This window comes from Liolophura sinensis, chromosome 3 (genome assembly GCF_032854445.1).
Source record: "Liolophura sinensis isolate JHLJ2023 chromosome 3, CUHK_Ljap_v2, whole genome shotgun sequence".
NCBI lineage: Eukaryota > Metazoa > Mollusca > Polyplacophora > Chitonida > Chitonidae > Liolophura > Liolophura sinensis.
Window position 1 is genome coordinate 22,030,111 of NC_088297.1, and position 72,089 is coordinate 22,102,199.

At 40.3% G+C, this 72,089-nt stretch overlaps 4 protein-coding genes and 1 long non-coding RNA gene across 5 annotated transcripts; all 5 read left to right on the forward strand.

Annotated features, from left to right (window-relative positions):
- The first annotated feature begins 1,116 nt into the window (after positions 1 to 1,116).
- On the forward strand, positions 1,117 to 5,387 carry LOC135463796 (uncharacterized). The gene is made up of 2 exons (XR_010443596.1): positions 1,117 to 2,299; positions 4,325 to 5,387. It is a non-coding gene; the product is annotated as an uncharacterized LOC135463796 (long non-coding RNA).
- Positions 5,388 to 18,036: 12,649 nt separating this feature from the next.
- LOC135464135 (thialysine N-epsilon-acetyltransferase-like) lies at positions 18,037 to 24,260 on the forward strand. Its single transcript, XM_064741629.1, has 5 exons — positions 18,037 to 18,164; positions 20,318 to 20,369; positions 22,016 to 22,099; positions 23,062 to 23,207; positions 23,869 to 24,260. The coding sequence occupies exons 1-5, from the start codon at positions 18,093 to 18,095 to the stop codon at positions 24,034 to 24,036; spliced, it is 522 nt and encodes a 173-aa protein (XP_064597699.1). The 5' UTR covers positions 18,037 to 18,092; the 3' UTR covers positions 24,037 to 24,260.
- A 3,557-nt stretch (positions 24,261 to 27,817) lies between these two features.
- LOC135464210 (diamine acetyltransferase 1-like) lies at positions 27,818 to 37,187 on the forward strand. The gene is made up of 5 exons (XM_064741715.1): positions 27,818 to 27,952; positions 29,800 to 29,851; positions 32,276 to 32,359; positions 34,083 to 34,228; positions 36,846 to 37,187. The coding sequence occupies exons 1-5, from the start codon at positions 27,875 to 27,877 to the stop codon at positions 37,011 to 37,013; spliced, it is 528 nt and encodes a 175-aa protein (XP_064597785.1). The 5' UTR covers positions 27,818 to 27,874; the 3' UTR covers positions 37,014 to 37,187.
- Positions 37,188 to 43,786: 6,599 nt separating this feature from the next.
- On the forward strand, positions 43,787 to 54,675 carry LOC135464206 (diamine acetyltransferase 1-like). The gene is made up of 5 exons (XM_064741711.1): positions 43,787 to 43,905; positions 45,822 to 45,873; positions 47,924 to 48,007; positions 49,719 to 49,864; positions 54,287 to 54,675. The coding sequence occupies exons 1-5, from the start codon at positions 43,828 to 43,830 to the stop codon at positions 54,452 to 54,454; spliced, it is 528 nt and encodes a 175-aa protein (XP_064597781.1). The 5' UTR covers positions 43,787 to 43,827; the 3' UTR covers positions 54,455 to 54,675.
- A 6,606-nt stretch (positions 54,676 to 61,281) lies between these two features.
- On the forward strand, positions 61,282 to 70,195 carry LOC135464201 (diamine acetyltransferase 1-like). Its single transcript, XM_064741705.1, has 5 exons — positions 61,282 to 61,359; positions 63,273 to 63,324; positions 65,094 to 65,177; positions 66,902 to 67,047; positions 69,793 to 70,195. The coding sequence occupies exons 1-5, from the start codon at positions 61,282 to 61,284 to the stop codon at positions 69,958 to 69,960; spliced, it is 528 nt and encodes a 175-aa protein (XP_064597775.1). The 3' UTR covers positions 69,961 to 70,195.
- The last annotated feature ends 1,894 nt before the right edge of the window (positions 70,196 to 72,089 follow it).

Sequence of the window (72,089 nt, forward strand, 5' to 3'; positions counted from 1 at the left end):
GTAATGATATGCTACCTCTCTCCTTGAGCACGACTTGTAGTCGTAACTTAAAACGCTGTGCACTTCTTTTCTGTACAGTCGTGTGCTGTAGATATACCTGTTAATTAAGTGCCGGTACTATATATGCTAGTTATTGATAAATTGAAATAAATGATTATCACACCTATTACAAATAAAGTAAACGCATGTGTAGAAGGGAACATCGCCGGTAGCTCAGTAAACCGACATTATTTATTTCTTTTCATTTATTTATTTAATTTGTTATTGCCAATAATCATAAAACTTTGTACTTACCCAATGCCGGTCGTTTTCATGGGTGAGCATTAATCAAGACACCTAGGCTGTATTCGCGCCAAAATGTTACAAAAATTGGGATTGTGGGGACTTCATATTTGTGGAAGTGACTACGCAAAAGATCACACGGGGGTTGCCTACCGATCAATGTCAGCGAGGCCCCGCATGGAGGTACAGAGAAGAAATTGAATCAGCAAATGCCATACCCTCAGCGAGTTTTGAACTTGTATACTGTACGTAGTGTGTCCAAGCGATTGAAAGCTCAAACAAATAACTGCACACACCCCCACCAGCACCCCCTCCCCCAACCAGCCTTCTCAGACTCCCTGCTTCAAAAAAAAAAAAAAAATCATCATTCGAAGAAGATTTTGTACGGTCATCTATCGATGTAGTAATTTATGTGGATTTCAAACAGATAATCTATTTGGCATACGCTGATACATGTATGTTAGAATCTTACACAGCATAGATATACGCCTATGTTTAAATGTATGCGTAGGCCTATATTTCCGCGTTCTACATTAGTAAGAATTACGATAACGTGGCATGAGCACCGTGTATATATACACTCTAGGGCATATTTTAAAAATCTGCTTTCACACTGACATGACCTATTAACACCAATCTTTATCGTGCGTGTAGATTTTTGTGGTGGAAGAGACGAACAGTTACATGTACACACATGCAAGGGATGCATGTTGTAGACTACGCGTCGGTGGGCACGTGGTGCTCTTCACTCAGAACTTAACCCACATTCATATGCAGACCTACATACCCGACGCACCATTACTCATGTGACACTGGAGCAGTCGGTGCGGAAGGCTTTGCCACTACAGTGTTGTCTACTGGGTTTTCGCTAGTATCGCTGAAGCAGGTGCATTTCCCTGTATATTAGAAGTATTCGTGATCAAGTGTACATTGCTCACGCACTGATTAGTCTAGTCATAGTGCTGTATTCGTGGACAGTGCTGGAGTTGTACTGTAATAGTACTCACGGGAATACCAGAGCTGGTAGCGTCTCTTACACAGAATGGAAATAATGTTGTATCCGTGGACAGTGCTGGAGTTGTATTGGTGTATCCATCTATTGATGTAATAGGATTCCGTGAATACCTGAGTTGGAAGCGTCTCTCATGAGGATTGGAGGTAGTGCTTTGAATAGTGCTGTGCATATTGTGTTTTTGGACAGTGCTTAAGCTGTACCGCTATGTTCCCCCGTGTTTGGATCGACTATATTCGTGGGTAACACTTTGCCAAGTGTATCACCTGAGAAAGCTGTAGTAGTTGGATAGCATCCCGTGATACATATATCCTCACTTAGTAAGCGATAACACAGTATTTCCTGGAAAAGCGTATACATACTAAGTCCTTGAAGCTAGGGCATTAATACGGATTGATGAAGACTAAGGCTGTCCTTCATATTAGTTTTTATCACATGTTATCAACAATGCGACAGCTGCATGGCATTTGGCTGTGCGAAATTGCATATTTTTGAGAAATGGATGCTACGACCATGTTTCAGCACTTACTTGTTGTCATGGTGATATACGTGGCGATGAAGATCACACCACGTTACGTCACCGCTTCGCCAGATTTGGACAACGTGCGTCACATGTTTCCAGGTGTTTATGACAACAAACTGCAGTACGATCATGACAAAGCTGTCAACACGTCCGAACCGCAGATTCATCAATGGTTGACTGTAAATATTTCAGCCTGGAAAGAACATCAAACAAACACCAGTGCTTATTTCCTCTTCCGGGCAACAGATCCGTATATAAAATCTTTCAACGTTGAGAAAATTTTCAGTGTTCAGGACTTCAATTTCAGCAGATTGATGCTATTTAGCGTGTACCACCGAGTGATTGGTAAAGCAGGGGAGATAACCGCACTTCAGGATCTGCGAGACACTAACAAGTGTGATATGTTGTGGCAGAGATCTGTGTACGGTTCCTATCGTAATGTGAAAATGATGCCTTGCCAAGTGGATGGGATCGATGATAAGGTACACAAGGCTCTATATTATTCACAGGATACAAGGGCTCAAATCACGGGGTGGTGTTGGTGGTGGTGGGGGGGGGGGGATAGTATGCTAGCGCAGCGCATTGACCCAGGAGCCTCTCACCAATGCGGTCCCTTTGAGTTCAAGTGAAGCTCACGCTGGTGTCCTCTCCGGCCATCTGAAGGAAGGCCTGCAGCAACCTGCGGATGGTCGTGGGTTTTCCCCGGGCTCTGCCCGGTTTCCTCCCACCAAACTGCTGGCCGCCGTCGCATAAATGAAGCACTCTTAAGTTCGGCGTAAAACACCAAACACCAATCAAATAAAATATCAAAATATTGCCCAGGAATTGGATAAAACTGTCAACGATTGTCCTGTGGAAAGGAAAGGTAGTAAAGATAAATTGTCATCCATGTGGTCATGTTGATATGTAGGCAGTGATGGAGAAAAAACATTTAATATACCATTACAGATGAGTGTAGGTATCTCGGTTCTATATAGGGTGTATTTCATTTCTGTTACGAAACAATCGTGGTTATGGGCCGCTATATCCGAGCTGGACCCATTATCTCTTTTTTTTGTCGAGTTCTTCACGCACAGTCCATGATCTCCCACCCTGTTGACGTTGTGATTTTTAAAAGTTTTGGAGGGCTCAGCTGCCAGATTGTTCGAGGACAAGCCGTAGATGAATGCTGGTATAAACAAGTAACCAGAGTAGTTGGCCAATGATGAGCTATGGATTCAGGGCAGTGACCTGTGTGTGCAGGGCAATGACCTGTGATGAACTGATATCGATGGCTGATATCCATGATACCCATGACAGATGACTGACCCATATATGGCCATGACAATGGCCATGACAAATTCGTCTGATCTAAAACAAATTCGACTGTTTGAACGTGGCTTATTGCGAGGGTGTGTATAGAGATCTATACTGGTATGTTCATGGGAGTGGGACATTTGGTCAAAAATTAAATGAACAGCATGATGTGAACACACGAAAACTAATATAATTTAGCAAAACACAAATGAAATAAATTTGCCGTGCATAAATTGCCATGCATATGTGACTCGGCGTATTTATCCTGGACTGATCCATGTGTTGAATGACCTAATTGAAGGATACATGAAACGCTTTTTATTTTCTGTTTCAATAGGGAGTACATGACCTGGCCTAACATATAAAAGTACAAAAAGCTTTTCAGCTTTCTTCTTGGGGGATTAAAATTGCTTTGGAACTACAGTTGTCCAAACCTCACAGCCATCAGTCCAAAAATTAAGTAGTAGCCTGCTTTGGTGACATCAGCGGTGATAGCTCGAATTGGGGGAGCGTTGCTAGTATATGTGTTCTTCGCTGACCTCATTTCGGAATATTGTCAAAAAAATATGCATAAAGTACTAGTATCGGGCTTATTATGTAAGATGATATATACTTCAAAATGAAAACAAATTGCACTTTTTGGCATATCTTTATTCATTTTAATTTAAACCGTGCCCTTCGTTTTATAGTGCTTTCTCATGTATCTTTTATCGTTCTCAATTGATACATAATCTTTAGTCGTTTTATTTATATGCTTCGTGATTCAGTAACCGTCGGAGAAAACAGAAATACTCTGAACAGATATGAGAATGGGGAAAACCCTTTTTCCTCCGAAGGTCTGAATGACCCCAATTTCAGATGTATGTCGTTGTAAAACCGTTCGTAACAGAACCGTCAAATATTAATATAAGCCAATGACAACAGGCCTGAGTCCATGTTACACGTATCCCTACGAGTATCGCCATATCAGTTATAATCCAATGGCGAGAGACATGCGTCGTTGTGACACTTGCCTTTAATAGCACCGGTATATCAATTATAAATCGATTACAAAAGGCATGCTTCCATGTAACATTATCCTCAACATTTCACTTAACATTATCGCTTACATTGTACGGTTCTCACATTCTCACTCTATAAAAATTGTCACCATATACAAAATTCAAACTGTCAAAAAGCACGTTCAGGGCTGATTTTTTCTGTCTTTTCAGTACACGGTGAACACAACGATGGAACTTTCGGAAAGTTACCTTAATGTGCTGGAGATCTGGCTTACGCGTCACCGGAAGTTAATCCTTCCAGGACCAAGGACCGCTTTTCATTTCATCAAACGGCATAAACACAGGAGACCCGGTGGATGAGATGTTGGCGAGACTATTCTTCCCGTCATAAACAACTCTGTATAGTGCCAATCAGCACCATCTTGTCTGTATACTGTCAGTTCTATTTATTTACACACCTTTACGTCGTACTCAAGAATATTGTCGACGGGGTCAGCATTGGGGTTGAGGGAAACTCGACAAATCCCGGGGGAAACCCATGGACATTATTAGTTTTGTAGAAGAACGAGTACGGCGTAAAACATCAATCAAATAAGTCAAATACCAAGCTGGCTTCCTCCCGGGACATAGGTGGGAAGGTCTATGGGCAATTAAACTGCGGGTGGTCGTGGGTTTCCCCGGGCTCCACCAGGTTTCCTCCCACTATGCATAATATTGGCCGTCGTCGTACAAGTAAAATATTCATGAAGACGGTGTAAAACACCAATCAAATAAATGAATAACTAAATCAAATAAATAAATGTCGACGAATGAAATCAAACAGCTCTGGGGCGTTTGTAAATAATTTGGTTTAATGGATCTTACCGATCCACAAAATGTCAAAACTTGTATATCTGTTTATACTCATTGATATGAATGTGCTTTTTTAATATGTATACGGCCTTAACCAATGGAAGACAGGCAGATTCCTGGTTCTATTCCGAACCGTGTCAGCCTAAGGTAACAAAATTTGGATATTTTAGCAGTTCAGTGAGGCAGCATTAGAACATTGTTGTTCTAGATGAATCTGAATCAGAATCTGCCTAATATACAGAAAAATGTCGAAATCAGTATAAAGTTCCGATTTAGAAACGATAAACCTGTACATATAGCTTTATTTTACAAAATATGTCCGCTTCAACCAATGCTGTAAGATAGGAAGGTCTGGAAATTTTGGTAAACTGAGAAAATTGTGTGGCGTTAAAGGCTCCCAAAAAGGGCAAAGTTTCAATATCTCCGACATCCTGTAATATATTACCGTGCACTCTCGGTCCCTCGCAAAGGAAATGGCCTATATATTAACAGGTATAGGATGTCCAAAAGTTTACTAGCCGAGCCACCGACCGATCGACCCACTGATAAACAAACAGACAGACAGACAGACCGACAGATGTATTAATTTTATAGTTACTTCGGCAATCGATGTCAGCTGCGAATTTTTATTGTATTATTCTTATCCATGGGTCAGTCTTGTATTTGTTGTGAAAACGTTAATAAACTCCGTCATCTGTAGTATTTGTGTACATTTGGCATACTTTTGGGTCAGTTTTACCGATATAACTTTTACTTTTAAGAGGCCGGTTTAGCTTGTCATCTGTTTGGAAGAAAATGTATATATGGTTATTTGTGGAATTGTTGCCATGTTTGGAATACTCGTACTCAAAGCAATAAATATGACTGCGACACAAATCAGTGCTATCTACAATAAGTGTACGTTCAATACAAATGAATGCTGAAAGAAAGAGTATATATAATTACAGAAGAAACGCATGTGAAAATGCAGTTCCGAAAGGAAAAGGGGTCATTTGTGCCTCTGGAAAGGGGTGAGACAGGTGATCAGTAAATTAATGTAAACAAAGGTTGCCGAACATTTTTCAAAGGTCATATGGCACAGTTGGCTGTTTCGCTCTCTCTGACGTCAGTGCAATAAAGTGCAATAAATCGCTGTGTTGTTTTTGCTTTATCTTTTGATTTTTAGTGTTGTACTGCGATACATTAGTGTATTTTATACCAGTATTACAGTAACGTGTATATTTGACTTCAGCGACTCGCCTAATGCAACTGGTCGAATGGAAATAGATGAATTTTGATTCATACGCTATGCACGTTTTGACAAAATGCTAATGGCAATTCCAAAAGTTTTGAATTTCTTGAATATTGCAAGTAGGTATGAAACATTATACTGTGTGAAAGAGGCTGTATATATTCACAAGATTAACAACAAAGGTAATAATTTCAAAGAAATGCCCGAATTGTTAAGTTCATCCATTTAATAATACAGAAAAGTTTTAAACAAGGCCATAGCATGGTATCGCCATAATATCAGCCAAGGAGATTTAGGAAATATCAGTATGATTTAGCTTGTAAATATATCAGTTCAATTTAACCGTCATGCATGGAGTTAATATTTGGTCCACATCTGTTTTGCCTTGTAATTTATCTTTCGCAGGTTTAGTCTTGTAAATCGTTAATTGCATTAAACCTCAACGCAGCTTCTTTTCATTTTTACTGAAGACACTAACTGTTTTGATATCCGAGGTGTTAATAGTATGCGTTTAAGGACGGGATTTCGCTATGTGCTAGATGTTTGTTGTTGTTAGACAACATTAAGGACACTGTGATACTTACTACTAACTCACCGACATGATCAACTCGTCTGACATGCCATGTGCTTGACCTTTGATGAGACGATCACGTGGGTTCTCCTCAAACAGATGCCTGTTGACACGCCATTAGGCCAATGTTATAATCTTATATGAAACAAAAGCTATACACAGAGGAGTCACTGTGCGTCATGTCCTTGTCTGCGAGGGTGGGGGACGTGGGGAAGGGATCAAGGGCATTAGTGGATGGGCATTTAAGTATTTTTGTTTTTGAAATCGTGTGTAATAGATAAGTATTATTATTATTATAGATTTCTGGATATAACTTCCTATTTACGATAATTCTGGCATGACTAAAATCCACTTTCTCACTGACAAACACTAAGCTCGCGTAAGGTCTTTCATTAACACGAATTCAAATGAAACATGTCCGAGTCAAGTCCCTGCGGGATCAGGGGTAACATTAAGTCTCAAGATTGGCTAGATTCATCTCCTTGGCCAGATGCTGTTGTTTCTGTGTGGTTATTCCGGGTTTCCTCAACCCTTAACAATGCATTTGTTTAATGGATCTTTTTAACGGAAAAAAAAATCCAAATAAATAAAGAAATTAGCAATATTTAGCGGACACAATTAAGAATCGGGAGACGATGAGCCATACACTGATGGCAGCGATTTCTCGACTTGTGACGTTACGACACAATTCATTTAGAGATACTTTTGGAGTCAGATACACCGGGTTCTTTATAATTTGTCTTCCACATACTTAATTCTTGAGATCCGCTAAGTGCTTTCAGTCTGCGCGGTTGAGTTTACTTTATCTTTTGAAAACCTCTCTCTTGGCGTTTAAAATGGTAATCCGATATCAGAGTTAATGGGATTAAGTCTTAGCTCTGTTTCTTAGACGTAGATTAAAACAATAAAAGCATATACTGAAACAAAGAACATTTGACATGTTTAAGTCTACTCACTGGGTTGACCAATTTTGTTTGACTCGATGGGGGTGTCCTTGTTGGTTAGAGCCAAAAGATCAAGTTAGTCTAACGGTTGCTCCCATACTGCTAAAATCAAGAAATGATTCCCCTGGATGGATAAAGTGTTACACAGAAATCTTCGTTTAAAGCTAAACAAAATGAAAAAACAAAACAACGGATATATTTATGAACGTCTATATACTCTTTGTGCAATGTTTAAGTACATGTGTTGAATGAATGCTTATCCTCGCGTGCAAATTAAGGAGCCTGATGCAGAAGATGATTTCATTAAAAAAAAAACTGTTGAATAAATAATTAACATTGGATGTGACTTCTTTCCATGGCATTTAGAAGATGAGTTGGATAACAAAATGAATACATGGGTAACAACTTATATTTATTCAGTGAGCGACGTTTTCGCACAGGTATTAATACCGTTATCAATGCCTATACCGAAACGTCGCTCACTGAATGAACAGAAGTTGTTATCCATATATTCCTTTTGATAATATTGGGTGTGCAAATCAAAATCAGTTATACACACGATATTTTTCATTAAAAACAATGACGCATACAACGAAAATGTCTTGTCGAGACAGTCTAATATGTTATACTTTATTGTGGCCATTTAGTCAATCATCGTTATCTGATAATTTTTTTTTACAGCACGGCGTAAATCAGCCAATGAAATAAATAAATTATCTCATTACAATACTGACGCATATGAAGTTGTCTCTTCTCTTAAGTGGTAGTTAAAGTTATAATTCAGTCATTCAGTTATTTTCCTGTAAATCACCTGTTTTTCCTTTATACATAGCATGTAATGGATCTGATAAAGGTGAAAGTTAAACCCTATTTCGTGTTATAAACTACACCCATAGACTGAGATGTTTCGGTGCAAATCAGTGATATGCAACATTCTTAGGATAAACTGTGGAATTTCATTTCAGTATAACTAAGTATAACTGTTTCCGTTTCATGAAGATTTGTGTATCGTCCAAAACTGCAGCTGTAAGTAAGTTTAATTTTGATATCTTAGTTTAAATTACAATGTTTTATGACTGAAAAAAAGATTTCTTAATTTAAACACACTAGGTTGAGTATAACAAAGTTTTGGCAGAAAAAGGACTCTTTCTTTGAGTAATTCAGCACACTCTTCAACATAGTGGTATTCATCCCCGAAATCTAAATTACATAATTTACATTTCCTTTCTGACCTGCAAGTACTGGACCAGCCGACAGGTAGTTGTTAGATGTCTGAAATTTTAATGCAGATTTGGCTTAAGTAAATTGCAAATTAACTAAAAAGTTTTCAAGGCCGAAGATACTTTTAATCCCTCTATAAAATATTCCTTTGTTAGAGGCTTGCATTTTACCAATCCAATTTTGCTGAAACTGGTGTCTGATCCGAAGAGATACAGTGTTTACAAACCACCAGTTGTTAAAATGTTCAAACATGATGTTACTGTAACTGCTTGCATTCAATATCCATTGAATTACATTAAGCCACTTAAAATCATATGTTCCGTGTGTGGCAACCCATTCCTGTTGCATGAAAGTATGAAATAATTTATAAATCTATTTGCGGTCAATATTATACAATTTTATCCAAAATCTAATCAAACATATACTAATATTAACACTTACGCGGTATCTACCCAGTTCTCCAGAGACCATACAACTTGAGGTCGAAGAATGTAAGTTTAAGATCTGTTTTAACAGTTTACGTTCGAATGTGTCAAGGATTTCACTGTTTTCAAAACCCCAGATCTCACTGCCGTAGAGCAATATTGGTAAAATAGTTTGATCAAAAGCATGCGGAGTATAATCTATTCCTAAATGTTTACATGTAATATATTTCATCATGCAATGAAAGGCTTTATTTGCTTGTTTTTATATTATTTATTATCATCTTTATGAAACGCCCACTTTTACTGAAAACCACCCAATGAATATTTAAAATTTGTGACAATGTCAGGAGTACTCTGTCCATAAAAGAAACAATCTCAGTGGCACATACGGTCAATAATGAATACTTTCGTTTTCGATATATTTACGGTAAGACTGCAAATTTTACAGTATTCACTATACACTTTTAGCACGGTATTTGAACCAGCGCAAGATTCGGACAGTAGGATGGTGTCATCTGTATGCATCAGTATAAACAAGTTCATGTATACAGAAGGATGATCAGAGTCCACCTGAACCCCTAAGCCACGATAGGTCGTTTGTATATAGGGACAAGAGTATTGGAGATAATGTTTCTCCTTGGCGTACGCCAATATTGCAAACAAACAGATCCGAGAGAGAATTATGCACCGCTACACATGATTTAGTATATTTGTACGTATTGTTAATGACGTTTAGAATTTTACCAGGTACTCCTGTTTCCAAAAGCACGCCGTGTCGAAAGGCTTACTCATGTAAATAAAGGCACAATATCATTTTTTTGGCTTAAATACGTCTATTAAACGGTTTAAACTAAAAACATGATCCACAACATGAACAATCCTTGTGGAATTCTGTATGTGTCTCTGTTAAAATATCATTATTAGCTACAATTTCATTAATTCTGTTATTTAATATCCCAGTAAAGTTCTGTACATCCCCCTTTGTACTTGTAAATGGGCGTAATAATGGCCACCTTCCAGTTCTCTGGGATTAAACCAGTATCCAATATTACACTAAACAATTTCATATACAGAGGCATACGTGTACCAATGGTGTTTTTAATATATCTATATAAAACTAATTTCGACTCCACACAATTTGTCATTATTTGAATTTTTAATTATGTATCTGATTTCCTCTTCTCTTATTCACCTGCCTAAAATATCCTTTATCTCACCGGGTCTGATCCACGATTCGTGTACTTCATGTGAACCGAAATTTATATCTTTAACGGTTACGTGTTCTGTCTGTTTTGTTTATCCATTTCGGGTTAAATAGTTCCAAAAATGTTTTTTGTTTTTACTCTTTCTTAAAAAGCGCCATGTGACTGGCTTAACTCAGTGTAGGTGAACAGTGTTTAAGTGGTATGTATGTGAGTGTTGACGCGGTGGGGGAGGGGATGGTCTTTGGGGTGGGCGATTTCTGCACTTTTAAGGGTAACTAAATCGACCTTCTTTATATTTTCAAATGTACAGGTACCAAAGGGTTGAAATGCATAATTTCATTCCCCCTTGGAAAATGCTGACAATATTTTTTTCTGTTTTCCACAAAAGTGATAGTATTTCAAAGGGAACCAACCAGCCGCTGGTGCATAAATGAGCCTTTCGGTTGCATGTAAAAATCGTCCAGATGTGCCACATTACCTTAACTTAACTCGAAGGCAACCAGATCACGTTCTTCTGTTCATTTCTTATACATGGCCTTTACAGGTGAACACCAACCTTGTTTACTTCACTGCATGCATTCTAAAAACAGTATCGCTTTGTTTTTGAGGGTTAATTCAACAGATTTCTTTAAAGACGGATCTATTTTATACACAGACTCAATAAATACATTTATTCAGTTGTTGCTTATCACCATGACCAAGACAGAAACAATAAAGCTTGTGAGCATCAGATTTACAGAAGGGAAGAAAATGGATCTGTCACCTTTATATTTCCTTACCTAAACTATAAAACCATCCAATACAAGTGGCGTGGTCCCGTTTAAAAGTGAAGCTGAACTTCGTTAAGTGTGGATGACTGGATATGTTGTAGACCTTTTTCTTTTCTTTGGGAAATTTTCAAATATTAAGCCTAGAACCAATTAACGACGATATTTTAACACGTTAATTAATCATGTTGATTAATCTACTTTTCGAATTATTGAAAGAAAAAAAAATGTTTAAACTAATACAAAACATTTCTGATCTTTGGCAAACTATAATTTAGACCTGTTGACATCTTGTACGACATAAATATGATGTTGTTTAAACTGAAAACAAAGTACATTTCTTTATTTATACTGTAAGGCAATAGGATCACAATTGTGAAATACAGGACAACACAACACAATGGAATAAAAGACTTAATGGTATTTCTACAAGGAACCTTTTTTGGACAAAGAAAGACAACCTCATCATTGGGGAAACGTTGTCACTTTACAGTAACTCCACATACTTTCGTTTGATTTTATTACTGATATAATATTTTCATATGTAACAGTAAAATGAAATGTCTACTGTGATGGGAAAAGTTTCAAAACAGATTTGAAAATATGTGGTTAGTCTAAAAGGTGTAAGAGCTGTCTCACCCAGTTCTCGTGGGCTATATTTGGAGCCAAACACATCAAGCAGGTCAATCTGCTGCCGTTTACACGTAGACGTGTACTTTATCAGTTTTCACGTTGACAGAGATAAAAAAAATGTCACTATTAAATGGTTTTCTTTATAACTTTTTCTTCGGATGAATGAATGAGTTCGAAGTTTAACGGATAATACCGGTGTACAAACTCCGTAATCGCTGACATGATTGGTTTCCATACTCTTTTTAACTTTGGCAGGTTTCTTCTAATTCAGTTATATATGGAAATGCGATTAGACCTACATGTATTACAATAAACACGCAAATACATCTCCACGTGAGTTTTCACTGTTTATACTATATCTTTCGATCGTCTGTCTAGAATCTGTATTAAGTTCATGGGAATGAGATATTTTGTTTAAATGTTCATATCCTGAAAGTGGTAACCCCAGTTATATGTAAACGATGTCGAGATCTCTATATTTGGTCTGTTTGGTTACTTCCTTCTTGACAGTAGTTATGCACTAAATCGGTAAATAAGACGTTTTACTTTATCTTTTGATTTATTTACTTATTTGATTGGTGTTTTATGCCGTATACTCAAGAATATTTCACTTATGCGACGGTGTATCATGGTGGGACGGAACCTTCATCTTTTACAAATGCAGAAATAACCAAACAATATTTGTTGACTGTGTTTTAACTTTTTAACATCCAGTTAATGGTTTTGAGTTGGAAGAGTTAAACAATACATTTGTAAAGCATATGGTATTAAGACAGGTATATTTACATACGTAATTTTAGTATATAAAATCAAGAAAACTGAAGGCATAAGCTAATACCATTATAAATGTTGTTGTCTAAGGTCAGTTAATTCAGAATTAAGAAATTGTTCCAAGAGTACTTCTTGTGTTTATGTGTAATACATCACCATTTATGTACATTTGTGCTCTTAAAACGTAGACGTAGTTCACAAGTAATGCGACGTAGCAGCAGAGAATGATTTGTTTTTACACAGCTTGGGAAACTCCATAAACACACTTACATCTCCATATCACACATATAGACCTTCATAAATGGACATGTACATCGTACTGATTGTCAACTGCATATGGGGGTGAATGAATGGTTGAAATAACATAAATTCCCACAACAGATTTATTTTGCATTTGGATGCGTTGTGAAAAATGATGCATATGGGGAATAATTTAGAACATGTGCCATGTGTTACATAAACGGTATTAATACAGCTTATGATTTTATCTTTATGAAAATCACTCATTGTAAATTTAACCATTAAGCAAAACGAGTTAAACTTAATATTTAATTTGATGAAAATCCCAGATATCAAAAGTTCAGAGATGGACTGGACATTATATTGCCAGTCATTGATGTGTAAGAACTGTCTCGCCCCTTTTCCATTTTGACTATATTGTGGTCAGACATTTTCAAATTCTTTATCTGCTGTCTGATACACTTGCACTTTGTACTGAATGGTTTTAACCTAAGGACTGGCTAAGTGCAATAGGTCTGCTCTGTTGGATTTGTTTTATTTTTGAACATTACTGTTTTGCTATTGAAAGTGTTAATCCCATGCATAAGTAAATGGGATCAACTCTGATGTTTTGGCTAATGTCTATAATTACAGCAAAAACACCAGACAAAACAAAAAGAAAAGACGTCCCGACCAAAACATTTACTGAAACAAAAGATCATTTGTCACCTTTAAATCTACTCACCAGTATGATCAGCTCGTCTGGTACAGCGAAGTGGGTTGGTCACACAACCACTGAGTCCGGGGAAGGCTTGTGACTATTGTCTGGGGAAGGGGTACACCCCGGGGTCAGAGAGATGGGATTCTTTTGGGGAAGGGGTGGGGGTAATATTTGAAATCATCTCCGGGATCTCCAGTGGCGTGAGCAGTTTTCATCACAGCTTGAAACAATAACAAGACAACCTTCTAAACAGCTTATAGTCGTAAACCTCGGATCACATTTTATTGTCGTATGAAACGTTTGAGCAAACGAGCCATCTTTCTCGACGGACGGTGAACACTGTTTTCAACTAGCCAATCAGATGACGGAAAGTGTTGCATATAAGGCCAGCAAACTCAGAGTGTAATCATTCGCAGATTTTCCTCTGACCAGCTGACATTCTCAAGAGCAAAACAGAGCAGCCATGGCTACTATCTATGAGGTAAGCAAGCAAGCACATGCATTCAAGCTTCTTTTTGAATTATATGCCACAGACATATCGGGTATGAACAATTGTCCAAATCCATCAAGGTTTTATCCACACTTGTCTACCATGCATTATCCATGGCAAATTTTTCAGCTCGCTTCACCAATTGTGGCAAACGGGAACACGTCAGCAACCAGTACCCACTTTCTCCTCGTATCGGCTATTCTAATTGCCTATTCCGTGTTGAAAATTTCGCCCTGGTCGTACATAAAGGACCACGTAGAAACACCGGGTATTGCTTCGGTTTCCAGCCATATCTTTAGTCCACTGCAGGAGCACCCTATACTTAAATGATTTCTTCTGAACATCCAATAATCTGGATTAAATTTAAGGATTCTCCAACTTCATTTTTCCCCATATTCCGTGCAAGATAAAACTGTACACCATCTTTATTCATTTAAATGTATTCTTTCCTTTTGCAGGGATTATCAACTCTACCTAAAGTGAACGAGACGAATTCCCCAAAAGACTGTCAAGTTATGAATTATGATCAGCTGATTTCACCTCATCCACTGAACCAAACAGGTACGTCAATTTGTATACTTATTTCAAGGACCGATAAACGTATAGCTTCAGTATCCAATTCAGTGAAATGGTATCATTTTTATTACCTGATATATGTACATTTATATACAACTCACAACTGGCAACATAAAAAGGCCGTGTCCGATAATTTGTCAATATAATAACAATTAGACGATTTTATGTTAGTCTTATGGTGTCTTGTGGTGTATCTTTTATCTCTTTTGTCCGTTTTCTCTAGATATATGGGATGATATTGACGTTGTAAACGTGTCCATCACTAAGGAGACGCCTATAAAGCACCCTGGAAGAACAGAAGATGTTCCGGCCACCACATCTACCCCAGAATGTAACCGGCTCCCTGTGGGTCGATTTTCACCGATTTGTTCTCCTATCCTTGGGACGTTCACACGACCTGAACCGTCAGTATCTCCCGATTCCTCTGGATATGGGTCCAGCTCTCCACAGCCTTCATCCGGGTCCCGGATTTGCGGCATTTCGTACGACTGTCCATCCAGCAGAGATCCCAGTCCTGTGAAGGCAGCTCAGTCGGATATCTATGCAGCGTGTCCTTCTGGACGCCACCTAGGTTCCTCTCATTCCAGGAGAGGCGATACTGTACAAGGCAAGGGGGATAACCCTGTGGTCTGTATGAAAAACTCACGTACCACCTACACATCTGCGCAAGTCAGGGCCTTGGAAAAGGTGTTTGCTTCAGACCAGTACCCCGAAGCAGACACTATTGAGGAGATTTCGCGGGAAATCAACGTGCCTGGAAATAAAATAAAGGTAAGTAAGGCGTGCCCAGCTCATTGCAGTTTAAATTAGATTTCTCGCATCATAGACATGACGAGCAGCTTAAACTAATTTGCAAAATGGTTAATTCTCTGATATTGAAAGTGAAAACCTTGACTACCAGATCAATACATGATACTCTATAGTAAATTAAATTACAACATTTGCTAATGCAATCTTCCCATTCCATTTTCAGGTGTGGTTCCAGAACAGACGTGCCCGAATTCGGCGTCGAGTGGGTCTTCCTCTCCCTCCCTACGGTTTGGGGCCTTATGCTACAAAACCAGGATTGTCAGTCCCAGTCCAGCCCTTACCTATTATCCCACAGGGCCACCACATTCACCCAATGATGGCACCCATGAGCATGCTGCCCCCTCCTTTGGCAATGGCACCAACTTCCGGTATTCCTTCTCCATATGCTGGCTTGTATCCTGGTATGTTCCCGGGTAATTCGGCACTTCCCCCGACAATTCCCCCGATGTACATGGGTCACTGCTCTTTCCCCCCTTCACTGCCTTACCCGGAATACACAGCGTTCCCTTACTCGTTACCTAGCATTCCACGTTACTCACAACAAAGCTCGTCTGACACTTCCGCAGAAACGGACCACTCGGGCGTCATGTACTTTCCACAGTCTGTTCCTTCGTCGTCGTTTCCAAGTTGCTGATTAGCTGAGTGGTAGAAATATTGAGGTACTGGACCGTAAACGTTATTTACATTATATTCCATATTGTTATTTGTTATTCATGTAAATATGTAGATAATAAACGCACGTACAATCGTTAAACTAGCATGTTTACTAAATGTTTATATTTGTGTTATACCTCATGTGACATTGGTATGTTTTGCGAAATATTTTATCTGTTTTTTACCTCGCATTTCATCTATGGACTGCATGTTTTATGTAAAGTGGTGTACATACGATGCACTAAGCCTTCCATTATATATATATTGTATATACTACATGTACATTTTAACAAAGCTAAGAAATAAAAACGGCGACAAAATTTCGCCAGTTTTTACACCAAATTTGTATTTTTTGCGTTTTCCTTGGTAACAGAAACTCGGAATAACAGTAAATACCATTGTAGATTATGTTTGGAATATTGTCTAGTGCGTATGCATGAGACGCATGCCTGAATTTCCTGAGCCCTGTGCTGTTTCCTTCACAGGCCCTGTAAACCTTTATATAACCTTTATAAGAGCATGCACATGTAGGCAACACAATACCATTGGCTTACATAATATTTGACGAGAATACAAAAAATGTATTTATTTATTTATTTGATTGGTGTTTTACGTCGTACTCAAAAATATTTCACTTATACGACGGCGGCCAACAAGGAATGTAAGTTTGGATATATAAACCGCTTGGATTTCTAGGACAGGGATTTTGTTGATTCATCAACTCTCATTTTTCGTGTGGACTTGGTGATAATTAGTGGCCGATTTGCGCAGTTTGATCTTCGATCATGAGAATTTGTCTTCAATACATATAAATATGTTTTTTTTTTTATATCTGTGCGTAACATATGAAAAAGTTTGTCAGTAAGTTACCAAATGCCAGGTCGGCGTTGAAAATGTCTTCAATTTATGGTGTAGGCAAATACAGACAGACTTACATATGACAGTCCTACGTATCATATGTTTTCATTCGCTTGGAGTAAACCACCGACCTGTGCCGAGTTACTGGCGATCTTTCCAACTGCATGAGCTGCACAGCAGCATGGTAAGCACATTGTGCTACATGAGGAAATTGCATGTATGATCGTAACATACATGCACGTGCAAGCCAAGGCATAGTATGCACTCCAATGGTTTAGTAAACAACCAAGCTTACGTGCGGATGAATCTAGTATGACAGTATTTAGCACCACAAATAACCAGCTGCTAAAAATTTAGTTTCCTACATTGATAGGGGACTTAAATTATTCAGTAAGGCTTGGTCCTATTCAAAATGTGTATACATGTTTAGTACATATATATATAAATATATATATGTATATATATATAAATATATATATATAAATATATATGTAGTAAAATGCTCTGTAATGGTCATGCTTCCATTGATTAGCAGCCATGTTAATCCATGTGTAATACTTGTATCCTCCCTGGGGGGTCTGAGTATAAATGATTGAATGAATGAATGAATGAATGAATGAATGAGATTTTACTCAAGGATGACTTAATGAAACGCTGATTGTCTGACAGGGGAGGTAGGACTTCCTGGGTTAAATCTCAGGCCTCTGTCAGGCTTGAGTAAATGTACTATACCCCCGGCCGGTACCTAAAATTCAGCTCAGGCAAGGCATAGCCTGGATTTGCCTATATTTCACACCAGCCAATCCAAATCGATTCTGTTTTCCTTTAAATGAGTTTAGAGAACAGTCGTTTATCCATTTTTCATTTGGTTTAACTTTTTAACCGCCTCGGTACCAGAGAGCCCACATAACGCCAGGAAGGTCAGACAGTCTGGTTTGCACGAGACTAATCCTGGCACAGTTCGTGCTTTAACACAGACACTGGCGAACCGAACTGAGCGGTCGGTGAATGACCATCTGTACCCAGCGGCATGTCTGACGAAGAGATTGTGGTACGACCGGCTGTCAAAACGGACTGTGCGGAGATTGCCAGGCTTATTAAGGTGAGTGATACTACATTCATGCAAATGCTGTCTTTGCTTATTATAAATATATAACTTGTGGGGCAACATATAGGTCGGCGGGCTCTTTAATTATACAGTGTCAACACTGACATCGAGTTACCTCCCTTCGATGTAGCGTCGCCATTGCACCACTCGACTCTAAGCCATGTAGGCCTACATGCACGTGTAACTTATATCTACACAGTAAACAATGAGTTGGGAATATGTCTATTATTTTTTTTTGACATATGTAAAGGTATTATGCGTGTGTGTGAACTTTTTCTGCACTTATCAAATTGACATCTTTTATTTGTCTTATTTGATTGGTGTTTTACGCAGTACTCCGAATATGTTTTTAACTTGCACGCGCAGGCCTATAAGCCTCTGTAGAAATACAAATGTATTTTACACAACCCTTTGTAGAAACCAAAAAAACAAGCTGTTTTGTGATTTATTCTCTAATCATATACATGTGCAAGCAGTAACCATAGAATAGAGAACATGTCCAATTATATATTCATTTTGTAAACATACATACTCTAGGCGTACGTGTGTGTTCTTTATTTGTACATATCATGTGGTCTTCTTTTGTATACCTGTACACAGGGGTCTAGGCGTATGCCATGTTACCATAGAAACGGTTGTGCCCATGTACTAAAAGCTCCACATATATTGAAGTAAGCGACAAGTTTCTTAAAGTGCAAATGATTTGTGCAGTTGGTTTGCACATGTGTACACTCAAAAAACTCATCTGTTCATTTCAGCAGAAGGTCTATTATCTGAGTGATGCTAGAATGTATTCTGTTATAACATAATACTGTGTCATATTCAACATAATATCCTGTTAGTCTAATAGAATGGCTACGTTGAATTAATAGAACATGTGTGTTATATTTAACAGAATAATCTGCTTCAATAACAGAACACATTCTAGTATCACTCAGATGACAGACTTTCTGTTAAATTTAACAGATTAAGTTATGAGTGTAGGTTTAGTCTACACCTCGTCAATCAATCCGTCAGAAATCTGTCACCCGGACTTTTTTCAAAACTCTTCGTTGCATGGAATTGAAACAGCAAGGCTTTACCATGATGACTTACAAATCAGACCTAGCCTCGGACGCTTTCGTCAGTTTTCGACAAAAGTATAAGTCTGTTTTTTTTTTCTGTGCTGGAATTTTACCGTTTTGTGAACATTTTTATGGTTCATCGTATTGAATTAAAACTTGACACATGGTTTCACAATGATAACTTACAAATCTGATAAATGATTTCTCAATGATAACTTACAAATCCATTTTGTAAGTTGCAAGCTTTCATGTCTCTATAAGAGAAATGAAAAGACTTTATGCTGTTGTGTTAGCACTTAATTATGTATATCTTAATTGTTCTTTTGACCCAGGAGCCTCGCACCAATGCGGTCGCTGTGAGTTCAAGTCCAGCTCATGCTGGCTTCCTCTTCGGCCGTACGTGTAAAGGTCTGGCAGCAACCTGCGGATGGTCGTGGGTTTCCTCTGGGCTCTACCCGGTTCTTACCCACCATAATGCTGGCCGCCGTCGTATAAGTTAAATATCCTTAAGTTCGGCGTAAAACACCAATCAAATAAATAATTAATTGTTCTTTATTCATTCTGTATATTGTCTGCATATTGTCTGTATATTGTTTGTATATTGTCTGTGTATTTTTTCTGTGATGAGGAGTATAATTCTAGACAACACATCCAAGATGGATGCGAGACTGGAACTCAAAGGCCAGATCGAGGCGAGTGAAACGTTGTGCGCGTGACCATCGCGTCTGTCAGAACTTTTCAGCCGTTTATTATGGTTGTAGAGAAGGGCAGTTAACCCTGTTTCGTTACATTCATGTGCGAATATATGTTATGGACTGAAAAATCACTATTACATTAGACGTCACATCTGTCTTTTTGTGTACATGTGTTTGTTTGGCGATTGACGTCGACTCGTTACCTAACAATTTTTCAGTCATTCTGCGACGTGGAGTCATGGATGTCTGTCTTGTAGGAGGGCGAATCCATGCGGCAAAAGTGACCCCTCACCCAATCGCATTATACTGACAACAGGCCTCTTACATTGTCCTAACCTCTCAGTACTGAGCGTATATGATATATGCGTACAAACTTGTCTGTTATTAGGAACTGGGAGAATATGAAAATCTGGGGGATCAAGTCAAGATGACGAAAGAAGGTGAAGTTATCAGTAACATATCACGAATTTCTAAGTTGTAAACGATTGAATTGAATCCAGATGAGCCATACTTCATGTACCTTACGGCGCATGTCCTGTTCTCTTCTCTCGCTTTACATCACTGCCACACTAACAAATTTCGTAGAGAATCGTAAATAAACTCCAAGGTTGCTTGGGTCGTGATTATGAGTTAGGTAGTGATAACCTAAACAGCAACAACTCTGTCTGAACGGCGTTTTTTTTATAGACATGATACATCTACATTCAGTTTATCTGAAGTAGGCATCACACGATTCCAGCAGACATCTGAAGTCATTTAATTGATGAATTCTTACAGGCCCGTTCGAGGAGTCCAGTGGAGAGGCTTAAGTCTAAGGAAACCTATGCGCGTCGCACCATGTCCAGAGGTCAAACTTGTCTAGTTGTGGCAGTGATGTATAGCAAGCGTAGATAGCAGCCCATTCGCTGTAAGGACTATGTGTAATCTTATCTATTGCACTAAAACATCACATGCCGCTGACATACATTTAACGTGCATGCATTTTTCTCCGATTACCCATGCCTGTACTGTGGACCATTGTTGTAAAATCCCACAGACTTAGAAGTCGTTAGCACTGTCCGCCATTTTAAGTGACAGTTGTAAAAGACAGGTTTTTCTTCTAAGAAAACAACAAACATTTGCATGCCCACTCTACCTGTAAAATCACTATTCGGACCAACCCTATGAACATCTTTCAGTTTTGCATATCCAACCATAGAACTTACACCGTAAACGCTATCACGGGTACGCTATCACGCTATCACGTGTACTTGACACGGGATGAGATTCAGTCTGAAGTCAGCATGTTATGTTGTATTTGTTTCGTGTGTTAGTGCATGCATTGTAAACTTATAGTTGCAGTATTTGGTCTGTGGTATGCAGTAAAAATATACATCTGATTTTACCAGAGAGTCTGTTATCTGAGTGAGGCTAGAATGTGTTCTGTGTTTATAACATAATAGGTACTGTGTCACATAATATTCTGTTATTCTAGAATTTTTGTGTTGATTTAATAAAGTATGTGTGTTATATTTAATAGAATAATCTATTGCTGTGGCATATTACATTCTAGCATCAGTCACGTGACAGACTTTCTGTTAAATTTTAATAGATTCATTTTTTGAGTGTAGCAGTACACGAAACCCTTTTGTCTTGCTTTTCTAACATCTTTGTCTGTGACAGTTACTGTCTTAACCAATGCCAGAGGAGGAAATCAATGTATGACATTGTTTTAAAGATGTCAGAAAAAGATTGCTTTATACGTGATGATGTATATAACTGGGGTCCCATCCGCTAAGTGACTGATCTTAGGCCAAATCGATTGTAGCTGTCATGGCAACGTGTGTTTTTAATCTATGTCGCTTTGGTAGTTACATTTAACTTTAATGTCCCATGACCGCTTCGTGCAAGCGGTCCCAGGTCGACTGATCTTATGCCAAATCTATGGTAGCTGTCATGGCAACATGTGTTTTTAATCTATGTCGCTTTGGTAGTTACATTTAACTTTAATGTCCCATGACCGCTTCGCGCAAGCGATCCCAGGTCATACATTTAACATCACTGTTATGTTTTGTTGTTAACGAGTGAATCTGAACCTTTTTTATAGTGTTGGAAAAGGACGGATTTGGGGAGTATCAATACTTCCGTTGCTTAGTGGCTGATAAAAACAACTATTCGGAGTCAGAGAAAGGTTTGTGACATCTAGCAACCTACCCAGGGGTTCTTTCTGTTATACCTACCCTGTGTAATATTACTGCTTTTTCTTTAATAAATTCTTCGTGATATTTTCATACTTGGCGTGTCCAAACCCGGGTCTCTCTTGTTGGTTTGTGCCAGTGAAATATATGAGGAAATCTGTCTATTATATTTTGATATGCCTACATTCTTCTCTACCCAGGAACCTGGAGGTTATATATGATAAAAGCCCAATGCATTTGATTACGGCGAAAACAAAAATCAAAGAAACAGAAGCTGTCTTTTAAACGGACTTCTGTTTACCAGATGTGACTGTTGTGAGCTCGCAGTTGCATTCGCGAAACACCATACGAAACGTTGAAGAGACCGGCTAATTATGACGAGTTTATAAATTCGTTATGTATTATTTTAATTGATTGGTGTTTTAGGCCGTACTCTGGAATATTTCACTTGCGACTCCGTTAGGTATCCATCCACATAACGTTGTGCATCATTTGACATTGGTAACTATTACAGCATCAGTTCATACATACACTACAGGTCTATATGTTGGATATGGTTTATCGCAATGGTCAAGGACATTTCACTTATGCGATGCCGGTCATTTTCAAACAGACACAGACATATAGGGTCGTGTGCTCGAATCCATCGCCCATTTCCTCGGATGGGGTCTTATGTCAGGAGTATTGTCAGGCATATCTGGCGGAGTGCAGCGGTTTCCCCAGGGGTGAATTCGCCCCTTCCTCCCCAGCACCAATTACATGTTATTCATTATCACAGCAATACAGAGGTTAGACCGCAGTTCATGAGGGAACTGTATTCACCAATCAACAATTCAATCCAGCAAGTGGTACCAGAGGAACTTTCATATATATTGAACACTACTGGGAAATTCTGTCCATTGATTGTTTTGTGTGCTAAATAACTAACTGACTAAATACGTGTACATGTTTGCAGACTGTGCAAGGATCATTGGCTACGCCCTGTATTTCTTCATCTATTCGACGTTTGAGGGACGGTGTGTGTTTATGGAGGACCTTTACGTGTCACCGCAATATCGTGCTCGTGGTATCGGCACCAGACTGATGAAGGGTGTCGCTAAGGTCTGTATTTCAGAAAAGAAGCTTAGATTTTCCGTTAAATTTAGCATCTTCGTAATACAGAAATCTTTTAGTGTGCTGTCGTAAAAGTATTTATTTGTTTAATTATATCAGTGGTGCTTCACGCCATTCTCAAGAATATTTCACTCATACGACTGTGGCCAGCTTTATGGTGGCAGAAGTATAGGATAATAGTCATGTTTGTTAAGGATTACATTTCTGTGCAGCATAAAGTATATCCATGAACTTCAGCGTGGTAGTTTAGTGAGGCAGCGCTATTACTGTTTCCCCATTGATATCAGCCCACGACAAAGGCACAGCACATTATGTGCTGCCTTTTCCCACGTAATGTCTCGGATCCAAGTTGGATGGACTATTAAACTCTTGCCATTTATGAGTACTACATATACATGTACATTGCTAGTTTGCTAAGAAAGGAACGTCATTGCAAAGGCAGAAATGAACAATAGGTTCCCCATGCATGGGTGTAGAACACCAATGAATGAATGAATCTGGCCTAACGCCACCTCGGCAATATTTCAGCCATACCGTGGCGAATAAAACACCGATGAAATATGTAAATAATAAAATAAAGACAGTATGAAAGAAATAAATAAATAAGGGCAATATAGGTACTGTTTAGGCATACTTTTTCTGGTTACAGGTTGGAGTAGACAAGGGTTGTTCACGACTCTGTTGGAATGTGCTAGACTGGAATGCGCCGTCTATAGCGTTCTATAAACGCCTGGGTGCCGTGAACATGACGGAAACAGAGGGATGGCATACACTCCGGCTTAACAAACCGGAACTGGAAAAATTAGCAAACCGCTGACAGGAGAAGGAATTACCCTGGTGCCACCGCAGTTGTTACACAGATGTGTAAACGCGCAGACGTTTCGGAGCCTATGATTGTATTACAATGTCCATTATGCAGAGAGTTCGTTGGGTAACGCTACGTGAAAAGTTGGTTTTAACTGCTAATTTTGCAGTTAAAGATGTGTCTGATCATGTGAATTCAAAGCCTTTATTGAAGGATTAAAACGGCTTTCAGCTACAGTTTTCGTATAGTCCCTTCAGTCACACCGGAAATTAAGTAGCACGCAGTCATGACGTCAACGATGATCATTCGTTGGACAATGTGAAGCTGGATGAAGACCAGTTATCAACCATCCGTATATGTCCATATCTGTACGGGTCACTAGGATAAGTCCATCGGTAACTTGGGAAAGGTCTGTGAAATACCACAGGAACTACGATGGGACATCGGAGAATTGAAAAATTCTGGAATGAATTGATACGTAAATATAAATTCCTGTTGCCTTGTGAACATCACCGGGCACACCACTGGAAATGAACTCGGTCGTTTATTGAAATGAACCCGGTCGTTTATGGAAATGAATCCGGTCGTTTATGGAAATGAATCATGTCCTATATGGAAATGAATCCGGTCGTTTATGGAAATGATTTATTTATTCATTTGATTGGTGTTTTACGCCGTACTCAAGAATATTTCACTTATACGACGGCGGCCAGCATTATGGTGGGAGGAAACCGGGCAGAGCCCGGGGGAAACCCACGACCATCCGCAGGTTGCTGGCAGACCTTCCCACGTACGGCCGGAGAGGGAGCCAGCATGAGCTGGACTTGAACTCACAGCGACCGCATTGTTGGGAGACTCCTGGGTCATTACGCTGTGCTAGCGCGCTAACCGACTGAGCCACGGAGGCCCCCGTTTATGGAAATGAATCCGGTCGTTTATGGAAATGAATCCGGTCGTTTATGGAAACGAATCGGGTCGTTTGTAGAAATGAATCATGTCCTATATGGAAATGAATCTGGTAGTTTATGGAAATGAATCCATTTCGATGACATTGAGGATGTTGTAAGTTTTTTTTAAAATTTAAAGTGTGCCAGGAAATGTATAATAAGACTTAATGTGAAAATCACACATTTTCCTTTGCCTGAAGTAAACCACCGACCTTTGCCGAGTTATTGGCTAAGTAATTTGTGACCCATGTAATAGTGGGCGAAGGCAAGTGGTCCCCTGGGAACATCCTACAATATTACATCGTCGACCCTTTATCACCACAGAGACCCCCAGAACAATGAATGTAGGAAAATGTAGAAAAATTGCTGTCTGAGGATAGGAGCTAACATACATCTAGTATGACGTGGCGCTCGGAAGCAAGTCGTGATACAGATTCGACACTGATTGGTTGACAGTGGACTCTATCCGAGTAAGTAAACACGCCTGTGTTTTACTACTTGAGGGGAAAAAAACGAACACTAAGGAAACAAACGTAGAACAGTAACGAAGTCAGTTACTTCTTTTCACATCCCAGTTCTTACTTCTTCGGTTTGTCGTTCATAGTCCAATACTGGCAGAATTGCCCGTCTCGGAATGACGCCATAATACAAAGTCAACTTTAACACTCCTACGTCAAGCAACGTCACGCCATATACACAAGTCTGTGGAAGTCGGCAGCTAAAAACATATTATTGGGTATTACACACCCAGACGCCATGATGTCAAAAAAGAAACATTTTGTTTTACGACGTTCCAGTCCAAGCTTAGCCGAATGACGTCATAACATAAAGGCAGTCAACTTTAACACTCCTACGTCAAGCAACAAGTTACGTCATGTACATCATCAAGCTATATACACAGGTCTGTGGAAGTCGGCAGATAAAAACATTGTTTAAACTTGATCAAATATGCAAAATCATGATATTGTCAAAATATAGACAGAATATTGCTCCGTGAAGGTTGAATATCATAAATATTTTTCTCCTGAAAGGTGGAAACGATAACCCATTCGACACTTTGCGCCTTGTGAGTTATCATTTTTACCTCTTACTGGAAACATATTTATGCTATTTAACCTTCACTATGCTGATCAACAGCTAGTACTCTTATAGGCTTGAGGTGTACACCTCAGTTTGAGGTGTAGATGAGGTATATCATCAGCCAAAAATATGCATACACCTCAGACATACCTCCTGAACTTAGAACACTTTTTGAATATGAGATAAAATGTACCTCAGAGCCACCTCAGCACTTAAAAAAAAGCACTAAAAAGATATACCTTAGGTACAGCTCAGAAACTTTGAAAGTTAAAAAAAAATAATGTACCTCAGGTACGCCTTAGAGACTTGAAAAGGTTTAAAATAAGAAATCAGATTTGGACATTTACTGCAAACAAAATGGTGAATACAAAATTACAAGTGTTTGTGCATCTACAAAAAATGAATACAAGCCTTTGCTTCACCCTATGCTGATTTCCCATATTTTGGGCAAATATTGACCAATCAGAGAGCATGAATCTATTTTCCCCTCGATTATTCCAAGGTGACTGCCCTTAAAGATGTGCAGGTCTATGCTGTCGGAAAACAAGCCCAATTATGCACTGACGGATGCTTCCTGGTGCAGAATCTGTTACATGTGTGGACAAATGAAAAGTTTTTAATTGTTTAGAAAAGCAGCGAAACCGAAAAAAGGCGAAAAACAACACCCCCCCCCCCAAAAAAAAAAAACCAAAAGAAAAAAAACCCGGCGGTCCTGCCTAATCTCGACCCGCGGGTTTTATAACAGGACACGCAAGTCGAGAATGCGAGATCAGTGAAACCGCGCGATATTATTGCTAATCTCGCGCAGTTTGTCAAAAATCGAGCGAGAATAGCTTAAACAAATGCGCGGTTTTCGCTACTCTCACATTCGCGAGTTTTCGGCTCGCGCGTCCCTTCATAAAACACACGGATCGACAACACGAGAGTCGAGATTACCAAAAACCGTGGAATTTTTCTGGTTTTTCGTGTACGGTATTTAACAAAAACTGCTTCAGATTTGCAATAATATCGCGCGGATTCTCTAATCTTGCATTCTGGAGTTCTCGACTTGCGCGTCCTGTCATAAAATCAGATACTGATAGGGGCACTGATTGGATGATACTGCCATACAGATTTTTTGATTTGTTTATGGACTATGAATTTCTGCACTGTTAGTATGCACCTAGTTAAGGTATATCAGGATTTTTTCTGCTTTTGGATATTTATTTGATTGGTGTTTTACACCGTACTCAAGAATATTTCACTTATACGACGGCGGCCAGCATTATGTTGGGTGGAAACCGGACATAGCCTGGGGGAAACCCACGACCATCCGCAGGTTGCTGACAGACCTTCCCACTTACGGCCGGAGAGGAAACCAGCATGTTCTTTTGGATAGATCTGAAAACCGTTTAGCCAGTGTAACTTCCTACTCCCCTGGAGGTTATCAAGGTAACAAAATGCTATGGCTTCACTTCCAGCAACCAAAGCTCAAAAATGGTGGTCATGCTAGGTTGATTTTTTGACATGTTGTAGAGAAAAGTGCAGGCTACATGTGGTGGTATGGCATTGTACCACGCAGAAGTGAGAGCATATATATTTTTGAGGTTCAAGTTTACTACATAAATAGTAAGGAAAATCAATGGCCTTGCGCAACCTCAAACTCAGACTTAGAAGGCTTGCCTTCTATATCTGGCCTCTTGACCTAGTTTCACGCTGTAAACCAGGGGTGGTGCGCACATATAGCCGGCGCTGTGCGTTGTACCTGTGCTTTGATTACAGCCGGTTCTACACTGTACGAGTGGGAAAGTCCATACGGTATTTCACAACAGCTGGATGCAGAAATGTCCGCCGAGGTCACACAAGTCGTCATCCGACCTGCCGAAAAGGCTGACTGCGCTGAAATAGCTCGCCTGGTAAAGGTAAGGGTTTGCATCACGTCCAAAATACATGTACCGGTAGCTGTCGCTGTGAGTTTCAGTAAAGCTAACGCTTGTTTCCCCTTCACTCGTACGTGGGAAGGCTTTTCAGCAACCTGCGGATACTCGTGGGTTTCTCTGAGTTTGACCCGGTTTCCTGCATAATGTCGGCCGCCGTAGTATAAGCGAGTTATTGTGAGTACAGCGTAAAACACTGATCAAAAAAAAAAAAAAAAAAAAAAAAAATAAAGATGCATTTCCAAACAGCTGCGGTGATATTTACATGTTTTTCAGGCGACCTTGATCGGGGACTGTCGCTGGGCTAGTCAGCGTACGGAGATGTGGTACAGTTCATGACCACTAATCTCTCATCCTCGAGACAACGGGTTCGAATCCGTACATGATTGCATATTGCCGTAGTTTTATGTCGGCTAAGTATATGTTGTCCGGTTTTTAAACGGATTGTGACCATCCTTTTCTGCCAATGATACGCGTTATAGCGAGAGAAATTTGAGAGCTACATCTAAATTACCCCATCCTCCGAATACCAGAGGCATTTGGGTGTAGCCCAGGTGAGCACCAGTCTTTCTAGCAAAGACAGCTTGCACGGGTAATGGAGAATTTGAATGGATTGGGTTTGTTTTCAAGCAACCAGTGTGGTGATTATAACGACTGTATGTTAACCTACTTCGCGTCCCAGGCCTGAGTTTTACCTATATATGTATGTGGATATGAACATACCCTGTTTTAGTGGATATAAGCACTTCGTTTTTTCTCAGCCGCACGCCTCTGTGATTGTAACGCGTCCATGTGTAAATATAATTGTGTAACATATGCTGAAATAAGACTGGTGCTTGTATGTATAAAACACGGTGTGGCTAACAGTTCCATTACAGTTGTCTCCCTTGGTTTTATACTATCTTTTTGAATCTGTAGTGGTATTAGTCATTGTGTTACTTGGTTGTTGTTTGACACTACATACATATATATATATGAATAACCTCATAACACCATCGCTGTCAGGTGGATGGGCGGAGCAAACAATATACCTGCAACAAGTTCATCACAACATTGTTTACGTCAGAGCACATTTTAACTATCGTGGGATCTATTTTTCAACACCCATCACCGTTATCATGCTCTACTGATCTAGATCTAAACCATGTAGATTAGGAATACTTCATATTTACTTCATATAGTTCCGTGTTCGAATCCAGTTCTCGCTGTTTCATGCCAGGGCGTTCGTTACGTCGCTGATGAATGTATATATAAGAAACCGACAGTATACATTATGACTGCAGTCTAAGGTAGGTACCGTAAAAGAATTTATCTCATTATCGTAAGGGGCTAGTGAGGACAGAGCCATCAGAACTTCCCACACCAGGAATTCACGAATCATCTCATTTATGTCCTTGGCTGGTGTTTGTGTATGTCTGTATGCTTGGGGTTTATCGTCGTATTTAACAATTTTCCAGCCGTATAACGCCGTGGAGTCATTGGGTGTGTGTACGTATACTGTGACTTCTTATGTCAGGGCGAGTACATGTCAGCACGGAATTATGTCTGGGGCGGAGGACACCAGACATGACAGTTAATTCAGTCATTCAAACATTCGAGTAACATTATACTGACTTTGAGTCAACCAGTCTCGTTTCCGTGCTTTATGCTGTCAGTGGTGGGCGCCATTGGAGACAACAACAAGTGCAATTTCCGGTGCCATTATTCATGTCTTTGGTATGAGCCGACGACTGGTGTTTAAGACAAAGTGTCAAAGACATTATTAAGCTGGTTGGATTTAATCAGCCTGAACTAGAAATAAGCTCATGCTACTGTTTTATGTCTTATCCTAGGATCTCGCTGAATATGATGGACACCGGGATCATGCTAAACTGACTAAAGAAGGTAAGATATTAAAGTGAATAAGTATTTATTTGATCGGCGTTTTACACCGTACTCAAGAATATTTCACTTATACGACATCGGCCAGCATTATGGTTAGATAAACCCACGACCATCCGCAGGTAGCTGGCAGACCTTCCCACGTACGGCTAGAGGAATCCAGGATGAGCTGGACTTGAACTCGCAGGGCCCGCATTGGTGAGAGGCTCCTGGGTCATTACGCTGCGCTAGCGCGCTAACCAAATGAACCACGGGGCCCCTTCTAAATAAGTAGGGTGACAAAACTTATCCATATAGGTAAATCAGTTTGAGTTCAAAAGTAGGATAATTAGATTAATATGTGTCATTTTAAGACAGTAAGGGAAGTTAAAATGTCGGTAAATATGCCATAATCAACACCAGCTCATTCAGAAATGACACAGGGTCCATGATCACGAAGGGGTCTTAGTCTTAAGTTAAAATTTCGATTTTTAAAGTTTGTATGTTCCTTTCGGTCATTTTGATTAAAATTTGTCTTACCGTAACTTACCCAGAATTTACGTTGTCAATCAATATTTTGAACTCGTTACACAAGAAATAAAAATTTTAAAGTGATGTGAAATTCTGATTTAAGTCTAAAATTGCCTCGTGGGGCCACGTCTCAAGTGGACATTTACGTCAGCCTCTGGTACCGATTCCACAAAGCAGATTTTGAGTTAACTTTAATTTAAAACCATGTTACAGTTTTCAGTTTTTGCCAGAAGTAGTGGTAATTTTGATGCACTTCTCATACGATGACACTTTAATGTATTCGAATTTTTAATTTCTAGGGCCTAAGACAAGTTCGAAAATCATATTTTAAATTTGACTTAAATCAGCTCCTGGGATCGATTCCACAAAGCCATTTCTGGCTACGATTTTGTAGCTTGTTTTGGGGTATTAGAAATTCCAATTTTGAGTATCTCATGAATTTTATCTTAAGACAAACCTGTAAAAAAGTCAACTTCCAGTACCAAATATGAAGCATTCTGGCACGGTCTTAAATTTTGACTTAAGTCAGAAGTGGCTTTGTGGAATTGGTGGTACGATCTTAAACTTTGACTGAAGTCAAAAGTGGCTTTGTGTGATCAGTGGAACGATCTTAAATTTTGACTTGTCAGAAATGGCTTTGTGGAATCGGTGGTACGATCTTGAATTTTGACTAAATTCAGAAGCGGCTTTGTGGAATTGGTGGTACGATCTTAAATTTTGACTTAAGTCAGATGTGGCTTTGTGGAATTGGTGGTACGATCTTAACTTTTGACTTAAGTCAGAAGCGGCTTTTTGGAATCGGTGGTACGATCTTAAATTTTGACTAAATTCAGAAGCGGCTTTGTGGAATTGGTGGTACGATCTTAAATTTTGACTGAAGTCAGGAGCGGCTTTGTGGAATCGGTGGTACGATCTTAAATTTTGACTTGTCAGAAATGGCTTTGTGGAATCAGTGGTGCTATCTTAAATTTTGACTAAATTCAGAAGCGGCTTTGTGTGATGAGTGGAACGATCTTAAATTTTGACTTGTCAGAAGTGGCTTTGTGGAATCGGTGGTACGATCTTAAATTTTGACTTAAGTTAAAAGTGGCTTTTGTGATCAGTGGAACGATCGTAAATTTTGACTTAGGTCAGAAGTGGCTTTGTGGAATCGGTGATACGCTCTTAAAATTTGACTTAAGTCAGAAGTTGCTTTGTGGAATCGGTGATACGCTCTTAAAATTTGACTGAAGTCAAAAGTAGCTTTGTGGAATTGGTGGTACGATCTAAAATTTTGACTAAAGTCAGAAGTGGCTTTGTGGAATCGGTATCACAATTATGTGTAACCTGAGCGCCACCTATATATGCGTTTCTGTTTTGGGGGTGGGGAATGGGGGGAGGGGTGAGTATAGTTTAGGTAGCATATTTTTTAATTATTTCTTAATTGGGTTTGTTGGGGCTTTCAGGGTTACAGGTTCGAATCCAGCCAGGGGTTGATCCAGCCGTAAGTCACATTAGGTTTCCTCTATGCACCTATTAATCTAACTGGCGTGGTACAAGGGAAAAATCTGGAGTGCGGGTGGGGCCTCCGTGGCTCAGTCGGTTAGCGCTCTGGCGCAGCGTAATGACCTAGGAGCCTCTCACCAATGCGGTCGCTGTGAGTTCAAGTCCAGCTCATGCTGGCTTCCTCTCCGGTCGTTAGTGGGAAGGTCTGCCAGCAACCTGCGGATGGTCGTGGGTTTCCCCCGGACTGTGCTCGGTTTCCACCCACAATAATGCTGGCCGCCGTCGTATAAGTGAAATATTCTTGAGTACGGCGTAAAAAACCAAACAAATAAATAAATAAATAAATTGAGTGCGGGTTTAACCACAGTAAACCAAGCAAACAAACAAATAAATCAATCAGTAAACAAATAAAGTAATTAATAAATGTTTCAGAGTTGGAGGAGGATGGGTTTGGAGAGGATCGCTGGTTTTACGGTTTTGTGGCAGAAGATCCTAATGCTGTTCGTTCAGAAACAGGTTAGTGATACCATGAAAAATTGATTTGAACTCATATTCAGCACCACTTTTGCAATCGTTTTAACATTATTTAGTAAAATTAACCATAGTTCCTTTGTAAAGCGTTATGGCAGCTGAGCACCACGTGGTAAGGACTTCCCTGTCACTAACTTTCTCGGAGAGACTTGGTGACAAGCGTTTGACCATTCTTATTTGGGGTTTTCTCGTTTTGGCGTTTTCTCGTTTTGGCGTGTTCTCGTTGATGGGTGAGATTAAATAAGTTCATCGAAGGGCGTGTGCTATCGACCAGTGTGGCACACACTTTCCGCTTGCTCGACAGGTGAACCTGTGTGCATGTGGAAAAGTTAGGTTTCCTCCATCAGTGACATTTAGGTAGAATATTTAACAAGAAAACCAACAAAAATCAGTTCTAGCTGCAGTTTTCTTCTCATTGTCGCACATGCATCGTTCTTTACGTACATTCAATAATACATACATGTTGATGTTATTTATTTGTTTGATTGGACTTTTAATCCGTACCCAGGGATATTTCCCATGTACGAGGGCGAGCCAACGTTATGGAGGGAGGAAACCGGAAGAGTCAAGAGGAAACTCAAATCCATCCGCAGGTTGCTGATAGACCTTCCCACATATGGCCGTGGGGAAGCCAGCATGAACTGGACATGAACTCATAGCGATCTCATCACCGAGAGGCTTTTATGGTGCTGCGGTAGTAGGCTAACCTCTAGGCCACAAAAGCCCTCATCGATGTTGACTGGCATATCGCCACGTGGGCAATATTTCAACCATATCGTGGCGACATCCATGTTGAATATATACACACGTATTACACATATCAAAATGACAAACTAAAGATGTTTACGTCTGAGTATCAATAAGGGAGAGGGTTTTGTAGAGGTGGGAAATGGATGGGAGGGATAAGAGGAACTTTATGCCAGATAAGCCTCTCTGACCGAGACAAATGGCGTTCACTGAGAAAAAAAAAAAAACATAGCTTGTGCCTGGCGCGTGAGATCGCCTGTTCGAACCCGGCTTTTGCAGGTTCAGTTGATGCCTTCTGTCCGGGTATTTATCAGGTACCTGGCGAGGGTCGGTCGATTTTCTCGGGCTCTGGCCGAAGTCCTGGAAGAGAAACATTCTGGAAATCCTCTGGAAAACACAATGAAGGGGTATGTCGGTATATAGTGGAGTAATTGTCAGGACATCAGTGTACATATAATCAGTGCTGGCCACAATTGACATTCATTTCACATTTCCACGGTAACTTTTGGGTGCACTACCTGTACCTGAATCTGTGAGACCCGATACTCCTCGTCACTTGATGCAATTTGCAGTCAAATTCCTGATAGCGATTGTGCGATCCAATTTTTCCCAAAAGTGACAAACAGGTGATCGAGGTGAAACAACCATGTCGGCGGGACTTTTCTCTGCTCTCTGTGAATCCGCCTCCATATCCTGAAAGAAAAAACCAAGACAAACAAAAAATCAAACAAACAAACAAAATAAAACAGAAAACTAGGCTTAGAATAAAATTTGGAAGCCTCTGCTACAAAACAATACCACTCAACTGGCAGACAAAATATTAAAACAGGCCGCCCATATGAGCAAAAGAAAATATATCTGAAAAAGCATGGGATTACATTCGTCTTCACTGCCTGGAAGCACTAATTGTGGTGTGTGGCTCGCTAATCTCCTGATACAGTCTTTACACTTGTACTTTCAGACCCCCCTCGCTTGATCGGCTGTGCCGTGTATTTCATGATGTACTACTCAAACGAGGGTAGAGCAGTTTACATGGAAGATTTGTTTGTATCCTCGGAGTTCCGAAAGAAGGGAATCGGCAAAACACTGATGAAGAAAGTTGCTCAGGTATAATGGAAAGTTGCTTGAGTATGAAGTTGCTGCGATAAAATTAGGTATACCGTGGTAAGTTGTCGGGAATCTAATCGGGTATACCGTGGTAAGGTGTTGAGGTCTAATTGGGTATACCTTGGTAAGTTATTGAGGTCTGATCGGGTACATGGTGGTAAGTTGTTGAGGTCTAATCGGATACACGGTGGTAAGTTGCTGAGGTATAATCGGGTATACCGTGGTAAGTTGTTGAGGTCTAATCGAGTATACCTTGGTAAGTTTTTGAGGTCTTATCGGGTAGGGGCCTCCGTAGCTCAGTCGGTTAGCGCGCTAGCGCAGCGTAATGACCCAGGAGCCTCTCACCAATGCGGTAGCTGTGAGTTCAAGTCCAGCTCATGCTGGCTTCCTCTCCGGCCGTAAGTGGGAAGGTCTGTCAGCAACCTGCGGATGGCTGTGGGTTTCCCCTGGCTGTGCCCGGTTTCCACCCACCATAATGCTGTCCGCCGTCGTATAAGTGAAATATTCTTGACTACGGCGTAAATCACCAATCAAACAAATCTAATCAGGTACACGGTGGTAAATTGTTGAGCTATAATCGGGTATACCGTGGCAAGTTTTTGATGTCTACTCCTGCATACGGTGGTAAATTGTTGAGGTCTAATCGGGTATATTGTGGTAAGCTGTTGAGGTCTAATCGGGTATACCGTGGTAAGTTGTTGAGGTCTAATCGAGTATACTGTGGTAAGTTGTTGAGGTCAAATCGGGTATACGGTGGTAAGCTGTTGAGGTCTAATCGGGTATAATGTGGTAAGTTACTGAGGTCAAATTGGGTATATTGTGGTAAGTTGTTGAGGTCTAATCGGATATACCGTGGTAAGTTGTTGAGGTCTAATCGAGTATACCGTGGTAAGTTGTTGAGGTCTAATCCGGTATACGGTGGTAAGTTGTTGAGATTTAATTGGGTATATTGTGGTAATTTGTTGAGGTCCCATTGGGACTGTGGGAAGTTGTTGAGGTCTAATCGGGTATGTGGTAGTAAGTTGTTAAAGTCTAATCAAGTATACCGTGGTAAGTTGTTGAGGTTTTATCACGTATACCATGGTAAGTTGCTGAGGTCTAATCGGGGATACCGTGGTAAGTGGATGAGGTCTAATCGGGTATACCGTGGTACATCTAAATTGCTATGGTCTTACTGGGCATATCGTGGTAAGCTGTTGAGGTCTAATCGGATATATTATGGTAGGTTGTTGAGGTCTAATCAGAGATATCGTGGTAAGTTCTTTAGGTCAAATCGGGTATACCGTGTAGCTGCTTAGGTATAAACTATATAGCGCATAAATAATAAACCGCTGTGCAAACTCTATGACAATACATTACTAATACATCGACAATACACTGTTGGTGTTGTTGTTACAATACTGACGAAAACAGATATATTTGTAGGATTTTCTTTGTACTTTTACATGACGTTCTTTTAGATCTCTTTCAGTTCTATTCTGAAAAAGTGTAGTCTCAAGTGCGCGTGTTTTTTTTAGTTTATTGGAGTGTCAACGTAAATAAATGACCAATCCGATTGCGTCTTACAAACTTAAATTAAGCGAAATTAAATCATTTAGGTATAAATGAGTTGCGCAGGTATAAACAAGAGAAATAATGCATCTATACCGTGGAGTTACTTAGGTAAAGGTTTAGTAGTTTACTCAGGTATAGTTCGAGGCTGTAAAATGGGAAGTGGCTTTGGTGTATAGCGGGATGTTTATTTGGAACACAACATTTTGTAAGTTGCCCAGAAGGTGAGGAGAATTTATCTGGTATATTACATGTTGAAGTTCGGCAGATATATTGGATATTTGCGCAGGTATTATGGAAAGTTACATAGTTGTTTTGTGCGCGAAAATGTTTCACATCTTAATGTGGCCCATGGATAGCTACTGCTAACCTAGACAATTTCCCATGGGTAAAGACTGCTAATCTAGACAATTGCCAAAGAATAACTACTGCTAATGTAGACAATTGCCCATGGATAACTACTGGTAATCTAGACAATTGCCCATGGATAAATACTGCTGATTTAGACAATTGCCCATGGATAACTAGTGGTAAAGTAGACAATTGCCTATGGATAATTACTGGTAATCTAGACAATTGCCCATGGATAACTACTGGTAATCTATTATACACGACGTCCATATGCTGACAGTTTAACATCGTTATAAAATGGCATATAAATAAATTAGAATAGACACGCAACTGACTTGTTCCGTTTAAATGCTTAATCCAAAAGGAGAAACAAGTTTTCAATGGTCTCAGCCTATTCTATTTTCTCGATGAAAAGGATAAATAAGCTGAGGCTTGACTCAAAAATTAATCTGTTAATTTTTAACAGGGAGTCTGTTGTCCGAGTGATGCTAAAATGTAATTCTGTTATTATAAGAAAATACCAGGGCATACTCAACATAATATCCTGTTGATTGCAATTTTTATGTTAAATTAATAGACTATGTATGCTATATTTAACCGAATAATGTGCTGCAGTATAACAGAATACATTCCAGCATCAATGCAACTAAAGACTTTCCGTTAAATGGAACATATTATTGTGTTGAGAGTTTCTCGAATGTGTAACTTGTTTCAGGTGGGCGTGGACAATAACTGTGTGGCCATGTTCTTTATCTGTCTGAAGCACAACACGCCGTCACTGGCCTTCTATAAGCGTCAGGGTGCAGAAGATCTGGCCGAGACGGAAGCCTGGAGAAACTTAGTATTAAATCGAAATGACTTGGAGAAATTGGCTAGTTCTTGACCTAACCGTCAAAACATTCAGGGGAGTGGAGCACCTGTAATGACCATGGCCAGTGAGGTCGCGGGTTCGAAGCCAGCGCTCACTTCTGCTACGGCTGTAAATCAGGAGCTTTGTTAGGTACCTCGAGAAATGCGGTGGTTTTTCTCACTCCGGGCTCTTTGCTTTCGTCCACCCTATAAACCTGACCGCCGTCACTCAAGTGAAATACCATTGAAATACATAAATAAATAAATAAATGTCAAAAGTTATTGTTGTTGTTGTGGCTTAATTATTGTGGACGGGAAAATGTTGTCAGGGTACTACAGATGGGAAGCGGAGTCTTGTGCTCTGTTGAAAAGCTCGTGGTCTCTAAGATGATAGCTGTGTAAAGCGAAAGGAAGCCCCATGAGACAATCATCCAAGCCACATTTAGGATTGCAAAAAGATGGCGCCGTGACAAGCTGTCGAGCACTGACTTTGACAGATTGATACATACGATTGGGAAGCTCATGCACAGAAAGTTGTCAAGTGTATCTGTGGAAATTTGAAATGAGGAAGTTTAATGATGGACGTTTTTAGTTTCAAGTTAGGCTTACATGTATGAAAGATAACATAGTCTTGTCTCAGACGTACAGGTTGTCTTCCTGTGGATTGCGTCGGTGTTTAAGAACAAACTCCATCCACACGAAAATATTTTAGAAGATCATTGGGCAAAAAAAAAAGCATATCTATCCCATAAGCGTTGTAGTTTTCTTACTTGCCTGCCTATGGTATATTTCTGATGTATACCTGGGTGCATAACACTCGCTGAAGTCGTTGATTAAATCTGAGGTTTGTTGCTCACTAAAGGTATTCAGCCCTATTCGATCAATTTTATTTCTTCTCACGATGAATCTCTTAACGATTTCTTAAAAAGAAATCTGAGTGTATCAAGTTAATTGTAGTTAATCCCATTAAAAAACATCTGAAGAAAATTTCGAGCAATAAAAATTTTTTCTCTGCATTGATTGATTATGTATTGCTCTTTAATGCAGTATAATTAAGAATATTTCGCTTATTTACGTTCGATCCTTTCTATCGGCAGGGTAAACCGAAAGGCTCGACGTTTGTAGCTGTAATCGGCTTCAGTAAGGTCAGTACCCATACTTCTATATTCAGGGAGCCCTCGACTGATTGGACATGCGCTGTACTTCTTGACCTACACCTCACCAAATGGCCGCTCAGTTTGCCGGGAGGACCTCTACATGGGGCCGGACTTTCGTAATCAAGGGTCGGTTCACGACTATTGAAGAGAGGTACGTATACACCCCGGAGTGGTGACAGTGTGATAGCTGGCAAATGGTTATATTTAACCGGTGGAATATGTCCTCTTGTCAGTTTACCTCAGTCAGGGTTTTATTCTGACTGTACATGTGAATGCATAAATAGTAGTACATTACCCCCCCCCCCTCCCCAACTCCCTTCCTAGACAAACCTTCCGACGTAAGAACCGAGCCTCCGACGTCGTTGTGGTAAACGGCTAGGTGCTATAAGTATAACAGTCTGAGGGTTTAGCCAGTTTCTTAGAACATATTACATTCGAATTCAGCTCCGTCTCCTAGTCAGGAAGTATAATGGTCATTTACTTGCTGGTTTTCTGGTTTCTTTACTATTCCCTACACCCACCAATCCGCTCACCAAAGCGTCCACCAAACCGCCAATCAACATATATTTATTTATTTATTTGATTGAAATTTTACCCTGTACTCAAGATTATTTCACTTGTACGACGGCAACCAGCATGATGATAGGAGGAAACTGGGTAAAGCCCGGGGAAATCGCCACGATAGAACAAAAGTGCTTATAAATACAGACCTTTTTAACACCTAGTTCAATAAATTGAAAATTTGTATCAAATATCACAAATACTCACATATGTCAAAGATACTCTTTATCTAGTTAATAGTGAACAAAAGCCTTTTATTATTCATATAACGGTGAAATGTCAGGATTTCCTGCACTGATGATATCTCACTGTCTCAGTTAGATGTCACTTGTGGTATTACACACCCAGACGCCATGATGTCAAAAAAGAAACATTTTGTTTTACGACGTTCCAGTCCAAGCTTAGCCGACTGACGTCATAACACAAAGGCAGTCAACTTTAACACTCCTACGTCAAGCAACAAGTTACGTCATGTACATCATCAAGCTATATACACAGGTCTGTGGAAGTCGGCAGCTAAAAACATTGTTTAAACTTGATCAAATATGCAAAATCATGATATTGTCAAAATATAAACAGAATATTGCTCCGTGAAGGTTGAATATCATAAATATTTTTCTCCTGAAAGGTGGAGACGATAACCTATTCGACACTTTGTGTCTTGTGAGTTATCATTTTCACCTCTTAACGGAAACATATTTATGATATTTAACCTTCACTGTGCTGATCAACAGCTAGTACTCTTATAGGCTTGAGGTGTACACCTCAGTTTGAGGTGTAGATGAGGTATATCATCAGCCAAAAGTATGCATACACCTCAGATATACCTCCTGAACTTAGAACACTTTTTGAATATGAGATAAAATGTACCTCAGAGCCACCTCAGCACTTAAAAAAAGCACTAAGAAGATATACCTTAGGTAACAGCTCAGAAACTTTGAAAGTTGAAAAAATTATGTTGTACCTCAGGTACACCTTAGAGACTTGAAAAGGTTTAAAATAAGAAATCAGATTTGGACATTTACTGCAAACAAAATTGGTGAATACAAAATTACAAGTGTTTGTGCATCTACAAAAAATGAATACAAGCCTTTGCTCACCCTATGCTGATTTCCCATATTTTGGGCAAATATTGACCAATCAGAGAGCATGAATCTATTTTCCCCTCGATCAGTTCCAAGGTGACTGCCCTTAAAGATGTGCAGGTCTATGCTGTCGGAAAACAAGCCCAATTATGCACTGACGGATGTTTCCTGGTGCAGAATTTATTAAGTTCTAAATTGCTTAGAAAAGGAGTAGGCCTAAATTTTGACCAAGCAGAGAAAGACTCATGTAAATTTATATCACTGTTGTTGTAAACCAGGTTAGATTTACAGATAGGCCTACTATAAACAAAGACTAGCACTTACAAACTTACAACTTGATCTACAATTCCTACAGAAAATGTCTAAGTTTTGAGGTTGTTTTCTATCAAAATAAAGGTGAAAACAGTGTGTTAAATGTGAGTTACACTCGGGTACATCCTCCTTGTACATCAGCATACACCCATGCTGTAACTTGAGTACACCTCAGACATCCAGTTTTTACCAACTCTTTCCAAGGTACACCACCACTGAGGTGTACTTTAGGTGTATTTTAGGTATTAATTTGTATAATTGGTAGAACTCAGATACACCTTCAAATGTGGTCACAATTTGCTCTGTGACGGCGGTGTCACAGAAATTCAAAATTCGATCCTTGTCAGATTATAAGGATTGACAGATCACATTGTACTAAAAGCAATTGAGAGCTCCTGTGCGAGCGAGTGAGGAAAGGCCGCCGGTGAATCAGCGTCTGGTATCCACGTTTGACGAGAATATCGAACTACGACCTTGGGTGAAATCAGACTGTGCGGAGATTACCAGGCTTATTAATGTGGGTGATGGTACGTGATGTTGTACTGTCTGTGTTTATATGCAGGTTTATGAACATCTAGATTTGTAGGTCGCTGTACACATGAATATTGATATTGAGTTAACCCCCCCCCCCCCCACCTTCGAAACTACATGTACTCTCCAATGATCCTGCGGATGGTCGTAGGTTTCCCTCGGACTCTACCCATGGTGTTAAAACACCAATAAAATTAAGAAATAAATCAATAACTCTACAATGTTCACCGCGCTACTCTGAGTCATGGCGTACATGATAAAGTTTTGATGCTTTCTTGTTTCAAAAAAACTAGGTTATACCTCGTCTGTCAGCCTTGTCAGTCGCTCGCGTATCTTTTTCTGGACTTTCATCAATAAGAAAAAAGCAGTTCATAGAATTGAATTCATAGCTTGGTACAAGGCTTCATCATAATGGCTTATAGATCAGATCTATTTTCGACCTCTTATTTCGTCCATTTTTGACAAAATTCATTTCTGTGTTTGTGAAATTTCTGGTGGAATTTGGCAATTCTACCGAACAGATTTTTGTTTTAACTATTGATTATTCTGAAATGAAATTTGATACCTTTACATGACTTCAAGGAAATACGCTACAGACAAAGTTCAGCATGCACTGTCAGAGGACAGAAGAATGTCACGAAAATTAATGAACTAGTGTCCTGGTTCCATCTTTCCAATTTCATTTCAATAGGGGAGTTTCGAGTTCGAACTCTTTTGTCGATAAAGGTAAAAATACTCCTCCTGTATCATGTAATCTGTTGACATTAATTTACCCATCCCTTGTCGGAACATTTTCTGGATGGACCACTGACACCCGCTTTGCTTTCAGGAACTTTTAAAGTTCACAAAGGTTCAGGTCTTCAATTTTCTGCATTCTTGGTTTATTCTAACAATTTTCTCGGAAACCCTTTTCAGGCGCCCATTTTGTGATAAATGTAATCAAAAATAGTTGCCCAACGATTCTGACTGGTCACGTGGTACAGCAGGACGCTTTGTATCTTCAGCGGGTTCAAAACTCCACTATTACATTCCTGTTGACCAAAGAAATACGGAATCGTATTTGGGGATTGTTGACATACATTTTACCGAGAAAACGAAGCGAAACTAGATAGCTGTGACATTTTCTCATCTGTCCAGTGTTTACATAGAATTCTGTTATGTTACTGAGGACGAAAGCGGCCACTCGCATTCTGGAGCCGCGTCTTTTAATACACGCGGGTCGAGAACTCGAGAGTCGAGATTAACAAAAGCCAGGGGAAAAAAATTGCGCGGTTCGCCTAATCTCGACCCGCGGGTTTTATAACAGGACACGCAAGTAGAGAATGCGAGATCAGTGAAACCGCGCGATATTATTGCTAATCTGGCTCAGTTGTTAAAAATCGAGCGAGAATAGCTTAAACAAATGCGCGGTTTTTGCTACTCTCACACTCTCGAGTTTTCGACTCGCGCGTCCCGTCATAGACCTCGCGGGTCGACAACACGACAGTCGAGATTGCCAAAAGCCGCGCAATTTTTCTGGTTTTTCGTGTGCGGTATTTAACAACAACTGCTTCAGATTTGCAATAAAATCGCGCGGCTTCACCAATCTCGCATTCTGGAGTTCTCGACTTGCGCGTCATGTCATAAAAATGAGATACTGAAAATGGAGATGCATGATGCAAACTGGAAATACATGGCATAGGAGCTATAAATCTGTACAGTAAATGATAATTCAAACTCACAATAAAAGTCTTTCTAAAACGGCAGCCGGTTATGACAGGATGTTCTGGCTGGGACACTGTGGGGTATCCTCATCAGCACAAGGACAAGGCACGTTAACCATAAAGTCTACTGGACAGACCCGTCTAGCTTTGTGTTCAGTCCTGGAATAGGGAATTTTCAAGATAGGGACTACACACAACCCCAGCCCTTACTGGTCAGTAATCGGCGGGCAACGCTATACTCATAGAGCTTGCGTCGCTCTCTACCTGTCGCTTTACATCGAGGTCACTGGGGTCACGGAGATAAGGCAGGAAGTGATGTCAGATAACACAAACAATCCGTCTCCATCTTTATCTCTAATAATACTCAATACACACACATTGTCTTCATCTGTATAGTATGTACAACATGATTCTAACCAAAACCTAAAACAACTTTATTGATGAATGCTGACTAAATAGATCCTCGGGAGGACACACGTGATGAGGCTAAGCCTAAACAAGCTTACGTGTCTGTCACAGGTCAAGCTTGTCTATTGATGGCTGTGACGTAAAGCGTCAGGTACAGAGCGACGCATGCGCTAAAACGGCTTGGGGCAGCGCTTTATATCTTTGAGATTGTCGTACATGGAAGAACCTTCCACAAATATGGCAGTCACATGCATCTCGCTCCGCGGATAAAAAACTGCACGCGCAAAGGGATAAAATACAAAGAAATATGCACGTTTTAGTCCAGGCTATAGTCTTTGAATATTTGTTCATCTTCTTTACTGGGGTTTTTATATATGTTGTGTATATTCACTGTTTGATGACGATGCTTTTGAACCTTTGATTGTTAGGCTATGTATAGCATAAACCGAGGTTGTAGTTGAAAGCAGATTTGTTGATATCTGATTGCCGAAGGCCCTTATGGTTACACATGGGCAATTCAGGGAAATGGGTTCAAGATTTGCCTCCGAACTAAAGAGTGAAAAAGCACTGATTGGATAAAACCGCCATACAGACATTTTAGGTTGTTGATGCAAAATAAATTTCTGCACTTTTTGGTTTGCACCTAGTTAAAATATATCAGAATTTTGTTAGTTTTTGGATAGATCTGAAAACCGTTTAGCCAGTGTAACTTCCAACGCCCCTGGAGGTTACCAAGGTAACAAAATGCTATGGCTTCACTTCCAGCAACCAAAGCTCAAAAATGGGCGTCAAGCTAGGTTGATTTTTGACATGTTGTAGAGAAAAGTGCAAGCTGCATGTAGTGGTATGGCATTGTACGGCGCGGAAGTTAGGGCATATATGTTTTTGAGCTTGAAGTTGACAAATTTACTACATAAATAGTAAGGGAAATCAATACGCTTGCGGGACCTCAAACTCACACTGAGAAAGCTTGCTTCTATATCTGACCTAGTTTTACACTGAAAACCAAGGGTGTGTGAGTACTTTGTTCACGGCCCGGTCATACACTGTACGAGTGGGAAAAAGCATTTTTACAACAGCTGGGTGCAGAAATGGCCACCGACATCCCAGGAGTCGTCATCCGACCTGCCGAAAAGACTGACTGCGCTGAACTAGCTCGCTTGATAAAGGTACGGGTTTGCATCACGTCCAAAATACATGTACCGGTAGCACGTTGTGAATATCGCTGTTTCTCAGACGGGTTGGCCGCGTGTTGGCGCGCTAGCGCAGCAGATTGAGTGAGGAGCATCTAGGGCAATGCGGTCGCTGTGAGTTCCAGTAAAGCTTACGCTTGTTTCCTCTTCACTCGTACGTGGGGAGGTTTTTCAGCAACCTGCAGACAGTCGTGGGTTCCTCTGGGTTTGACCCGGTTTCGTCTATTAGGTCGGCCCCCGTAGTATAAGCGAACTATTCTTAAGTACAGCGGAAAACACTGATCAAAAAAGTGAATTCCCCAACAGCCGAGGTGATGTTTACATGTGTTTCAGGTGACCTTGACGAGGGGGACTGTCGCCGGGCGAGTCCACGTTGAGGGCTGTTGTACACCTTCATGACCACTAATCTCACATCCAGAAGATAACGGGTTCGAATCCGCACATGATTGCACATTACTGGAGTTTTTTGTCGGCTAAGTATATGTTGTCCGGTTTTTAAACGGATTGTGACCATCCTTTTCTGCCAATGATACGCGTTATAGCGAGAGAAATTTGAGAGCTACATCTAAATCACCCCATCCTCCCGAATCCAAGAGGTGTTTGGGTGTAGCCCAGGTGAGCACCAGTCTTTCTAGCAAAGACAGCTTGCACGGGTGATGGAGAATTTGAATGGATTGGGTTTGTTTTCAAGCAACCTGTGTGGTGATTATAACGACTATGTATGTCACCTTACCCTACTTCGCGTCCCAGGCCTGAGTTTTACCTATATATGTATGTGGATATGAACATACCCTGTTTTAGTGGATATAAGCACTTCGTTTTTCTCAGCCGCACGCTTTTGTGATTGTGACGCGTCCATGTGTAAATATAATTGTGTAACATATGCTGAAAAAAGATTGATGCTTATATGTATAAAACACGGTGTGGCTAACAGTTCCATTACAGTTGTCTCCCTTGGTTTTGTACTATCTTTTTGAATCTGTAGTGGTGTTAGTTATTGTGTTACTTGGTTGTTGTTTGACACTACATACATATATATATATATATGAATAACCTCATAACACCATCGCTGTCAGGTGGATGGGCGGAGCTAACAATTTACCTGCAACAAGTTCATCACAAGATTGTTTACGTCAGAGCACATTTAAACTATCGTGGGATCTATTTTTCAACACCCATCACCGTTATGATGCTCTACTGATCTAGATCTAAACCATGTAGATTAGGAATGCTTCATATTTACTTCATATAGTTCCGTGTTCGAATCCAGTTCTCGCTGTTTCATGCCAGGGCGTTCGTTACGTCACTGATGAATGTATATATAAGAAACCGACAGTATACATTATGACTGCAGTCTAAGGAAGGTACCGTAAAAGAATGTACCTCATTATCGCAAGGGCTAGTGGGGGACAGAGCGGTCAGAACTTCCCACACCAGGAATATTTATGGTGTTTGTGGCTGGTGTTTGTGTATGTCTGTATGCTTGGGGTTTATCGTCGTATTTAACAATTTTCCAGCCGTATATCGACGAGGAGGCCTTGGGTGTGTGTACATATATTGTGTCTTCTTATGTCAGGGCGAGTACATGTCAGCACGGAATTATGTCTGGGGCGGAGGACACCAGACATGACAGCCAATTCAGTCATTCAAACATTCCAGTCACATTATACTGACTTTGAGTCAACCAGTCTCGTTTCCGTGCTTTATGCTGTCAGTGGTGAGCGCCATTGGAGACAGCGACAAGTGCAATTTCCGGTGCCATTGTTAATGTCTTTGGTATGAGCCGACAACTGGTGTTTAAGACAAAGTGCCAAAGACATTATTAAGCTGGTTGGATTTCAACAGCCTGAACTAGAAATAAGCTCATGCTACTGTTTTATGCCTTATCCTAGGATCTCGCTGAATATGAAGGACACCGGGATCATGCTAAACTGACTAAAGAAGGTAAGATATTAAAGTGAATAAGTATTTATTTCATTTATTTGATTGGCGTTTTACGCCGTACTCAAGAATATTTCACTTATACGACATCGGCCAGCATTATGGTTAGATAAACCCACGACCATCCGCAGGTAGCTGGAAGACCTTCCCACGTATGGCTAAAGGAATCCAGGATGAGCTGGACTTGAACTCGCAGGGCCCGCATTGGTGAGAGGCTTCTGGGTCATTACGCTGCGCTAGCGGGCTAACCAAATGAGCCACGGGCCCCCTTCTGAATAAGTAGGGTGACAAAACTTATCCATGTAGGTAAATCAGTTTGAGTTCAAAAGTAGGATAATTAGATTAATACTTGTCATTTTAAGACAGTAAGGGAAGTTAAAATGTCGGTAAACATGCCATAATCAACACCAGCTCATTCAAAAATGACACAGGGTCCAGGATCACGAAGGGGTCTTAGTCTTAAGTTAAAATTTCGATTTTTAAAGTTTGTATGTTCCTTTCCGTCATTTTGATTAAAATTTGTCTTACCGTAACTTACCCAGAATTTACGTTGTCAATCAATATTTTGAACTCGTTACACAAGAAATAACAATTTTAAAGTGATGTGAAATTCTGATTTAAGTCTAAAATTGCCTCGTGGGGCCACGTCACAAGTGGACATTTACGTCAGCCTCTGGTACCGATTCCACAAAGCAGATTTTGAGTTATCTTTAATTTAAAACCATGTTACAGTTTTCAGTTTTTGCCAATAGTAGTGGTAATTTTGATGCACTTCTCATACGATGACACTTTAATGTATTCGAATTTTTAATTTCTAGGGCCTAAGACAAGTTCGAAAATCATATTTTAAATTTGACTTAAATCAGCTACTGGGATCGATTCCACAAAGCCATTTCTGGCTACGATTTTGTAGCTTGTTTTGGGGTGTTATAAATTCCAATTTTGAGTATCTCATGAATTTTATCTTAAGACAAACCTGTAAAAAAGTCAACTTCCAGTACCAAATATGAAGCATTCTGGCACGGTCTTAACTTTTGACCTAAGTCAGAAGTGGCTTTGTGGAATTTGGTGGTACGATCTTTAAATTTTGATTAAAGTCAAAAGTGGCTTTGTGTGATCAGTGGAACGATCTTAAATTTTGACTTGTCAGAAATGGCTTTGTGGAATCGGTGGTACGATCTTAAATTTTGACTTAAATCAGAAGTGGCTTTGTGGAATTGGTGGTACGATCTTAAATTTGACTGAAGTCAAAAGTGGCTTTGTGTGATCAGTGGAACGATCTTAAATTTTGACTTGTCAGAAATAGCTTTTTGGGAATCGGTGGTACGATCTTAAATTTTGACTTAAGTCAGAAGTGGCCTTTGTGGAATCGGTGGTACGATCTTAAATTTTGACTTGTCAGAAATGGCTTTGTGGAATCGGTGGTACGATCTTAAATTTTGACTGAAGTCAAAAGTGGCTTTGTGTGATCAGTGGAACGATCTTAAATTTTGACTTGTCAGAAATGGCTTTGTGGAATCGGTGGTACGATCTTAAATTTTGACTGAAGTCAAAAGTGGCTTTGTGTGATCAGTGGGACGATCTTAAATTTTGACTTGTCAGAAATGGCTTTGTGGAATCGGTGGTACGATCTTAAATTTTGACTGAAGTCAAAAGTGGCTTTGTGTGATCAGTGGAAACGATCTTAAATTTTGACTTGTCAGAAATGGCTTTGTGGAATCGGTATCATAATTATGTGTAACCTGAGCGCCACCTATATATGCGTTTCTGTTTTGGGGGGTGGGGAGTGGGGGGAGGGGCGAGTATAGTTTAGGTAGCATATTTTTTAATTATTCCTTAATTGGGTTTGTTGGGGCTTTCAGGGTTACAGGTTCGAATCCAGCCGTGGGTTGATCCAGCCGTAAGTCACATTAGGTTTCTTCTATGCACCTATTAATCTAAACTGCGTGGTACAAGGGAAAAATCTTGAGTGCGGGTTTAAACCACAGTAAACCAAGCAAACAAACAAATAAATCAATCAGTAAACAAATAAAGTAATTAATAAATGTTTCAGAGTTGGAGGAGGATGGGTTTGGAGAGGATCGCTGGTTTTACGGTTTTGTGGCAGAAGATCCTAATGCTGTTCGTTCAGAAACAGGTTAGTGATACCATGAAAAATTGATTTGAACTCATATTCAGCACCACTTTTGCAATCGTTTTAACATTATTTAGTAAAATTAACCATAGTTCCTTTGTAAAGCGTTATGGCAGCTGAGAACCACGTGGTAAGGACTTCCCTGTCACTAACTTTCTCGGAGAGACTTGGTGACAAGCGTTTGAGCATTCTTATTTGGGGTTTTCTGGTTTTGGCGTTTTCTGGTTTTGGCGGTTTGGGCGTGTTCTCGTTGATGGGTGAGATTAAATAAGTTCACCGACGGGCGTGTGCTATGGACCAGTGTGGCACACACTTTCCGCTTGCTCGACGGGGTGAACCTGTGTGCATGTAGAAAAGTTAGTTTTCCTCCATCAGTGACATTTAGGTAGAATATTTAACAAGAAAACCAACAAAAATCAATTCTAGCTGCAGTTTTCTTCTCATTGTCGCACAAGCATCGTTCTTTACGTACATTCAATAATACTTTACATGTTGATGTCATTTATTTGTTTGATTGGACTTTTAATCCGTACCCAGGGATATTTCACTTGTACGAGGGCGAGCCAACGTTATGGAGGGAGGAAACCCGGAAGAGTCAATAGGAAACTCACATTGAACCGCAAGCTGCTGATAGACCTTCCAGCATGAGCTGGACTTGAACTCATAGTGATCTCATCACTGAGAGGCTTTTATGGTGCTGCGGTAGTAGGCTAACCTCTAGGCCACAAAAGCCCTCATCGATGTTGACTGGCATATCGCCACGTGGGCAATATTTCAGCCATATCGTGCGACATCCATGTTGAATACATACACGCGTATTACACATATCAAATTGACAAACTAAAGATGTTTACGTCTGAGTATCAATAAGGGAGAGGGTTTTGTAGAGGTGGGAAATGGATGGGAGGGATAAGAGGAACTTTATGCAGATAAGCCTCTCTGACCGAGACAAATGGCGTTCACTGAGAAAAAAACAACAAAACAGCTTGTGCCTGGCGCGTGAGATCGCCTGTTCGAACCCGGCTTTTGCAAGTTCAGTTGATGCCTTCTGTCCGGGGATTTATCAGGTACCTGGCGAGGGTCGGTCGATTTTCTCGGGCTCTGGCCGAAGTCCTGGAAGAGAAACATTCTGGAAATCCTCTGGAAAAACACTATGAAGGGGTATGTCGGTATACAGTGGAGTAATTGTCAGGACATCAGTGTACATATAATCAGTGCTGGCCACAATTGACAATTCATATCACATTTCCACGGTAACTTTTGGGTGCACTACCTGTACCTGAATCTGTGAGACCCGATACTCCTCGTCACTTGATGCAATTTGCAGTCAAATTCCTGATAGCGATTGTGCGATCCAATTTTTCCCAAAAGTGACAAACAGGTGATCGAGGTGAAACAACCATGTCGGCGGGACTTTTCTCTGCTCTCTGTGAATCCGCCTCCATATCCTGAAAGAAAAAACCAAAATAAACAAACAAACAAAATTAAACAAAATAAAAAAGAAAACTAGGCTAAGAATAAAATGTGGAAGCCTCTGCTACAAAACAGTACCACTCAACTGGCAGACAAAATATTAAAACAGGCCGCCCATATGAGCAAAAGAAAATATATCTGAGAAAGCATGGGATTACATTCGTCTTCACTGCCTGGAAGCACTAATTATGGTGTGTGGCTCGCTAATCTCCTGACACAATCTTTACACTTGTACTTTCAGACCCCCCTCGCTTGATCGGCTATGTCGTGTATTTCATGATATACTACTCATACGAGGGTAGAGCAGTTTACATGCGAGATTTGTATGTATCCTCGGAGTTCCGAAAGAAGGGGATCGGCAAAACACTGATGAAGAAAGTTGCTCAGGTATAATGGAAAGTTGCTTGAGTATGAAGTTGCTGCGATAAAATTTGGTAAACCGTGGTAAGTTGTCGGGAATCTAATCGGGTATACCGTGGTAAGTTGTTGGGATCTAATCGGGTACACGGTGGTAAGTTGTTGAGGTCTAATCGGATACACGGTGGTAAGTTGTTGAGGTATAATCGGATATACCGTGGCAAGTTGTTGATGTCTACTCCTGCATACGGTGGCAAGTTGTTGAGGTCTAATCGAGTATACCGTGGTATAATCGAGCCATACCTGCGGATGGTCGTGGGTTTCCCCCGGGCTGTGCTCGGTTTCCACCCACAATAATGCTGGCCGCCGTCGTATAAGTGAAATATTCTTAAGTACGGCGTAAAACACCAATCAAACAAATCTAATCGGGTACACGGTGGTAAATTGTTGAGCTATAATCGGGTATACCGTGGCAAGTTTTTGATGTCTACTCCTGCATACGGTGGTAAATTGTTGAGGTCTAATCGGGTATACCGTGGTAAATTGTTGAGGTTTAATGGGGTATACTGTGGCAAGTTGCTGAGGTTTAATCGGTTATAATGTGGCAAGTTGTTGAGGTCAAATCGGGTATATTGTGGTAAGTTGTTGAGGTCTAATCGGGTATACCGTGGTAAGTTGCTGAGGTCTAATCGAGTATACCTTGGTATGTTGTTGAGGTCTAATCCGGTATACTGCGGTAAGTTGTTGAGGTATAATCGGGTATATTGTGGTAAGTTGTTGAAGTTCCATTGTGACTGTGGCAAGTTGTTGAGGTCTAATCGAGTATGTCGTAGTAAGTTGTTAACGTCTAATCAGGTATACCGTGGTAAGTTGTTGAGGTCTAATCGGATATACCGTGGTAAGTTGCTGAGGTCTAATCGGGGATAACGTGGTAAGTGGATGAGGTCTAATCAAGTATACTGTGGTACATGTAAGTTGCTGAGGTCTAATCGGGTATACCGTGGTACATCTAAAGTGCTGAGGTCTTATCGGGTATACCGTGGTAAGTTGTTGAGGTCTTATCGGGTATATTGTGGTAACTTGCTGAGGTCTAATCGGGTATACCGTGGTAAGTTGTTGAGGTCTAATCGGGTATACCGTGGTAAGTTGTTGAGGTCTAATCGGGTATACCGTGGCAAGCTGTTGAGGTCTTTTCGAGTATACCGTGTTAATTGTTGAGGTCTAATTGGATATATTATGGTAAGTTGTTGAGGTCTAATCGGGTATACCGTGGTAAGTTGCTGAGGTCTAATCGAGTATACCTTGGTATGTTGTTGAGGTCTAATCCGGTATACTGCGGTAAGTTGTTGAGGTATAATCGGGTATATTGTGGTAAGTTGTTGAAGTCCCATTGTGACTGTGGCAAGTTGTTGAGGTCTAATCGAGTATGTGGTAGTAAGTTGTTAACGTCTAATCAGGTATACCGTGGTAAGTTGTTGAGGTCTAATCGGATATACCGTGGTAAGTTGCTGAGGTCTAATCGGGGATAACGTGGTAAGTGGATGAGGTCTAATCAAGTATACTGTGGTACATGTAAGTTGCTGAGGTCTAATCGGGTATACCGTGGTACATCTAAAGTGCTGAGGTCTTATCGGGCATACCGTGGTAAGTTGTTGAGGTCTTATCGGGTATATTGTGGTAACTTGCTGAGGTCTAATCGGGTATACCGTGGTAAGTTGTTAAGGTCTAATCGGGTATACCGTGGTAAGTTGTTGAGGTCTAATCGGGTATACCGTGGCAAGCTGTTGAGGTCTTTTCGAGTATACCGTGTTAATTGTTGAGGTCTAATTGGATATATTATGGTAAGTTGTTGAGGTCTAATGGGGTATATTGTGGTAAGCTGTTAAGGTCTAATTGGGTATACCGTGGTAAGTTGTTGAGGTCTAATCGGGTATACCGTGGTAAGCTGTTGAGGTTTTATCGAGTATACCATGTTAATTGTTGAGGTCTAATCGGATATATTATGGTAAGTTGTTGAGGTCTAATCGAGTATATTGTGGTAAGTTGTTAAGGTCTAATCGGGTATACCGTGGTAAGTTGTTAATGTTTAATCGGATATACCGTGGTAAGCTGTTGAGGTCTAATTGGGTATATTGTGGTAAGTTCTTGAGGTCTAATCAGGTATATCGTGGTAAATTCTTGAAGTAAAATCGGGTATACCGTGTAGCTGCTTAAGTATAAACTAGTATACCGCATAAATAATAAACCGCTGTGCAAACTCTATGACAATACATTAATAATACATCGACAATACGCTGTTGGTGTTGTTGTTACAATACTGACGAAAACAGATATATTTATAGGATTTTTTTTTTGTACTTTTACATGACGTTGTTTTAAATCTTTTTCAGTTCTATTCTGAAAAAGTGTAGTCTCAAGTGCGCGTGGTTTTTTTTAGTTTATTGGAGTGTCAACGTAAATAAATGACCAATCCGATTTTGTATTACTAACTTAAATTAAGCGAAATTAAATCATTTAGGTATAAATGAGTTGCGCAGGTATAAACAAGAGAAATAATGCATCTATACTGTGGAGTTACTTAAGTAAAATTAGTAGTTTACTCAGGTATAGTTCGAGGCTGTAAAATGGGAAGTGGCTTTGGTGTATAGCGGGATGTTTATTTGGAACACAACATTGTAAGTTGCCCAGAAGGTGAGGAGAATTTATCTGGTATATTACATGTTTAAGTTCGGCAGATATATTAGATATTTGCGCAGGTATTATGGAAAGTTACATAGTTGTTTTGTGCGCGAGAATGTTTTACATCTTAATGTGGCCCATGGATAGCTACTCCTAAGCTAGACAATTGCCCATGGGTAAAGGCTGCTAAGCTAGACAATTGCCAAAGAATAACTACTGCTAATCTAGACAGTTGCCCATGGATAACTACTGGTAATCTAGACAATTGCCCATGGATAACTGCTGCTGATTTAGACAATTCCCCATGGATAACTACTGGTAATCTAGACAATTGCCCATGGATAACTACTGGTAATCTAGACAATTGCCCGTGGATAACTACTGCTGATTAAGACAGTTGCCCATGGATAACTACTTCTAATCTAAGCAATTGCCCATGGATAACTACTGGTAATCTAGACAATTGCCCGTGGATAACGACTGGTAATCTAGATAATTGCCCATTGATAACTACTTCTAATCTAGACAATTGCCCGTGGATAGGTACTGGTAATCTAGACAATTGCCCAAGAATAACTACTGGTAATGTAGACAATTGCCCATGGATAACTACTGGTAATCTAGACAATTGCCCATGGATAACTACTGGTAATCTAGACAATTGCCCATGGATAACTACTGCTGATTTAGACAAATACCCATGGGTAACTACTTCCAATCTAGACAATTACCCGTGGATAACTACTGGTAACCTAGACAATTGCCTATTCATAACTACTTTTAATTTAGACAATTGCCCATGGATAACTACTGATAGTCTAGACAATTGCCCATGGATAACTACTGGTAACCTAGACAGTTGCCATTCATAACTACTTTTAATCTAGACAATTGCCCATGGATAACTACTGGTAATCTAGACAATTGCCCATGGATAACTACTGGTAACCTAGACAATTGCCTATTCGTAACTACTTTTAATTTAGACAATTGCCCATGGATAACTACTGATAGTCTAGACAATTGCCCATGGATAACTACTGGTAACCTAGACAGTTGCCATTCATAACTACTTTTAATCGAGACAATTGCCCATGGATAACTACTTCTAATCTAGACAATTGCCCATGGATAACTACTGATAGTCTAGACAATTGCCCATGGATAACTACTTCTAATCTAGACAATTGCCCATGGATAACTACTGATAGTCTAGACAATTGCCCATGGATAACTACTGGTAACCTAGACAATTGCCCATTCATAACTACTTCTAATCTGGACAATTGCCCATGGATAACTACTGGTAATCTTTTATACACGACGTCCATATGCTGACAATTTAACATCGTTATAAGATGACATATAAATAAATTAGAATAGACACGCAACTGACTTGTTCCGTTCAAATGCTTAATCCAAAAGGAGAAACAAGTTTTCAAAGGTCTCAGCCTATTCTATTTTCTCGATGAAAAGAATAAATAAACTGAGGCTTGACTCAAAAATTAATCTGTTAATTTTAACAGGGAGTCTGTTGTCTGAGTGATGCAGAATGTATTCTGTTATTATAAGAAAATACCAGGGCATATTCAACATAATATCCTGTTGAATGCAATTTTTATGTTAAATTAATAGAATATGTATGCTATATTTAACCGAATAATGTGCTGCGCTGTAACAGAATACATTCCAGCATCAATGCAACTAAAGACTTTCCGTTAAATGGAACATATTATTGTGTTGAGAGTTTCTCGAATGTGTAACTTGTTTCAGGTGGGCGTGGACAATAACTGTGTCGCCATGTTCTTTATCTGTCTGAAGCACAACACGCCGTCACTGGCCTTCTATAAGCGTCAGGGTGCAGAAGATCTGGCCGAGACGGAAGCCTTGAGAAACTTAATATTAAATCGAAATGACTTGGAGAAACTGGCTAGTTCTTGACCTAACCATCAAAACACTCAGGGGAGTGAAGCACCTGTAATGGCCATGGCCAGTGAGGTCGCGGGTTCGAAGCCAGCGCTCACTTCTGCTACGGCTGTAAATCAGGAGCTTTGTTAGGTACCTCGAGAAATGCGGTGGTTTTTCTCACTCCGGGCTCTTTGCTTTCGTCCACCCTATAAACCTGACCGTCGTCACTCAAGTGAAATACCACTGAAATAAATAAATAATGTTAGAAGTTATTGTTGTTGTTGTGGCTTAATTATTGTGGACGGAAAAAGGCTGTCTCGGTACTACAGATGGAAAGTGGAGTCTTGTGCTCTGTTGAAAAGCTCGTGGTCTCTAAGATGATAGCTGTGTAAAGCGAAAGGAAGCCCCATGAGACAATCATCCAAGCCACATTTAGGATTGCAAAAAGATGGCGCCGTGACAGCTGTCGAGCACTGACTTTGACAGATTGATATATACGATTGGGAAGCTCATGCACAGAAAGTTGTCAAGTGTATCTGTGGAAATTTGAAATGAGGAAGTTTAATGATGGACGCTCTTAGTTTCAAGTTAGGCTTACATGTATGAAAGATAACATAGTCTTGTCTCAGACGTACAGGTTGTCTTCCTGTGGATTGCGTCGGTGTTTAAGAACAAACTCCATCCACACGAAAACATTTTAGAAGATCATTGGGCAAAAAAAAAGCATATCTATCCCATAAGCGTTGTAGTTTTCTTACTTGCCTGCCTATGGTATATTTCTGATGTATACCTGGGTGCATAACACTCGCTGAAGTCGTTGATTAAATCTAAGGTTTGTTGCTCACTAAAGGTATTCAGCACTATTCGATCAATTTTATTTCTTCTCACGATGAATCTCTTAACGATTTCTTAAAAAAGAAATCTGAGTGTATCAAGTTAATTGTAGTTAATCCCATTAAAAAACATCTGAAGAAAATTTCGAGCAATAAAAATTTTTTCTCTGCATTGATTGATTATGTATTGCTCTTTAATGCAGTATAATTAAGAATATTTCGCTTATTTACGTTCGATCCTTTCTATCGGCAGGGTAAACCGAAAGGCTCGACGTTTGTAGCTGTAATCGGCTTCAGTAAGGTCAGTACCCATACTTCTATATTCAGGGAGCCCTCGACTGATTGGACATGCGCTGTACTTCTTGACCTACACCTCACCAAATGGCCGCTCAGTTTGCCAGTAGGACCTCTACATGGGGCCGGGCTTTCGTAATCAAGGGATCGGTTCACGACTATTGAAGAGAGTGGCACAGGTACGTATACACCCCGGCGTGGTGACAGTGTGATAGCTGGCAAATGGTTATATTTAACCGGTGGAATATGTCCTCTTGTCAGTTTACCTCAGTCAGGGTTTTATTCTGACTGTACATGTGAATGCATAAATAGTAGTACATTACCCCCCCCCCCCCCCAACTCCCTTCCTAGACAAACCTTCCGACGTAAGAACCGAGCCTCCGACGTCGTTGCGGTAAACGGCTAGGTGCTATAAGTATAACAGTCTGAGGGTTTAGCCAGTTTCTTAGAACATATTACATTCGAATTCAGCTCCGTCTCCTAGTCAGGAAGTATAATGGTCATTTACTTGCTGGTTTTCTGGTTTCTTTACTATTCCCTACACCCACCAATCCGCTCACCAAAGCGTCCACCAAACCGCCAATCAACATATATTTATTTATTTATTTGATTGAAATTTTACCCTGTACTCAAGATTATTTCACTTGTACGACGGCAACCAGCATGATGATAGGAGGAAACTGGGTAAAGCCCGGGGAAATCGCCACGATAGAACAAAAGTGCTTATAAATACAGACCTTTTTAACACCTAGTTCAATAAATTGAAAATTTGTATCAAATATCACAAATACTCACATATGTCAAAGATACTCTTTATCTAGTTAATAGTGAACAAAAGCCTTTTATTATTCATATAACGGTGAAATATCAGGATTTCCTGCACTGATGATATCTCACTGGCTCAGTTAGATGTCACTTGTGGTATTACACACCCAGACGCCATGATGTCAAAAAAGAAACATTTTGTTTTACGACGTTCCAGTCCAAGCTTAGCCGAATGACGTCATAACATAAAGGCAGTCAACTTTAACACTCCTACGTCAAGCAACAAGTTACGTCATGTACATCATCAAGCTATATACACAGGTCTGTGGAAGTCGGCAGATAAAAACATTGTTTAAACTTGATCAAATATGCAAAATCATGATATTGTCAAAATATAAACAGAATATTGCTCCGTGAAGGTTGAATATCATAAATATTTTTCTCCTGAAAGGTGGAGACGATAACCTATTCGACACTTTGCGTCTGGTGAGTTATCATTTTCACCTCTTAACGGAAACATATTTATGATATTTAACCTTCACTGTGCTGATCAACAGCTAGTACTCTTATAGGCTTGAGGTGTACACCTCAGTTTGAGGTGTAGATGAGGTATATCATCAGCCAAAAATATGCATTCACCTCAGATATACCTCCTGAACTTAGAACACTTTTTGAATATGAGATAAAATGTACCTCAGAGCCACCTCAGCACTTAAAAAAAAAGCACTAAGAAGATATACCTTAGGTACAGCTCAGAAGCTTTGAAAGTTGAAAAAAATTTATGTTGTACCTCAGGTACACCTTAGAGACTTGAAAAGGTTTAAAATAAGAAATCAGATTTGGACATTTACTGCAAACAAAATGGTGAATACAAAATTACAAGTGTTTGTGCATCTACAAAAAATGAATACAAGCCTTTGCTTCACCCTATGCTGATTTCCCATACTTTGGGCAAATATTGACCAATCAGAGAGCATGAATCTATTTTCCCCTCGATCATTCCAAGGTGACTGCCCTTAAAGATGTGCAGGTCTAGGCTGTCGGAAAACAAGCCCAATTATGCACTGACGGATGTTTCCTGGTGCAGAATTTATTAAGTTCTAAATTGCTTAGAAAAGGAGTCGGCCTAAATTTTGACCAAGCAGAGAAAGACTCATGTAAATTTATATCACTGTTGTTGTAAACCAGGTTAGATTTACAGATAGGCCTACTATAAACAAAGACTTGCACCTTACAAACTTACAACTTGATCTACAATTCCTACAGAAAATGTCTAAGTTTTGAGGTTGTTTTCTATCAAAATAAAGGTGAAAACAGTGTGTTAAATGTGAGTTACACTCGGGTACATCCTCCTTGTACATCAGCATACACCCAAGCTGTAACTTGAGTACACCTCAGACATCCAGTTTTTACCAACTCTTTCCAGGGTACACCACCACTGAGGTGTACTTTAGGTGTATTTTAGGTATTAATTTGTATAATTGGTAGAACCTCAGATACACCTTCAAATGTGGTCACAGTTTGCTCTGTGACGGCGGTGTCACAGAAATTCAAAATTCGATCCTTGTCAGATTGTAAGGATTGACAGATCACATTGTACTAAAAGCAATCGAGAGCTCCTGTACGAGCGAGTGAGTAAAGGCCGCCGGTGAATCAGCGTCTGGTATCCACGTTTGACGAGAATATCGAACTACGACCTTGGGTGAAATCAGACTGTGCGGAGATTACCAGGCTTATTAATGTGGGTGATGGTACGTGATGTTGTACTGTCTGTGTTTATATGCAGGTTAATGAACATCTAGATTTGTAGGTCGCCGTACATATGAATATTGATATTGAGTTACCCCCCCCCCCCCACCCTTCGAAACTACATGTACTCTCCAATGATCCTGCGGATGGTCGTAGGTTTCCCTCGGATTCTACCCATTGGTGTTAAAACACCAATAAAATTAAGAAATAAATCAATAACTCTACAATGTTCACCGCGCTACTCTGAGTCATGGCGTACATGATAAAGTTTTGATGCTTTCTTGTTTCAAAAAACTAGGTTATACCTCGTCTGTCAGCCTTGTCAGTCGCTCGCGTATCATTTTTCTGGACTTTCATCAATAAGAAAAAAGCAGTTCATAGGATTGAATTCATAGCTTGGTACAAGGCTTCATCATAATGGCTTATAGATCAAATCTATTTTCGACCTCTTAATTTCGTCCATTTTTGACAAAATTATTTCTGTGTTTGTGAAATTTCTGGTGGAATTTGGCAATTCTACCGAACAGATTTTTGTTTTAACTATTGATTATTCTGAAATGAAATTTGATACCTTTACATGACTTCAAGGAAATACGCTACAGACAAAGTTCAGCATGCTCTGTCAGAGGACAGAAGAATGTCACGAAAATTAATGAACTAGTGTCCTGGTTTCCATCTTTCCAATTTCATTTCAATAGGGGAGTTTCGAGTTCGAACTCTTTTGTCGATAAAGGTAAAAATACTCCTCCTGTATCATGTAATCTGTTGACATTAATTTACCCATCCCTTGTCGGAACATTTTCTGGATGGACCACTGACACCGCTTTGCTTCAGGAACTTTTAAAGTTCACAAAGGTTCAGGTCTTCAATTTTCTGCATTCTTGGTTTATTCTAAACAATTTTCTCGGAAACCCTTTTCAGGCGCCCATTTTGTGATAAATGTAATCAAAAATAGTTGCCTAACGATTCTGACTGGTCACGTGGTACAGCAGGACGCTTTGTATCTTCAGCGATAGACGTGTGCGGGTTCAAAACTCCACTATTACATTCCTGTTGACCAAAGAAATACGGAATCGTATTTGGGGATTGTTGACATACATTTTATCGAGAAAACGAAGCGAAACTAGATAGCTGTGACATTTTCTCATCTGTCCAGTGTTTACATAGAATTCTGTTATGTTACTGAAGACGAAAGCGGCCACTCGCATTCTGGAGCCGCGTCTTTTAATACACGCGGGTCGAGAACTCGAGAGTCGAGATTAACAAAAGCCATGGGAAAAAAAATTGCGCGGTTTGCCTAATCTCGACTCGCGGGTTTTATAACAGGACACGCAAGTAGAGAATGCGAGATCAGTGAAACCGCGCGATATTATTGCTAATCTGGCTCAGTTTGTTAAAAATCGAGCGAGAATATCTTAAACAAATGCGCGGTTTTTGCTACTCTCACACTTTCGAGCGTCCCGTCATAGACCTCGCGGGTCGACAACACGACAGTCGAGATTGCCAAAAGCCGCGCAATTTCTCTGGTTTTTCGTGTGCGGTATTTAACAACAACTGCTTCAGATTTGCAATAAAATCGCGCGGCTTCACCAATCTCGCATTCTGGAGTTCTCGACCTGCGCGTCCTGTCATAAAAATGAGATACTGGAAAATGGAGATGCATGATGCAAACTGGAAATACATGGCATAGGAGCTATAAATTTGTACAGTAAATGATAATTCAAACTCACAATAAAAGTCTTTCTAAAACGGCAGCCGGTTTTGACAGGATGTTCTGGCTGGGACACTGTACATATCCTCATCAGCACAAGGACAAGGCACGTTAACCATAAAGTCTACTGGACAGACCCGTCTAGCTTTGTGTTCCGTCCTGGAATAGGGAATTTTCAAGATAGGGACTACACACAACCTCCAGCCCTTACTGGTCAGTAATTGGCGGGCAACGCTATACACATAGAGCTTGCGTCGCTCTCTACCTGTCGCTTTACATCGAGGTCACTGGGGTCACGGAGATAAGGCAGGAAGTGATGACAGATAACACAAACAATCCGTCTCCATCTTTATCTCTAATAATACTCAATACACACACATTGTCTTCATCTGTATAGTATGTACAACATGATTCTAACCAAAACCTAAAACAACTTTATTGATGAATGCTGACTAAATAGATCCTCGGGAGGACACACGTGATGAGGCTAAGCCTAAACAAGCTTACGTGTCTGTCACAGGTCAAGCTTGTCTATTGATGGCTGTGATGTAAAGCGTCAGGTAGAGAGCGACGCATGCGCTAAAACGGCTTGGGGCAGCGCTTTATATCTTTGAGATTGTCGTACATGGAAGAACCTTCCACAAATATGGCAGTCACATGCATCTCGCTCCGCTGATGAAAAACTGCACACGCAAACGGATAAAATACAAAGAAATATGCACGTTTTAGTCCAGGCTATAGTCTTTGAATATTTGTTCATCTTCTTTTTCTGGGGTTTTTATATATGTTGTGTATATTCACTGTTTGATGACGATGCTTTTGAACCTTTGATTGTTAGGCTATGTTTAGCATAAACCGAGGTTGTAGTTGAAAGCAAATTTGTTGATATCTGACTGCCGAAGGCCTTTATGGTTACACATGGGCAATTCAGGGAAATGGGTTCAAGATTTGCCTCCGAACTAAAGAGTGAAAAAGCACTGATTGGATAAAACCGCCATACAGACATTTTAGGTTGTTGATGCAAAATAAATTTCTGCACTTTTTGGTTTGCACCTAGTTAAAATATATCAGAATTTTGTTAGTTTTTGGATAGATCTGAAAACCGTTTAGCCAGTGTAACTTCCTACGCCCCTGGAGGTTACCAAGGTAACAGATTGCTATGACTTCACTTCCAGCAACCAAAGCTCAAAAATGGGCGTCAAGCTAGGTTGATTTTTGACATGTTGTAGAGAAAAGTGCAAGCTGCATGTAGTGGTATGGCATTGTACGGCGCGGAAGTTAGGGCATATATGCTTTTGAGCTTGAAGTTGACAAATTTACTACATAAATACTAAGGGAAATCAATACGCTTGCGGAACCTCAAACTCACACTGAGAAAGCTTGCCTTCTATATCCGACCTAGTTTTACACTGAAAACCAAGGGTGTGTGAGTACTTTGTTCACGGCCCGGTCATACACCGTACAAGTGGGAAAATCCACACAGCATTTTACGACAGCTGGGTGCAGAAATGGCCACCGACATCCCAGGAGTCGTCATCCGACCTGCCGAAAAGACTGACTGCGCTGAAATAGCTCGCTTGATAAAGGTACGGGTTTGCATCACGTCCAAAATACATGTACTGGTAGCACGTTGTGAATATCGCCGTTTCTCAGACGGGTTGGCCGCGTGTTGGCACGCTAGCGCAGCAGATTGAGTGAGGAGCATCTAGAGCAATGCGATCGCTGTGAGTTCCAGTAAAGCTTACGCTTGTTTCCTCTTCACTCGTACGTGGGGAGGTTTTTCAGCAACCTGCAGACAGTCGTGGGTTCCTCTGGGTTTGACCCGGTTTCGTCTATTATGTCGGCCGCCGTAGTATAAGCGAACTATTCTTAAGTACAGCGGAAAACACTGATCAAAAAAGTGAATTCCCCAACAGCCGAGGTGATGTTTACATGTGTTTCAGGCGACCTTGATGAGGGGACTGTCGCCGGGCGAATCAACGTTTGGGGCTGTTGTACACTTCATGACCACTAATCTCACATCCAGAAGATAACGGGTTCGAATCCGCACATGATTGCATATTACTGGAGTTTTTTGTCGGCTAAGTATATGTTGTCCGGTTTTTAAACGGATTGTGACCATCCTTTTCTGCCAATGATACGCGTTATAGCGAGAGAAATTTGAGAGCTACATCTAAATCACCCCATCCTCCGAATACAAGAGGTGTTTGGGTGTAGCCCAGGTGAGCACCAGTCTTTCTAGCAAAGACAGCTTGCACGGGTGATGGAGAATTTGAATGGATTGGGTTTGTTTTCAAGCAACCTGTGTGGTGATTATAACGACTATGTATGTTAACCTACTTCACGTCCCAGGCCTGAGTTTTACCTATATATGTATGTGGATATGAACATACCCTGTTTTAGTGGATATAAGCACTTCGTTTTTCTCAGCCGCACGCCTCTGTGATTGTGACGCGTCCATGTGTAAATATAATTGTGTAACGTATGCTGAAAAAAGACTGGTGCTTGTATGTATAAAACACGGTGTGGCTAACAGTTCCATTACAGTTGTCTGCCTTGGTTTTATACTATCTTTTTGAATCTGTAGTGGTATTAGTTATTGTGTTACTTGGTTGTTGTTTGACACTACATACATACATATATATGAATAACCTCATAACACCATCGCTGTCAGGTGGATGGGCGGAGCAAACAATATACCTGCAACAAATTCATCACAAAATTTTCACGTCAGAGCACATTTAAACTATTGCGGGATCTATTTTTCAACACCCATCACCGTTATCATGCTCTACTGATCTAGATCTAAACCATGTAGATTAGGAATGCTCCATATTTACTTCATATAGTTCCGTGTTCGAATCCAGTTCTCGCTGTTTCATGCCAGGGCGTTCGTTACGTCACTAATGAATGTATGTACAAGAAACCGACGGTATACATTATAACTGCAGTCTAAGGTAGGTACCGTAAAAGAATTTACCTCATTATCGCAAGGGCTAGTGGGGACAGAGCCGTCAGAACTTCCCGCACCAGGAATTCGCGAAAAATCTCATGTATGTCCTTGGCTGGTGTTTGTGTATGTCTGTATGCTTGGGGTTTATCGTCGTATTTAACAATTTTCCAGCCGTATAACGACGAGGAGTCATTGGGGGTGTGTACATATATTGTGTCTTCTTATGTCAGGGCGAGTACATGTCAGCACAGAATTATGTCTGGGGCGGAGGACACCAGACATGACAGCCAATTCAGCCATTCAAACATTCCAGTCACATTATGCTGACTTTGAGTCAACCAGTCTCGTTTCCGTGCTTTATGCTGTCAGTGGTGAGCGCCATTGGAGACAGCGACAAGTGCAATTTCAGGTGCCATTGTTCATGTCTTTGGTATGAGCCGACGACTGGTGTTTAAGACAAAGTGCCAAAGACATTATTAAGCTGGTTGGATTTAATCAGCCTGAACTAGAAATAAGCTCATGCTACTGTTTTATGCCTTATCCTAGGATCTCGCTGAATATGAAGGACACCGGGATCATGCTAAACTCACTAAAGAAGGTAAGATATTAAAGCGAATAAGTATTTATTTCATTTATTTGATTGGCGTTTTACGCCGTACTCAAGAATATTTCACTTATACGACATCGGCCAGCATTATGGTTAGATAAACCCACGACCATCCGCAGGTAGCTGGAAGACCTTCCCACGTACGGCTGGAGGAATGCAGGATGAGCTGGACTTGAACTCGCAGGGCCCGCATTGGTGAGAGGCTCCTGGGTCATTACGTTGCGCTAGCGGGCTAACCAAATGAGCCACGGGCCCCCTTCTAAATAAGTAGGGTGACAAAACTTATCCATGTAGGTAAATCAGTTTGAGTTCAAAAGTAGGATAATTAGATTCATACTTGTCATTTTAAGACAGTAAGGGAAGTTAAAATGTCGGTAAACATGCCATAATCAACACCAGCTCATTTAGAAATGACACAGGGTCCAGGATCACGAAGGGGTCTTAGTCTTAAGTTAAAATTTCGATTTTTAAAGTTTGTATGTTTTGATTAAAATTTGTCTTACCGTAGCTTACCCAGAATTTACGTTGTCAATCAATAATTTGAACTCGTTACACAAGAAATAAGAATTTTAAAGTGATGTGAAATTCTGATTTAAGTCTAAAATTGCCTCGTGGGGCCACGTCTCAAGTGGACATTTACGTCAGCCTCTGGTACCGATTCCACAAAGCAGATTTTGAGTTAACTTTAATTTAAAACCATGTTACAGTTTTCAGTTTTTGCCAGAAGTAGTGGTAATTTTGATGCACTTCTCATACGATGACACTTTAATGTATTCGAATTTTTAATTTCTAGGGCCTAAGACAAGTTCGAAAATCATATTTTAAATTTGACATAAATCAGCCCCTGGGATCGATTCCACAAAGCCATTTCTGGCTACGATTTTGTAGCTTGTTTTGGGGTATTAGAAATTCCAATTTTGATTATCTCATGAATTTTATCTTAAGACAAACCTGTAAAAAAGTCAACTTCCAGTACAAAATATGAAGCATTCTGGCACGGTCTTAAATTTTGACTTAAGTCAGAAGTGGCTTTGTGGAATTGGTGGTACGATCTTAAATTTTGATTAAAGTCAAAAGTGGCTTTGTGTGATCAGTGGAACGATCTTAAATTTTGACTTGTCAGAAATGGCTTTGTGGAATCGGTGGTACGATCTTAAATTTTAACTTAAGTCATAATTGGCTTTGTGTGATCAGTGGAACGATCTTAAATCTTGACTTGTCAGAAATGGCTTTGTGGAATCGGTGGTACGATCTTAAATTTTGACTTAAGTCAGAAGTGGCTTTGTGTGATCAGTGGGACGATCTTAAATTTTGACTTGTCAGAAATGGCTTTGTGGAATCGGTGGTACGATCTTAAATTTTGACTGAAGTCAAAAGTGGCTTTGTGTGATCAGTGGAACGATCTTAAATTTTGACTCAGAAATGGCTTTGTGGAATCGATATCACAATTATGTGTAACCTGAGCGCCACCTATATATGCGTTTCTGTTTTGGGGGTGGGGAGTGGGTGGAGGGGCGAGTATAGTTTAGGTAGCATATTTTTTAATTATTCCTTAATTGGGTTTGTTGGGGCTTTCAGGGTTACAGGTTCGAATCCAGCCGTGGGTTGATCCAGCCGTAAGTCACATTAGGTTTCCTCTATTAATCTAACTGGCGTGGTACAAGGGAAAAATCTTGAGTGCGGGTTTAACCACAGTAAACCAAGCAAACAAACAAATAAATCAATCAGTAAACAAATAAAGTAATTAATAAATGTTTCAGAGTTGGAGGAGGATGGGTTTGGAGAGGATCGCTGGTTTTACGGTTTTGTGGCAGAAGATCCTAATGCTGTTCGTTCAGAAACAGGTTAGTGATACCATGAAAAATTGATTTGAACTCATATTCAGCATCACTTTTGCAATCGTTTTAACATTATTTAGTAAAATTAACCATAGTTCCTTTGTAAAGCGTTATGGCAGCTGAGCACCACGTGGTAAGGACTTCCCTGTCACTAACTTTCTCGGAGAGACTTGGTGACAAGCGTTTGACCATTCTTATTTGGGGTTTTCTCGTTTTGGCGTTTTCTCGTTTTGGCGTGTTCTCGTTGATGGGTGAGATTAAATAAGTTCATCGAAGGGCGTGTGCTATGGACCAGTGTGGCACACACTTTCCGCTTGCTCGACAGGTGAACCTGTGTGCATGTGGAAAAGTTAGGTTTCCTCCATCAGTGACATTTAGGTAGAATATTTAACAAGAAAACCAACAAAAATCAGTTCTAGCTGCAGTTTTCTTCTCATTGTCGCACATGCATCGTTCTTTACGTACATTCAATAATACATACATGTTGATGTTATTTATTTGTTTGATTGGACTTTTAATCCGTACCCAGGGATATTTCCCATGTACGAGGGCGAGCCAACGTTATGGAGGGAGGAAACCGGAAGAGTCAAGAGGAAACTCAAATCCATCCGCAGGTTGCTGATAGACCTTCCCACATATGGCCGTGGGGAAGCCAGCATGAACTGGACATGAACTCATAGCGATCTCATCACCGAGAGGCTTTTATGGTGCTGCGGTAGTAGGCTAACCTCTAGGCCACAAAAGCCCTCATCGATGTTGACTGGCATATCGCCACGTGGGCAATATTTCAACCATATCGTGGCGACATCCATGTTGAATATATACACACGTATTACACATATCAAAATGACAAACTAAAGATGTTTACGTCTGAGTATCAATAAGGGAGAGGGTTTTGTAGAGGTGGGAAATGGATGGGAGGGATAAGAGGAACTTTATGCCAGATAAGCCTCTCTGACCGAGACAAATGGCGTTCACTGAGAAAAAAAAAAAAAACACAGCTTGTGCCTGGCGCGTGAGATCGCCTGTTCGAACCCGGCTTTTGCAGGTTCAGTTGATGCCTTCTGTCCGGGTATTTATCAGGTACCTGGCGAGGGTCGGTCGATTTTCTCGGGCTCTGGCCGAAGTCCTGGAAGAGAAACATTCTGGAAATCCTCTGGAAAACACAATGAAGGGGTATGTCGGTATATAGTGGAGTAATTGTCAGGACATCAGTGTACATATAATCAGTGCTGGCCACAATTGACATTCATTTCACATTTCCACGGTAACTTTTGGGTGCACTACCTGTACCTGAATCTGTGAGACCCGATACTCCTCGTCACTTGATGCAATTTGCAGTCAAATTCCTGATAGCGATTGTGCGATCCAATTTTTCCCAAAAGTGACAAACAGGTGATCGAGGTGAAACAACCATGTCGGCGGGACTTTTCTCTGCTCTCTGTGAATCCGCCTCCATATCCTGAAAGAAAAAACCAAGACAAACAAAAAATCAAACAAACAAACAAAATAAAACAGAAAACTAGGCTAAGAATAAAATTTGGAAGCCTCTGCTACAAAACAATACCACTCAACTGGCAGACAAAATATTAAAACAGGCCGCCCATATGAGCAAAAGAAAATATATCTGAAAAAGCATGGGATTACATTCGTCTTCACTGCCTGGAAGCACTAATTGTGGTGTGTGGCTCGCTAATCTCCTGACACAGTCTTTACACTTGTACTTTCAGACCCCCCTCGCTTGATCGGCTGTGCCGTGTATTTCATGATGTACTACTCAAACGAGGGTAGAGCAGTTTACATGGAAGATTTGTTTGTATCCTCGGAGTTCCGAAAGAAGGGAATCGGCAAAACACTGATGAAGAAAGTTGCTCAGGTATAATGGAAAGTTGCTTGAGTATGAAGTTGCTGCGATAAAATTAGGTATACCGTGGTAAGTTGTCGGGAATCTAATCGGGTATACCGTGGTAAGGTGTTGAGGTCTAATTGGGTATACCTTGGTAAGTTATTGAGGTCTGTTCGGGTACACGGTGGTAAGTTGTTGAGGTCTAATCGGATACACGGTGGTAAGTTGCTGAGGTATAATCGGGTATACCGTGGTAAGTTGTTGAGGTCTAATCGAGTATACCTTGGTAAGTTTTTGAGGTCTTATCGGGTAGGGGCCTCCGTAGCTCAGTCGGTTAGCGCGCTAGCGCAGCGTAATGACCCAGGAGCCTCTCACCAATGCGGTAGCTGTGAGTTCAAGTCCAGCTCATGCTGGCTTCCTCTCCGGCCTTAAGTGGGAAGGTCTGCCAGCAACCTGCGGATGGTCGTGGGTTTCCCCCGGACTGTGCTCGGTTCCCACCCACAATAATGCTGGCCGCCGTCGTATAAGTGAAATATTCTTGAGTACGGCGTAAAACACCAATCAAATAAATCTAATCGGGTACACGGTGGTAAATTGTTGAGCTATAATCGGGTATACCGTGGCAAGTTTTTGATGTCTACTCCTGCATACGGTGGTAAATTGTTGAGGTCTAATCGGGTATACCGTGGTAAATTGTTGAGGTTTAATGGGTTATACTGTGGCAAGTTGCTTAGGTTTAATGGGGTATACTGTGGCAAGTTTTTGAGGTCAAATCGGGTATATTGTGGTAAATTGTTGAGGTCTAATCGGGTATACCGTGGTAAGTTGTTGAGGTCTAATCGAGTATACCGTGGTAAGTTGTTGAGGTCTAATCGGGGATACGGTGGTAAGCTGTTGAAGTCTAATCGGGTATAATGTGGTAAGTTGTTGAGGTCAAATCGGGTATATTGTTGTAAGTTGTTGACGTCTAATCGGGTATATCGTGGTAAGTTGTTGAGGTCTAATCGAGTATACCGTGGTAAGTTGTTGAGGTCTAATCGGGTATATTGTGGTAAGTTGTTGAGGTCCCATTGGGACTGTGGGAAGTTGTTGAGGTCTAATCGGGTATGTCGTAGTAAGTTGTTAAAGTCTAATCAGGTATACCGTGGTAAGTTGTTGAGGTTTTATCACGTATACCATGGTAAGTTGCTGAGGTCTAATCGGGGATACCGTGGTAAGTCGATGAGGTCTAATCGGGTATACCGTGGTACATCTAAATTGCTATGGTCTTACTGGGCATATCGTGGTAAGTTGTTGAGGTCTAATCGGATATATTATGGTAGGTTGTTGAGGTCTAATCAGATATCGTGGTAAGTTCTTGAGGTCAAATCGGGTGTACCGTGTAGCTGCTTAGGTATAAACTATATAGCGCATAAATAATAAACCGCTGTGCAAACTCTATGACAATACATTAATAATACATCGACAATACGCTGTTGGTGCTGTTGTTACAATACTGACGAAAACAGATATATTTGTAGGATTTTCTTTGTACTTTTACATGACGTTCTTTTAAATCTCTTTCAGTTCTATTCTGAAAAAGTGTAGTCTCAAGTGCGCGTGTTTTTTTTAGTTTATTGGAGTGTCAACGTAAATAAATGACCAATCCGATTGCGTCTTACAAACTTAAATTAAGCGAAATTAAATCATTCAGGTATAAATGAGTTGCGCAGGTATAAACAAGAGAAATAATGCATCTATACCGTGGAGTTACTTAGGTAAAATTAGTAGTTTACTCAGGTATAGTTCGAGGCTGTAAAATGGGAAGTGGCTTTGGTGTATAACGGGATGTTTATTTGGAACACAACATTGTAAGTTGCCCAGAAGGTGAGGAGACTTTATCTGGTATATTACATGTTGAAGTTCTGCAGATATATTGGATATTTGCGCAGGTATTATGGAAAGTTACATAGTTGTTTTGTGGGCGAAAATGTTTCACATCTTAATATGGCCCATGGATAGCTACTGCTAACCTAAACAATTGCCCATGGGTAAAGACTGCTAATCTAGACAATTGCCAAAGAATAACTACTGCTAATCTAGACATTTGCCCATGGATAACTACTGGCAATCTAGACAATTGTCCATGGATAACTACTGCTAATCTAGACAGTTGCCCAAGAATAACTACTGCTAATCTAGACAATTGCCCATGGATAACTACTGCTGATTTAGACAATTGCCCATGGATAACTAGTGGTATTGTAGACAATTGCCTATGGATAACTACTGGTAATCTAGACAATTGCCCATGGATAACTACTGCTAATCTATTATACACGACGTCCATATGCTGACAATTTAACATCGTTGTAAAATGGCATATAAATAAATTAGAATAGACACGCAACTGACTTGTTCCGTTCAAATGCGTAATCCAAAAGGAGAAACAAGTTTTCAATGGTCTCAGCCTATTCTATTTTCTCGATGAAAAGGATAAATAAACTGAGGCTTGACTCAAAAATTAATCTGTTAATTTTAACAGGGAGTCGAGTGATGTCTGAGTGATGCTAGAATGTATTCTGTTATTATAAGAAAATACCAGGGCATATTCAACATAATATCCCGTATAATGCAAATTTTATGTTAAATTAATAGAATATGTATGCTATATTTAACCGAATAATGTGCTGCAGTATAACAGAATACATTCCAGCATCAATGCAACTAAAGACTCTCCGTTAAATTGAACATTTTATTGTGTTCAGAGTTTCTCGAATGTGTAACTTGTTTCAGGTGGGCGTGGACAATAACTGTGTCGCCATGTTCTTTAACTGTCTGAGGCACAACACGCCGTCACTGGCCTTCTATAAGCGTCAGGGTGCAGAAGATCTGGCCGAGACGGAAGCCTGGAGAAACTTAGTATTAAATCGAAATGACTTGGAGAAATTGGCTAGTTCTTGACCTAACCGTCAAAACATTCAGGGGAGTGAAGCACCTGTAATGACCATGGCCAGTGAGGTCGCGGGTTCGAAGCCAGCGCTCACTTCTGCTACGGCTGTAAATCAGGAGCTTTGTTAGGTACCTCGAGAAATGCGGTGGTTTTTCTCACTCCGGGCTCTTTGCTTTCGTCCACCCTATAAACCTGACCGCCGTCACTCAAGTGAAATACCATTGAAATACATAAATAAATAAACAAATGTCAAAAGTTATTGTTGTTGTTGTGGCTTAATTATTGTGGACGGGAAAAGGTTGTCAGGGTACTACAGATGGAAAGTGGAGTCTTGTGCTCTGTTGAAAAGCTCGTGGTCTCTAAGATGATAGCTGTGTAAAGCGAAAGGAAGCCCCATGAGACAATCATCCAAGCCACATTTAGGATCGCAAAAAGATGGCGCCGTGACAGCTGTCGAGCACTGACTTTGACAGATTGATATATACGATTGGGAAGCTCATGCACAGAAAGTTGTCAAGTGTATCTGTGGAAATTTGAAATGAGGAAGTTTAATGTTGGACGTTCTTAGTTTCAAGTTAGGCTTACATGTATGAAAGATAACATAGTCTTGTCTCAGACGGACAGGTTGCCTTCCTGTGGATAACGTCGGTGTTTAAGAACAAACTCCATCCACATGAAAACATTTTAGAAGATCACTGGGCAAAAAAAAAGCACATCTATCCCATAACCGCTGTAGTTTTCTTACTTGCCTGCCTATGTTATATTTCGGATGTATACCTGGGTGCATAACACTGGCTGAAGTCGTTGATTAAATCTAAGGTGTGGTGCTCACTAAAGGTATTCAGCACTATTCGATCAATTTTATTTCTTCTCACGATGAATCTCTTAACGATTTTTTAAAAAGAAATCTGAGTGTATCAAGTTAATTGTAGTTAATCCCATTAAAAAACATCTGAAAAAAATTTCGAGCAATAAAAATCTTTGATTCTCTGCATTGATTGATTATGTAATGCTCTTTAATGCAGTATAATTAAGAATATTTCGCTTCTTTCTATCGGCAGGGTAAACCGAAAGGCTCGAAGTTTGTAGGTGTAATCGGCTTCAGTAAGGTCAGTACCCATACTTCTACATTCAGGGAACCCTCGACTGATTGGACATGCGCTGTACTTCTTGACCTACACCACACCAATTGGCCGCTCAGTTTGCCGGGAGGACCTCTACGTGGGGCCGGACTTTCGTAACCAAGGGGTCGGTTCACGACTAATGAAGAGAGTGGCACAGGTACGTATACACCCCAGAGTGGTGACTGTACTCTAGTATGCCAGATAACGGGTCATACTGGAGAAAAACGGAGTCACCATAGCCTATGCTGCAATGTTGACAGCTAGGTCTACAGCCCAGCACTCTGAACTTCAAACTGTGTACAAATTCAATTAAAGAATCAAGTGTCATTAAGATTCGTATAAACCGAAACGACATTTGCTGAATTATGTCTGAATGACAAGGAATGCTTTTAAGCTCAACCCATTATACTGATTTCTAATTCTTCTAACTATGCTGGGGCCTCTGTGCCTCAGTTGGTTAGCGCCCTAACGCAGCGTAATGACCCAGGAGTCTCTCATCAATGCGGTTGCTGTAAGTTCAGGACCAGCTCATGCTGGCTTCCTCTGCGGCCTAAAGCGGGAAGGTCTGCCAGCAAACTGCGGATGGTCTGCCCGGCTTCCTCCCACCATAATGCTGACCGCCGTCGTATAAGTGAAATATTCTTGAGTATGGTGTAAAACACGAATCAAATAAATAAATAAAAAAATAAATCTGACTCTGATCTTCGTCGATGTCACATGAGTGGAATTAACAAAGGTGCGAAGTGAATCTTTGGGTTTATACTGATGGCACTTTTATAAACGGAATCGTGGGAGGATATATTGTGAAAGAAAACAATTACTCTCGTTGTTTCTGACAAGATTTCAGTTTCCATGAGTGGCTTGCGAACAATTTTTTTTTTAGTTACAATGTGTTACCATCTAAAAGTCTCGTCACATGATTAACAAGACTGATTTGCTTCAGGCTGCCGTTGAGAACCATTGCCTACTGTCCTGGGGTTGCCTTGGTGAAAACAGTCTGTCGATGGCGTTCTACA

Bases quoted from the DNA above. Each gene is read 5' to 3' on its own strand.
- LOC135464201 (XM_064741705.1), top strand. From the start codon at position 61,282: ATGGCCACCGACATCCCAGGAGTCGTCATCCGACCTGCCGAAAAGACT. The intron at 63,325-65,093 runs GTAAGATATTAA...TAAATGTTTCAG, and splicing joins TGCTAAACTCACTAAAGAAG to AGTTGGAGGAGGATGGGTTT. The intron at 67,048-69,792 runs GTATAATGGAAA...AACTTGTTTCAG, and splicing joins TGATGAAGAAAGTTGCTCAG to GTGGGCGTGGACAATAACTG.
- LOC135464206 (XM_064741711.1), top strand. From the start codon at position 43,828: ATGGCCACCGACATCCCAGGAGTCGTCATCCGACCTGCCGAAAAGACT. The intron at 45,874-47,923 runs GTAAGATATTAA...TAAATGTTTCAG, and splicing joins TGCTAAACTGACTAAAGAAG to AGTTGGAGGAGGATGGGTTT. The intron at 49,865-54,286 runs GTATAATGGAAA...AACTTGTTTCAG, and splicing joins TGATGAAGAAAGTTGCTCAG to GTGGGCGTGGACAATAACTG.
- LOC135464135 (XM_064741629.1), top strand. From the start codon at position 18,093: ATGTCTGACGAAGAGATTGTGGTACGACCGGCTGTCAAAACGGACTGT. The intron at 22,100-23,061 runs GTTTGTGACATC...ACATGTTTGCAG, and splicing joins CTATTCGGAGTCAGAGAAAG to ACTGTGCAAGGATCATTGGC. The intron at 23,208-23,868 runs GTCTGTATTTCA...TTCTGGTTACAG, and splicing joins TGATGAAGGGTGTCGCTAAG to GTTGGAGTAGACAAGGGTTG.
- LOC135464210 (XM_064741715.1), top strand. From the start codon at position 27,875: ATGTCCGCCGAGGTCACACAAGTCGTCATCCGACCTGCCGAAAAGGCT. The intron at 29,852-32,275 runs GTAAGATATTAA...TAAATGTTTCAG, and splicing joins TGCTAAACTGACTAAAGAAG to AGTTGGAGGAGGATGGGTTT. The intron at 32,360-34,082 runs GTTAGTGATACC...TTGTACTTTCAG, and splicing joins TGCTGTTCGTTCAGAAACAG to ACCCCCCTCGCTTGATCGGC.